The sequence below is a fragment of the Magnolia sinica genome, chromosome 7 (assembly GCF_029962835.1).
Source record: "Magnolia sinica isolate HGM2019 chromosome 7, MsV1, whole genome shotgun sequence".
NCBI classification, from domain to species: Eukaryota; Viridiplantae; Streptophyta; class Magnoliopsida; order Magnoliales; family Magnoliaceae; genus Magnolia; species Magnolia sinica.
This window is the reverse complement of record NC_080579.1, coordinates 4563295-4635034: the sequence shown is the minus strand read 5'-3', so window position 1 is coordinate 4635034 and position 71740 is coordinate 4563295. Positions and strand designations below refer to the sequence as shown.

Genomic DNA, 71740 nt, shown 5'->3' with positions numbered 1-71740 from the left:
GCTAATTTTTTAGTATCCCCCGCTGATATTCTAGTTTGCCCCGCTGATTTAGGTATAGGAACGTTGGGTTGGGTTAAGGTTAAGCACCAACCCGAACTAACCCACCCTACTTTCAACCCTAATTTCATGTTTACCCTGCTCAATTTCATGTTTGCCCCGTCGAATGTCTAGTTTGCCCCGCTCAATTTCATGTTTGCCTCGCTCAATTTCATGTTTGCCCCGCCAAATTTCCAGTTTAACCGCGAAGTGATTGAAATTAACCACAAACTGAATGAAATAGATTTTCGACCATCGACCCGATGGAATCTTGGAAAATAACTAGGTTGGTTGGCTAAATTAGCTACTCCTACCCCCAAAATCTTATGTTGTAAGTTAAGTAAATCATTCTAATTTAGGAGATATGCTTGTTAAATAAATAGACAAAGAAATGAATTAAAAGATAGAAAAATATTTTTATATACTTATATATACATATTTATATAATTATGTATTATAGAAAAATGTAAGGGGGAAAATGTTCTCCATGTAAAAAAGTAAAATAAAAAAAAATAAAAAAGTATATAGCACTACAGTTATGGCTACGGTTATAATCCGTAGCCATAGGCCAAGCTTTGACCTGGTTGACCGGGTCCCAACTCGCTAGTTTTATTTTTAAGTAAGGCAGCCTATAGCTACGAATTTAGCGGCCTCTATGGCTACGAATTATAACAGTAGCTATAGGTACCGCGAATCCGTAGTCATAGGTACCTTGGTTCAGGGACCTGATAAACTGGATCAGCTAGTTGGGGTCGACCGGGTCTGTTGTCTTGCCCACTTGTTTTTTTAGATTTGTCTAATTTTTTGTCTTATCTCATAATGAGAGTAGTTAATTCATTTTTTTAGATTTATCTCATTTTTTATCTTATATCATTTTTTATTTTTATTTTTTACATGGAGAACTTCTTCCCCCTTACATTTTTCTCTAATACATAATTATGTAAATATTATATACAAGTATATAAAAATATTTTTCTAACTTTTAATTCATTTCTTTGTCTATTTATTTAACAAGCATATCTCATAAATTAGAATGATTTACTTACCACATATGATTTTGGGGTAGGAGAAACTAATTTAGCTAACCAACCTAGTTATTTTCCAATATTCCATCGGATTGGAAAATCTCTTTTGACTTTTCTTTTCAACTATAAACGATGGAATTCTCTATTGCGATATATAAAAAACGATCACTTTGAGAAAACATTGAGTGGGACAAATTAGAAATTTGATCGAGGGAACCATGAAATTTAACAGGGGAAACATGAACACATACCCCCACACATTCACACTAGTGGAATTTCACCACCTACGGATACTCGAACGCTTGACCGGGTGTTGAAACTCCTAAGAGTCTACCACCCGAGCGGGGCAAACTGAAATATGAGCGGGGCAAACTAGAAAAACAGCGGGGCAAACTAGAAAAACAGCGGGGTAAACTGAAATATGAGCGAGGCAAAATTAAAAAACAGCAGAGCAAACTTAAATATGAGCGAGGCAAACTAGAAAAACAGCAGGGCAAACTAGAAAAATATCGGAGGAAACTGAATTATGAGTGGGGCAAATTAGAAAAATAGCGGGGAAAACTGAATTATGAGAGGGGCAAACTAAATTATGAGCGGGGCAAATTAGAAAAACAGCGGGGAAAACTTAAGTATGAGCGGGGAAAACTAGAAAAATAGCCGGACAAACTGAATTATGAGCGGGGCATACATGAAAAAGAGCGGGGAAAGCATGAAAAAGTACGGGGTAAACATGAAAAAGAGCGGGGCAAGCATGAAAAAGAGCAGGGCAAACATGAAAATGAGCGGGGCAAACATGAAAATGAGTGTGGTCCATTTGAACATTGGATACGTTTAGATTTATCGGCTCAAGCCATAAAATTATCTATTAAGTTTGCCCCGCTGATTGTCTAGTTTGCCCCGCTGAATTTCATGTTTGCCCCACCTTTTTCCTAGTTTGCCCAGCTGATTATCTAGTTTGCCTCGCTCATTTCTTAGTTTGCCCCGCTGATATTCTAGTTTGCCCCGCCGATTTTCTAGTTTGCCCCGCTCAAATTCATGTTTGTCCCGCTGATTTTCTAATTTCTCCCGCTGATTTCCTAGTTTGCCCCGCTGATTTTCTAGTTTTCCTCGCTGATTTCCTAGTTTGCCCTGGTGATTTTCTAGTTTGCCCCGCTGATTTTTTAGTTTGCCCCGCTGATTTCCTAATTTGCCCTGCTGATTTTCTAATTTCTTCCGCTCAAGTTCATGTACGGCTGAAAGTTGGGCGGGTTCAACCCGACCGACCCGTGACCGACCCGACATTGGGTTGGGCTCAGGCAGGATATATCGGGTCCAATCTCAAGCTTGGGCTATACAAACACCAACCCGATAAAACTTAGGCTGGGCTTAGGTTGAGGTCTCAGGTTGCCCGACCCAACTCGAACCCGATCAATATATTAGTTACTTATAAATTATAATTGAGTGTGGATTGTTTATGTAGAAGGTACACTAGTGATGTCGGGTTTCATTTGTCCACGTCATTTCCAAGGACTCATGCTAACAAGATATGCCGGATTTCTCTCTCCAAAATAGATTGCGTGCTATGCTACATGACTTTTTAAAGTAGTCCCATATTTTAGCTTGGTTTTTAAAAGAAAAAAATGAAGTTCTTTATGATGAATAATCACATATATAATTAATAAAAGCATAGATACAAAAAATAAGTCCTATATTGAAATATAATAAACTAATGTAATGACGAAAATATTAGCACGTATATACCCGACCAACCCAATCAACCCGTCGAGCCCTCTTGGGTTGGGCTTGGGTTGAGAATTCCCAACCCAAGATTGGGTTGGGTTGGGTCAAGGTTTAGGTATAGGAAACTTGGGTTGGGTTAGGGTTGAGCACCAACCTGAACTAACCCACCCGACTTTCAACCCGAACCAACCCGACCGCGAAGTGATTGAAATTGACCACGAACTGAATGAAATAAGATTTTTGACCATCGACCCGATGGAATCTTGGAAAATAACTAGGTTAGTTGGCTAAATTAGCATCTCCTACCCCAAAATCATATATGGTAACTTAAGTAAATCATTCTAGTTTAGGAGATATGCTTGTTAAATAAATAGACAAAGAAATGAATTAAAAGATAGAAAAATATTTTTATATACTTATATATACATATTTACAAAATTATGTATTATAGAAAAATGTAAGGGGGAAAATGTTCTCCATGTAAAAAATAAAAATAAAAAAGAGAAAAAAGTGCATAGCACTACAGTTATGGCTACGGTTATAATCCGTAGCGATAGGCCAAGCTTTGACCCGGTTGACCAGGTCCCAGCCCGGTCGACCCCAACTCGCTGGCTGCGTTTTTATTTTTTGTTGTTCTCTGACCCGGTCGACCAGGTCCTAACCCGGTCGACCCCAACTCACTAGCTTCGTTTTTGTTTTTTTTCTTTTCTTTTCTTTTTCTATGGTAATCCCCATCAATTTTTGTGGGTCCCATTATGAGGTATGTGTTATATCCAAATCATCCATCTAGTTGGCGAACTCGTATTAAGACTTGAGGTGAAAAATAAGACTGATCTAGCTATCAAGTGGACCACACTGTAAAAGGCAGTGGGGAATTGAACGTCTACCATTGAAACCCTTTTAGGGGTTACAAAAGTTTTGGATCATTATGAAATTTGTTTTTCCTCTTCATCCAGGTCTTTGTGACCCTATGAATGAACTTATACGGGGAGGATTTCTCACAAACATCACAGTGGGCCCCAACTTAGACGGGAGAGGATTTCTAATGGTTGATGCTCATTCAACACTGTTTCCTGCAATGTGGTACACTTAAGATTTGGATATACCTCATTTTTCGTCTCATACCATAAAATGATCCGGAAAAATATATGGACGGCATGGATGAAAAGCATACATCATGGTAGGGCCCACAGACCACCGACAATCCGCCATTGGCGGGTGGCAAGCGGAGTACCCAGTCCGTTTACGTGAAAAGGAGGGGTATTTTCGTCCTGGAATTTGTCGTCCGTACGACGAGGTCCAAGTGCGTATGTTAAGTTTGTATTGCTTCAAGAATATCCAATGGATAAAAGGTGGGATCGACAGTCGTAAATTTCCCCACTTAATTCGCTCCAGTAAAGTTTTGGTACGCAATCTGCTTTTCACGTGGATGATGTAGACGGATTGACTATTGAACCTGCCTGGCTAGTGGTAGGTGCTTTGTGGGCCCACTATGATGTATGTGTTTCATCCACGCCGTCCACCCATTCTTTTATATCATTTTATGGTATGAGCCCAAAAATGAGGTTGATCCAAATCTCAAGTGGACCGCAAAGTGTTGATTGAACGCTCACCATTAAAAGTTTCTTGGGGGAATAAAAGTTCTAGATCAAGCTGATATATTTTTTCCCTTCATCCAAGTATGTATGACATAATCAACAGGTTAGATGTTAAATAACCATTACAGTGGGCCCTATGAGATTTTTAATGATGGACATTCAATCACTACTGTTTTCCCATGGTGTGGTCCACCTGAGATTTATATATATTTCATTTTTGGGATCAAGACCTAGAATTATCTTTCAAAATGGATAAACGGCGTGGATAAAACATATACATCATGGTGGGGTCCGCATAGCACCGACTATTAGCCACATGGCTGATGGCAGCGTCACTAGCCAAACCGCAGCCGTGGATGAGGAGAAATTTCTAACTGTACGACCAGTATATGGCCCACAACTTTTTAAGCCCACTCGCTTTTTACCTTCCAAGAATACTCCCCAGCTGTACGGCCCCATTTCCCAGGTCGAAAATGCCCCTGCTCTCCTTCCTGACGTGGATCGCCTGGTGCTCGAAGACGAGCGCTTACGCTCCTCGAACTCCGAGTTGTACGAACGGTTCAAAAGATATCAACGTTGCATGGGCCCCACAGTTATGTATTTATTATATACACAACGTTCATCCATATTTCGAGATCATTTCGGAGCATTATCAAAAAAAAAAAAAAAAGATCATACCCAAAGATCAACTGGACCACACCACAACGAGCAGCGGGAAAATTTATTTTCACTGTTAAAAATTTTGTAGGGCCCACCATAACATATATTTTCCATCCAATCTATTCATAAGGTCACAAGGACATGAATGAAGAGGAAAAACAAATTTCATAATGATCCAAAACTTCTGACCCATGAAAGGATTTTAATGGTAGACGTTCAATCCTCCACTGCCTTTTACAGTGTGGTCCACTTGATAGCTAGATCTGACTATTTTTCATCTCAAGCCTTAATATGAGTTCGCTAAATAGATGGACGGTTTGGATATAATACATACATCATAATGGGACCTGTTTAACAGCGATATAGGATTACAACTGGGAAAAAAAAAAAAAAACCAGCCTTGATCCGGTCGACCGGGTCGTCGACCCCAACCCACTGTCCCACTGACCTGGTCGGCTAACCCCAACTCGCTGTTTCCCTGTGTAATTTTATTTTTATTTTTATTTTTTACTTACGTGGAAAACTTTTTCTCTCTTGCATTTTCTTCGAATACATAATTACATAAATATGTATATATAAGTATATAAAAATATTTTTCTATCTCTTAATTCATTTCTTTGCTTATTTATTTAACAAGCATATCTCCTAAATTAGAATGAGTTACTTAACGTACCATATATGATTTTGGGGTATGAGAAGCTAATTTAGCCAACCAACATAGTAATTTTTCAAGAATCCATCGGGTCGATGGTTAAAAATCCACTTCACGGTCAATTCACTTCACTTCACGGCCATTTCCACGCAATTCACCGTCATTTCCATGCATTTCACGGTCATTCCCGGTGATGCCGTGTTGATTCACGGTCAATTCGACGCACTTCACGGTCAATTCACTTCACTTCACAGCCATTTCCACGCACTTCGTGGTCAATTCACTTCACTTCACCGTCATTTCCATGCATTTCATGGTCATTCTCGCCGATTCCGTGTTGATTCACGGTCAATTCAACGCACTTCACGGTCAATTCACTTCACTTCACGGCCATTTCCACGCACTTCGCGGTCATTTCACTTCACTTCGCCGTCATTTCCATGCATTTCATGGTCATTCTTGGCAATTCCATGTTGATTCACGGTCAATTCCCTTCACTTCACGGTCATTTCCACGCACTTCACGGTCAATTCACTTCACTTCACGCCCATTTTCATGAATTTCATGGTCATTCCCAGCAATTCCGTGTTGATTCACGGTCAATTCGACGCAATTCACGGTCAATTCACTTCACTTCACGACCATTTCGACGCACTTCATGGTCAATTCACTTAACTTCACCGTCATTTCCATGCATTTCACGGTCATTCCCGGTGATTCCGTGTTAATTCATGGTCAATTCGATGCACTTCACGGTCAATTCACTTCACTTCACCGTCATTTCCATGCATTTCACGGTCATTCCCGGCGATTCAGTGTTCATTCACAGTCAATTCGACGCACTTCACGGTCAATTCACTTCACTTCACGGTCATTTCCACGCACTTCGCGGTCAATTCACTTCACTTCATGCCCATTTCTATGCATTTCACGATCATTCCCGGCAATTCCGTGTTAATTCACGGTCAATTCGACGCACTTCATGGTCAATTCACTTCACTTCACAGCCATTTCCACGCACTTCATTGTCAATTCACTTCACTTCACCGTCATTTCCATGCATTTCACGGTCATTCCCGGCGATTCCGTGTTGATTCACGGTCAATTCACTTCACTTCACGGTCATTTCCACGCACTTCGCGGTCAATTCACTTCACTTCACCATCATTTCCATGCATTTCACGGTTATTCCTGGTGATTCCCTGTTCATTCACGGTCAATTCGACGCACTTCACGGTCAATTCGCTTCACTTCACGGCCATTTCCATGCACTTCGCGGTCAATTCACTTCACTTCACACCCATTTCCATGCATTTCACGGTCATTCCCGGTAATTCGTGTTGATTCATGGTCAATTCGACGCACTTCACGGTCAATTCACTTCACTTCACGACCATTTCCACGCACTTCGCGGTCAATTCACTTCACTTCACCGTCATTTCCTTGCATTTCACAGTCATTCCTCGCGATTCCGTGTTGATTCATGGTCAATTTGACGCACTTCACGGTCAATTCACTTCGCTTCACGGCCATTTCCACGCACTTCGCGGTCATTTCACTTCACTTCACTGTCAATTCCATGCATTTCACGGTCAATTCGCTTCACTTCACGATCAATTCCATGCATTTCACAGTCAATTCCCTTCACTTCACGGTCAATTCGCTTCACTTCACGGTCCTTTCCATGCATTTCACGGTCAATTCCCTTCACTTCACGGTCATTTCCACGCATTACACGGTCAAATCGCTTCACTTCAAGGTCATTTCCATGGATTTCACGATCATTCCTGTCGATTTCGTGTTGATTCACAGTCATTTCCACGCATTTCATGGTCAATGCCCTTCACTTCACGGTCATTTCTACGCATTTCACGGTCAATTCGCTTCACTTCATGGTCATTTCCATGCATTTCATGATCATTCCCGACGATTCCGTGTTGATTCACGATCATTTCCATGCATTTCACAGTCAATTCCCTTCACTTTACGGTCAATTCCCTTCACTTCACGGTCATTTCCATGCATTTCACGGTCATTCTCGGCGATGCATGGAAATGGCCGTGAAGTGAAGTGAATTGACCGTGAAGTGCGTGAAAATGACCGTGAAGTGCGTGAAAATGACTGCGAATCAACACGTAGTCACCGGGAATGACTGTGAAATGCATGAAAATGACGGTGAAGTGAAGGGAATTGACCGTGAAATGGGTGGAAATGACCGTGAATCAACACGGAATCGATGGGAATGATCGTGAAATGCATGGAAATGACCGTGAAGTGAAGCGAATTAACCGTGAAATGCATGAAAATGACCGTGAAGTGAAGGGAATTGACCGTGAAATGCGTGGAAATGACCGTGAATCAACACGGAATCGACGGGAATGACCGTGAAATGCATGTAAATGACCGTGAAGTGAAGCGAATTGACCGTGAAATACGTGGAAATGATCGTGAAGTGAAGGGAATTGACCGTGAAATGCATGGAAATGACCGTGAATCAACACAAAATCGTCGAACATGACCGTGAAATGCATGGAAATGAATGTGAAGTGAAGCGAATTGACCATGAAATGCGTGGAAATGACCGTGAAGTGAAGGGAATTGATCGTGAAATGCATGGAAATGACCGTGAATCAACATGGAATCGCTGGGAATGATTGTGAAATGCGTGGAAATGACCGTGAAATCCATGCCTTTAAATATTTCTATGGACAAGACAGATGTTTATGTATCCTAAGGGTGTCATACATGCATCGATACCGATATTGTGAACACGTACTGTGAGAAATTCTACCAAGTTTATTAATGTCATGGTGACTCATCTGAATAAGAAAAACTAAGTTGCGTTATGTTTGTAACGAATAGCAGATTTTCCTATTGTACACTGAGTTTGTACATGTGCCGTCTATGGTTGGTTTATCCTCACCATTGATCTGATGATCGAGCCCACCTCCTCCACTTCGAATCCTTCATCAGAATATGATGGCAGCCTTTTATTTGTGAATCCATGTAGTAGCATACCCTCCAGTACATTACCATCTCCTTCTGCCCCTTCAAGCAAATCAAGTCTCTTGATTGGTGGATGGTGGCCCACATGCTCCACTTCAAATACTTTTCCAGATGATGATAGCGGTCTGTTCTCTATCGACACGATGGAATAACATACCCTCTAAATCACTATCGTCTCCTTCTCCCCTTTCATGCAAATAGAGATTCTCAATTAGAAGATGGTGGCCCACATCCTCCACTTCGAATCCTTCACCTGATGATGACAGAGGCCCTTTCTCTATTGACCGATACAATATAACATCCTCCGATCCATTATCATATCTATGTTCAGAAGCGTGGATAAGCTATTTTCAGAACTTATTGAATTGTCATCAATGGAAAAAAGTGGTCACATTGATTGGCTTGGGTTCTTTCCAGAAGCCTTGATATGTCCTACAACCAGTAAAAAATCAAGAGGGCCGAGCTGGTAACACCATCTCAAATACAAAACCACAAATGAATGAAAAATGATAGAGATAAGAAGCTCAAGTGAGCCACATGATAGAAAACAGTGCAGATTGAATGCCTGCCAGAGAAAACAGTAGGGGTCGATCGGGTCAAACCCGATCGACCTCAACTCCCTGTACAGTTACCCGGTCGACCCCACTTATGTGAATTGTAGGGAAATGGGACCCGGTCGACCGGGTATATGTACAGCGAGTTGGGGTCAATCGGGTATGGCCCAGTCGACTCCGACTATTTTATTTCCACTGTTTTTTATTACGTGGCCCACTTGAGCTTCGGATGTACTTAATTTTTTGGTCTATGATCGTAAATCATTTAAAGAAATGAATGAACAGCATGGAAATGAGCGTGAAGGTCACGGGAATTTTAGAGAGATTGATTTGGTTTGAGTGTGTTGTATTGGAGGGAATTGACCGTGAAGTGAATCGAACTGTCCATGAAGTGAAGCGAATTGACCGTGAAATGCATGGAAATGGCCGTGAAGTGAAGGGAATTGACCATGAAGTGCATCGAAATGAACGTGAATCTAAACGGAATCGCTGGAAATGACCGTGAAATGCATGGAAATGACGGTGAAGTGAAGTGAATTGACCGCGAAGTGCGTCGAAATGGCCGTGAAGTGAAGTGAATTGACCGTGAAGTGCATCGAATTGACCGTGAATGAACACGGAATCGCCAGGAATGACCGTGAAATGCATGGAAATGACGATGAAGTTAAGTGAATTGACCACGAAGTGTGTGGAAATGGCCATGAAGTGAAGTAAATTGACCGTGAAGTGCGTCGGATTGACCGTGAATGAACACGGAATCGTCGGGAATGACCATGAAATGCATGGAAATGACGGTGAAGTGAAGTGAATTGACCGCGAAGTGCGTTGAAATGGCCGTGTAGTGAAGTGAATTGACCGTGAAGTGCGTCGAATTGACCGTGAATGAACACAGAATCGCTGGGAATGACCGTGAAATGCATGGAAATGATGGTGAAGTGAAGTGAATTGACCGCGAAATGCATGGAAATGGCTATGAAGTGAAGTGAATTGACCGTGAAGTGCGTCGAATTGACCGTGAATGAACACGGAATTGCCGGGAATGACCGTGAAATGCATGGAAATGATGGTGAAGTTAAGTGAATTGACCGCGAAGTGCGTGGAAATGGCCGTGAAGTGAAGTGAATTGACCGTGAAGTGCATCGAATTGACCGTGAATGAACACGAAATCGCCGGGAATGACCGTGAAATGCATGGAAATGACGATGAAGTTAAGTGAATTGACCACGAAGTGCATGGAAATGGCCGTGAAGTGAAGTGAATTGACCATGAAGTGCGTCGAATTGACCGTGAATGAACATGGAATCGCCAGGAATGACCGTGAAATGCATGGAAATGATGGTGAAGTTAAGTGAATTGACCGCGAAGTGCGTGGAAATGGCTGTGAAGTGAAGTGAATTGACCGTGAAGTGCGTCAAATTGACCGTGAACGTAAACAGAATTTTCGGATATGACCATGAAATGCATGGAAATGGCCGTGATGTGAAGAGAATTGACCGTGAAGTCCTTGGAAATGGCTGTGAAGTGAAGTGAATTGACCGTGAAGTGCGTCGAAATGACCGTGAACGTAAACGGAATTGCCGGATATGACCATGAAATGCATGAAAATGGCCGTGAAGTGAAGAGAATTGCTCGTGAAATGCTTGGAAATGGCCATAAAGTGAAGTTAATTGACCGTGAAGTGCATCGAATTGACCGTGAATGAACATGGAATTGCCGGATATGACCGTGAAATGCATGGAAATGGCCGTGAAGTGAAGAGAATTGATCATGAAATGCTTGGAAATGGCCATGAAGTGAAGTGAATTGACCGTGAAGTGCGTCGAAATGACCGTGAATGTAAACGGAATTGCTGGATATGACCGTGAAATGCATGGAAATGGCCGTCAAGTGAAGAGAATTGATCGTGAAATGCTTGGAAATGGCCATTAAGTGAAGTGAATTGACCGTGAAGTGCGTCGAAATGACCGTGAATGTAAACAAAATTGCCGGATATGACCGTGAAATGCATGGAAATGGCCATGAAGTGAAGAGAATTGATCGTGAAATGCTTGGAAATGGCCGTGAAGTGAAGCGAATTGACTGTGAAATGTGTGGAAATGACCGTGAAGTGAAGGGAATTGAACGTGAAATGCGTGGAAATGACCGTGAATCAACACAGAATCACTAGGAATGACCATGAAATGCATAAAAATGATCGCGAAGTAAATGAAATGAACGAAATTCACCGCGACCGGATTGATATTGACCGCGAAGTGAATGAAATGGATTTTAGACCATCGACATGATGGAATCTTGAAAATTAACTAGGTTGGTTGGCTAAAGTAGCTTCTCCTACCCCAAAATCATATAGGGTACGTCAAGTAACTAATTTTAGTTTATAAGATATTCTTGTTAAATGAATACAGAAAGAAATGAAAAAAAGAGAGAAAAAAATTTATATGCTTATATATATTTATATAAATATGTATTAGAGAAAATTGTAGGTAGAATAAATTTCTCCATGTAAAAAAAATAAAAATGAAAAATAAAAAAAATCATTGACTGGGATATACTATAGCTATGGCTACGGTTATAATTCGTAGCTACAGAAAACCCTCACTACCACAAAAATGGGTAAAACCGGCACTTTGGGTGCACCATGCAGCGGCGCTATTTAAAAGTGGGCCACAAATGTTTCTATATAAAAATAAAAACAACAGGCGATTTCCATTTCGCTCCCGACTCTCTCTCTCTCTCTCTCTCTCTCTCTCTCTCTCTCTCTCTCCCTCTCCCTCTCCCGACTCTCTCTTTCTCTACCTCTCCCGACGACTCTCTCTCTCTCTCTCTCTCTCTCTCTCTCTCTCTCTCTCTCTCTCTCTCTCTCTCTCTCTCCCGACTCTCAGCTTCTTCCTACCCCCGACTCTCTCTCTCTCGCGCGCGACTCTCAGCTTCTGCCTACCCCCGACTCTCTCTCTCTCTCTCTCTCTCTCTCTCTCTCTCTCGCGCGCGCGAGCTGCCATTAATTTCAGGGCTTAGATGAAGATCTGAAACAGGTAAGAGTCTAGATTTCATCAATTTCAACCTTAGTGATTTTCTAATTAGGGATTTACAATGTTGAAACCCTAATTAGGGATTTACTATGTTGAAATCCTAATTAGGGATTTTCTATGTGGAAACCCTAATTCAATGTTGAAACCCTAATTAGGGATTTTTCTATGTTGTTTGATGCGAATACATAGAAACGATTTGTTGTGTGATACAGTTCTGATTTGTTCGATACTTCGATTTGCAGTTTTCGATCTGAATTCTGTTGGATTTTGTGACGGGTGGAGTGTTTTCTGCACTCGATTATGTAGTCGGAATTTTCAGGTGTTTATTTATTTATTTTATTTTTATAAATACTCGGTTTAGATTTCCGTTATTTCTGTTGTGTTTGATTCCGATCCGATTAGGTTCTTATCTGATGCTTCGAGGATTTCAGGGAAGAGTTATCAGTTTGAATTCTACTTGTTTTTTCATTTGGGACTTTATGCTTTGGATTTTGCCATGGAAGGTGGCAGTGATCCAGAAGGGAGTCAGTTTCTGAGGTTTCTCTTTTCTCCATTTTCATTTTTTTTTTTTTTTCATTTGAGAATGTTGAATTGTGTCAATCTTTATGGAAAGAACCGCAGTTTTAGATTTTGAAGTTGTCAGTTATTGGAAAGATCCTTAACCACTCAACAAGGCTATGTCTGTGAAGAATTATGTTTATATCGGTCTGGTGTTTCAGCTGAACATCTATTGTCCCATTGATGTGAGTGGCTCTAGTCTGTCATCTGTTTCTTGGGTCGATTGACATATTGGTTGAAAAGAGGTTCCTTTCATCTTCAGTGGTTAGAGCTGATTGGCTTGTGTTAAACAGGATACTCACTGTATTTTTGGATTCCTATTTTTTGTTTACTATTTTGAGTTTCTGTTATATTCTCTTAGCTTTCGAGCATAATATTCTCTTGTTCTGATTTCTTTCTCATGAAATCTAGGCGAATTCTTCCTTCAAATTATCTCTACAGATGACTTCTTGCTTCATTGCATCTCTGCATAAAATTCATTATATGTAAAAACAAAAAGTAAAGAAGAAGAAGAGATTTTGGTGTTCTGACATGTATTACATCCTGATTCATCCAGTTTGTATGTGGGACCCATGGTTCAGTGATCCAGACCGTTGATCTAATGTGCCCCACCCTTCAAGAGTATTCCTGATCGGGGTAAACCCCTACCCTTCAATCATTGGCCTTTTTTCTAGACTGTTGCTGCATTTTTTTCCTTAACCATCTATTTGTGGGCTGCTGATTGGAAGAGTATAGTCTTCCAGTTGGATACTTTTGGAGCATCCCCTTCATTGGTGGACCCATCAGATCAATGCTCCAAATCAGTGAAGCAGGGCCTGCTTGCATATATTGGGTTATATATTGCATAATAGGTGCCTTGGATTATATGAATTGTTCGCCTCATTTTATGCCCTTATGGTTAACATTCGTTATTATTAGTCGTAACAACTGTCTCTGCAGGCCCAAAAGATCCTATTAATTATGATTGCTAAATGAGCAACAATTGCTGTCTCTGCAAACCCAAAAGATCCTATTCTTTGTGTTTGATCTGATTAAAATATTCAACAGCTTTGAATTTGACTTTTACCAGTTTAAAATTTTAGGAATGGTTTAAACTGTTGAATATTTTAATCAGATTCTGTTAAATCTGCATCTACTTTTAGTTTTTATTTTTATTTTTTTGATATGCAGAATGGGCTTCTTGTTTTGGTTTTTCTCTTTTCTTATCAAAGGGAAGGTTTAGCTGTAGAAGAGGACAGTGGAAATTGCTGATTTTTTTAAAAAAATTTTAATTTTTTTTTTTTAAATCTGATTTTGTTATGCGTTAGGCTTGTGACTGTTCCTGAGAAATGGGGTCCTTTGTTTGTTTGGATCTTTGTTGTCGATTAGGTTTATGAGTACAGCGGAGTTTCTATATATATGAGTTCGAAAAGCCTCTAATCAGTTGAATTTCAGTGAGTTATTCCTAATGTAAGTGTGAAATTTGAATAATTTCCTTTAATTCATGAATCGGGATTGGATTAGAATTGTATGGCAGTGATGTATGTCTCTGGTTTCTTTTTATTTAAGTTTAGGTCGTGGTGATTGTTAATTTCCATTTTGGCATGAGAAGGGTGACTGAGCTAAATTTATACAAGTTTATGTGAGAGAACAGTGATATCAAAAGTTGAGTATTCTTATATGGATGTGATTTGCTAAAGACTATCTATCAACAAATAAATATCAATTTTCTGTATTATGAACGGTTGCGTACAAATAATGTTATGGTTTCAGTTCAATAGGCTTGCTATTGTTTTTACTGCAACTACATCATTTGGTTGGTAAAAAAATTATAATCCAGTAATTGTGATTAGTGCATCATAGAGGACTCAAATCTGCTTTTTTATTTTATTTTTCCTTAGGTGCTTGACAAACAGGATTGTGAAACTGTGCATATCCTAGCCAAGGGGCACAAGGCTTAGCAACTGCAACAGTTCTTGCCACTACAACAGTGAATGGATTGGCATTAATCATGTATTTTATTTTATGTGAGAGCAAAGATTTTCTTAGGTTCTTGCACCGGATAGGTGCAGCTGCAGGAAGGAGTTGGAATGTTATAACATAGCATTGGCCATTGTTTGTCTGGGTTGTGTGAAACTGAGATTGTGAATTAGTCAGCATGGCTCCTGGGACTGGGAGTAGCATTTGCAAGGAAGTCCTTGAATCTCAAGCTGCAGATCATGAGTTATCCATTGCAAGTGATGAATTGGAAAAATTCCAGCTAACTAAGCCTACTATTGTTCCTAGCATTAAAGGAGGTGTATCTTCCACTAATGGTGTGAATGAGCTTCTTAAGTGCTTCACTCGTATAATCGCCTTTTAGAACATTACTGTTAATACATTTGTGAGTATTTTCTCTACTAGCACAAATTCAGTTTAGTTATCATCTAGTGCATGCACAGATTTTTTTTTATAATCATTTTAGTGTATACAACCTGGCTTCTTGTATACAAAACAGATTTTTTTTTTTTTTTAATAATCAACAGTTTACTGCGCCAGTTGCATTGTTCAGTTTGATGATTCAGTTTTTAACAGTTTACTGCGCCATTTGCACATGAGCCATGTCCACTAGTGCAGGGTGACAGTTGCATTGCCTTAGCATGTAAGCATTGGCTTTCTTTTGTGCTGCTTATTGTTTTTGTAACTTAATATCCAATTGTAATTTTGGAATGATAACAATCTATAATTTGTAGCTGAATTGGGCTTTCTTTGGAATTCTGATTTCATTTGGAATTTTAATTTCATTGTTGTATTTTTCATTCAGATGAGTTTGTAGGTCCCATATGTAGAGTATTATACATATCCATGGATGTGCTATATTTTTCATTATTGAATAATTCAGATGGGGATCTGCCAAGCTTCAGCATGGATCTGCCATATATTTTTCAGTATAAATTTGTATAGCTTTTGTAAATGTTGTACTCTTGTCATTATTCAATAATTCAGATGGGGATCTCCCTTCCAGTACAACTTAAGCTGTTTTTCTCCCTTGCAGGTCTTTGCATCCGTTCAGGCAGAACAAACCAGTTAATCTCCTCATATTGCAGATTGCAGATGATGATCCATGGAAACAACAATAAGTCAGGCCTTCATGAACTGAATACTTATTCTCCCATTTTCCAAGTTACTTCAAATTAAAAGAAAGAAAGAAAAGAAGATGCTTTTCCATTGCATGAATGCTTAAATTATCATCCAATCACTGTCTTACTTGGCTTCCTCTTCAATGAAGGTTCTGACATGAGTCTTGGACTTCTATTTATCTGAATGCAGTAAACAGAAAATACTATTGCATCTGAATATATTATTCTTCAGTCGGATGTAATAGTAACTAAATCCAAAGCAAAAGCTAAAGCTGATGAAGAAGATGAAGATGATGAGGAAGAATCTGACAAGTCGAAGTCTGAAGTAAATGATGAAGATGATGAGGATCCAAAGGTGTAGTTTTCTGTTTTTGGCCCTATCTCTACAACATCTCTGCTATTGGTTCTCAAACATAATTAGTTTGGTTTGGTTTGCTATAATTGGCATTGTTTGGAATTCTGCGTTGTGGGGAGTTACCTCTTATGTCCCACCACTCGGTGACATGTTTGAGATCCATGCCATTCATGTACTTTGTACAGATGGAGTAGATCTCTAATTCTCCTTGGCAATACGCAAGTAACTAATTCCTCAACCATCTCATGGCCAACATAAATTTTAGTCAGCATAAACCTTTGGATCCTCTTTTTGAAAGGTATATTGGCTCTAATCCAACTCCCAAGCCCGCAAATAAATTCAGCCCACAAATGTATTTCTTGCAATATTTCAAAATGTGAATGATATTTGTCACATTGCTGACAGTAACAGAAAATTCAGAATGCATTCTAACACAATCTTATGTCACTTTTAGGTTCCTATCGGAGGATGCTATCAGCTTATCGATGTTCCTAGGAGCAATTGCATTAATAGTGGCATAAACAAGATATTCATCCTCACCCAGTTCAACTCTGCTTCGCTCAATCGCCACCTCACTCATACTTATAACTTTGGAAATGGTGTCAACTTTGGGGATGGATTTGTAGAGGTATGATCACAAGGGTTAAAACATTAAGATGGCTTCTCTGATAGCCTTAAGCTCACCTCAGAATAAATTTTCTGTTAGCACATCTAACTTTATTCCTTTTCATTCTGGTGGGTGAGTGGTTCTTATTTAAACATATACACATGCACATGTGCAAGCTAACTATCTTATCTTCACCTGCCCTATTGCTAGGTGTTCCCATCTTCACACACCCCTATGTCTGCCCATTCATAGTTTTAAAACTCGGTGACTCGACTGAAGACACGGCTGAGTCGACTCGGTGAAATTTCGAGCAAGGCTTGAGCGTCAAGGTGAGTTGTATCATTTTCTTCCATATTTCTTAATGCAGCAATACTATGTTGAATTTTCAGCATTTTTACAAGTTGAGAAGTGGGTTGATCCAAAATTCTGTTGACAGTGTAATCTCTAATTGCTTTATGTTGAAATTTTCAGCATTTTCATATGCATGTTACCCATGTTAAAATCTGAAACTTTCAGATCATATGACCGAATTGTTGAAATTTTATGTTTCAGGGACGATCCTTCACAGAATTTGATAAGATATGTAAGTGCAAGTTTTCCTTCTTGATCCATGTATATCATCACTAACATTGCATCCAGCTGAGCCATATTTTTTCTGTAATAACAGCCTGCCCTTTTTGTGAACAAAGAGAGATAATTCAGAATTAGCAGAGACAGATGGGCTGACAAGTTGTTCAATAGAAAATTTGAAAGGTTTGATATTCAAACAAGAAGTGTTGTAGTCCTGGCATATTGCTGTGTAGATTTTCTTTTGTACATTGTTCAAAAAACTTGTGGCCTGAGCTTGGCTGAGTTGACCTATTTAAAAAGCTGGCAAAACATTCCAAGTTGATGATTTACTTGGAGTATTAGTAGTTTCAACCCAATAAGTTTCTGGATTGTTGAAATTGAATTGAAACTTTAAGTTTCTTCTAAGAATTGTTGGCATTTTGTTTAGTATCATCTTTTTGTTGATTCGCTTAACTCCTGAAATCATGTGCTGCTCTCCATAAGTAACCAATTTGCCATGCTGGCAAATGTCTGGCATGTACATGAGCTGCCTTATACATGCATGTGTTGACAAAAACCAATAGTACCAAAAGGCAAGAAAGAAACAAGATAAAGATCTTTTGCTTTTTCTGCTTTTACCATTTTTCAAATTACTGGCATGCTAGGGCGTCTCAAATCCATACAAAGGCTTCTACAGGCGCTTGTGTAGAAATCTTACGGCGCTTTTACGTAAGAAAAAGTGTCCACAAAAACTTTTATCGGCGCTCCAAGTGATTTTTACCGGCGCTTTTTCGCGTCGGAAAAACATACACATATCGGCGCTCAGAAAGGCGCCGCTAGAGGTTACTAGCGCCGCCAATACTTTTAGCGACATACCCATTTATCGGCGCCAAAAATAGAATCACCGGCGCTATTGAATTTATAGCGGCGCTTTTGAGCGCCGCTAAAAGTCACATTTGTTGTACTACCTATAACTTCCTGGTTTTTTTTTGCTGTTGTAATCCCCACCGCTTTTTGTGGGTCCCATTATGATGTATGGGTTATATCCAAACCGTCCATCTATTTGGCAAACTCGTATTAAGGCTTGAGAAGAAAAATAAGACAGATCTACCTATCAAATGGACCACACCGTAAGAGGCAGTGGAGGATTGAATGTCTACCATTGAAATCTTTTCAGTGGTCACAGAAGTTTTAGATCAATATGATTTTTTTTTTTCCTCTTCATCCAGGTCTTTGTGACCTTATGAATAGATTGGATGGAAAATATATGTTAAGGTGGGCCCTATGAAATTTTTAACAGTGAAAATCAAGTTTCCCGCTGCTATTTGTGGTGTGGTCCAGTTGATCTTTGGATATGATTCTTTTTTCCGATAATGTTTTGAAATGATCTCGAAATATGGATGAACGGTGTGGATATAATAAATACATCATTGTGGGGCCCATGTCGACGAGCGTCAGCGCTCGTCTTTGCACCCCAGCCAATCGGCCTCCGGAAGGAATGAATGACGGGGGTATTTTGGTCCCTTGAAAAGTCGACCGTACACAGGGGAGTATTCTTGGAAGCTTAAAAAGAGGTGGGCTTCTGAGCTATAAATGGGTCGTACAGTAGGAAATTTCTGGTGGATGAGGGAGCGGATTTGGTGCGCCGGCCTCACCCAACACGGTGCAGATGTAGAGCCCATATATCAATTGATATATGTATTATAAATCCACACCGTCCATCTATTTTTTCAGATATTTATAGTGCATGAGCCCAAAAATGAGATAGTTTCAAATCTCAGATGTATCACACGGTAGGAAAAGGTGCTGATTGACCATTAAAAACTTTTTATCGGCCACAAGTTTTGGACCAAGCTGATATTTGTTTTTTTTGTCCTTCTTCGAGGTCTTTGTGACCAAATTCTGGATGAAAAATAATATTATGGTGGGCATTAAGGTGGGCCCTAGTAAGTTTCTAATGGTGATCGTTCAATCACCTGTTTCATATATGTGGTCCATCTGATATTCGTACCTGCTTCATTTTCTCGGAATCATGCCCCAAAACGAGCTTTAAAAAACGAATGGAAGGCACGGATATACAATACATACATCAAGATTTGCCCCACTGTTAGGGCCACACCTAATCAGCTCCCTGTTGATGAATACCACAGCATACCGAACAAGGAGAACGCTCAATGAACGTTCACAAACGTGAAATGCGTCGAGGGACTTTCCTGTGAAAGCCTTTCGCAGAAGTTCATGCGCAAGGATGTTATGTGGGGCCCACCGCCATGTTTGTGGTAAATCTAACCCGTTCATCCGTTTGGTGAGCTCATTATAGGAATTCCAATGAAAATGAGGCTGGTCCAAAACTCAAGTGGGCCACACAAGAAGGAAAATTGGGGAAATAAATACTTACAGTAGAAAGGTCTGAAATCCACTCTACATTATTTTCTCCAACCCGATTATGTGAATCGAAAAATGAGGCACATCAAAAAGCCAGGTAGACCACACAACAAAGAAACAGCAGGTATTAAATACTCCTAAGGTCCCGGGAATCTTAAATGAGGCTGATATGTGTCCCTTCATTCAGGTAGGGCCCAGGTGGGTCAATAGCTTAGCTTATCCCGTGCTCTCCTCAAGCTCCAGCTCGGCCTCAAGCTTCTCATTTGCTAAATCTTTCAAGTAGAGCTTACCTTGAGTTGAATCGAGTCTACTCCCAACTCGACTCAACTTGCACCTGACTCAACCCAGCAACCCGACTCAACTGTCCCAACCCCAAATCAAATATTCAATTAATAATGTGTGTATGTGTGTGTGTGTGAGCCATAGAGGGTACCTTGTTGTTTGTGCTGAGAGAGAGAGAGAGAGAGAGAGAGAGAGAGAGAGAGAGAGAGAGCAAGCCGTATGGCTGAGATAAGTCAGACAAAAGCTTAATCAAGCTCGAGCGAGTGGCTGAGAGAGAGGGAGAGATATGAGTTCAAGCGCGGCGAGTTAGGTAAGGAAGGAAAAGGGTAAGAAATAGACAGACGGATATGATATGGTTTAAGTTTTAATTTTTTTAATTTTTAAATATAATATATAATATATATAAAATATATTCGAGTCAAGCCGAGCCAAGTTCAAGTTGAGTCAAGCTCTACTATGTTCGAACTTGGCTTGTTTTCAAAACGAGTTGGGTCATATGAAGCTTAGCTCGCCTCAAGTTATTGTTTGAGTCAAGTCAAGTCGAGCTAGAGCGAGCCAAGCCGAGCAAGCTTTTCGAACTAGCTTAGCTTGTGTACAGCCCTATATTCAAGTGGAAATCAATTAATTAAATGGTATATAAACATCACATGCAAGAGCCCAAATAACAGTTTAATGATAGACGTCCAGCTTTTGAACATAAGCCTTAGGTCTACCTCATTTTTGTGATGACAATTTAAAATTGACAAAAGAAATAGATGTATAAAGTGAATGTCAAACCGACATTGTAGCTTACATTGTAACTAGATAGGCTCGTACACCGTTTAGCTGGAGGCTTGTTCGTGTTGCTCGAGGCTTCGTTCAGGTGGGCCTCATCGTCAACCAGAATTTAGAGTGGGATTTTGACTAGAATGACCTATTGGTATTTCCACATGCATTAAAAAGGCAAACTTTCCAAATAAATCCTTTCTTTGGCCCTCATGCCTTTTCAAATTTTAAAAGGAACGAAATTGCAGGGATGTGCAGGTGGATTATACATATTGGGTAAACTCCATGGGGTCCAATATGATGTTTGTGAGAAATCTATCCCATCCACATGTCTTGCCAAAATCATTTTATGACATGAGCCCAAAAACGATGGAGATCCAAACCTTAAGTGAGCCACACAACAAGAAATAATGGATATTGTACACCCACGGTTGAAACATTTGTGGGGTTGCAAAAGCTTTAGATAGTCTAATATTTTTGTTCTTTCAGTTTATCCCAGTGGTAATGATCTTACGAATATTTGAACCACTTTTATAAACAATTTGGATTGGATATAAACATCATGGTAGAACCCAGAAAGGTTTGAACGGTAGGCAATCCCTAATTAACTGTTTCCAGCCGTATGGCTCACTTGAGTTTCCGATCTACCAGAATTTTTTTGTCTCATGTCTTAACATGGTATGAAAATATGGATGGATGGAATGGATTTCTCACAAACATCACCACGTGTCTAACATAGCTTTCGATGGCAGGAACTTCCTATAAAAGGCTTGGAAATTTGCTCCTGTGGACCCACAATGTAATATGATCAATTTAGTCTGGATCTGTCAAACTTTAGCACGAAGGAGAATACCATCAATGTGGGATAGGACTAAGCAGTGAAAGTGCCATTATTCTGTGACCACCTCAAAAGTGCGTTTAGTGCACTGCCAGTTGATTCAGTTTCTGATAATGTTTTATGGTTCCTTTCAGCTTATCGTAGACTTGTAGGGTAAAATGGGTTGTAGTCGTCTTTGGGGGTTTCCCTTGTTGAAGGTGGGAGATGATGATGTAAAATGAACGATGGGATGAAATGAGTTGTTATTTCCATTTGTGCGGTGAATACGCTTTCAAAATGTTAGTCCCTTGATATACATTAACACACTGTCCTCTAATGGCTCGAGCTTTTAGAGAAATTAGTTGTTTGATATGGTATTAGAGCAAAGGTCTTGTGTTTGATCCCGCAAGTCCCGGAAATATTCTTCCACAGGCGCATTACAAATGAGTAAATAAGATCATGTGGAACAAATAAAAGGCAATCAATATTTAATACCCATCATGGATTGATTGACATGTATTGAAAGTAAATCTTTGAAATTTTTTTTTTTTTTTTTTTAAGAACAAAAGAAAATACTAAAGAAAGTACACCAATTAAACATATAGGCAATACAATTCCTCGAAACAAAAGCAAAATAAAAGTTGTCGCTGATTTCCTCTCCACTTGCTCTTATTGAGGCAGATCATTCAAGTAAAAATTTTGATACAAGGGATGTGGGCAATGTTATCCCAATCTTCTCCTCCGTCTCGGCAGCGATCTACTAACAGTGGACAGCATGTGATCTTCAATTCTCGAAGCATGGTGAGGTGTTGCAACTCCTCTGGGAGAGACCCCAACATTGGGCACCTATAGATTTCCAGAGTTTGGAGGGCTTTGAGTTGTCCCAACCAACCACAAGGGAATGATGTCAGCTCAGGACTGTACCATATCACCAAATGATTGAGGTTGGGGAGGACAGGTAAGGGCCCTTCCGATGACATCCCATCATTAGTTATGTTTAAAGCCAGCTTCCGAAGGAGCGGTGGAAGGTTGTAGGGCAACGCCTTTAGCTTTGGACAATCACGTATTTCTAATTGGAGGAGAGATGGCATAACCTCTCCATCTCCACCTCTCAATTCCCATTCCTCCCAATTTGGCATATGGAAGAAGATGAGGATCTCCAGCTTCGGGAATAAGACATCACCCCCACTAAACTCATCACCCATGTATCTCACCTCTTCCATTCCCTCAATTATAAGGTATTTAAGAGATGGCAGTTTCCCAAGACCAGGCAGTTTTTCACACTTCCAACAATTCATGAGCTTCGCCTTGACTAGATTAGAGAACACAGGATCCTCTATCCACCTGGGAAGCTTGGAACCTTCGTAATTCCATATTTCAAACTCTTTCAAGTTTGTGTTGGGCTGGAGGATTTCAAGCACATCCTCCATCCTCTTCACCTCTTCATCCAACAGTCCACATATCGAGTCGTAGTCCAAGATTAGAGCATGAAGGTGCTGCTTCTTATACAGTTCTGCCTCACGAGCTTCGTCTGTGCTCCTGACATTTTCCAAGCCAGTAATTCGAAGTCTTCCTTGAAGATGGTTGAGGTTTTTCAGTTCTCCGCATTTACATCCCTCATCGCCACCCCCCACAATGAAATCTGTTAACGTCCGAAGCTCAGCTAGTCTCCCTATACCCTGCTGTAAGAACTTCAGCATGTGGGTGTCTTCTAATTCTAGATGTCTCATGCAAATCATTTTCCCCATCCCTCTAGGCAGTTTACATAGCCTAGCACAGGCATTGAGTCTCAAGGTCTGTAAATTTCTGCAATTACTAACCCCCTCTGGCAACTCCTCTATGTGTGTGTAAGATAAATCCAGATATCTCAAGTGTTTCAACTGTTCTACTGATTGAGGCAATTTCTTAAGGCGAGTTCGACTCAAGTCCAATGCCCTAAGGCATCTCAAATGATGAAAGAAATTGTATGGAACCCTGGTGATGCTTGAGTGGAGTAGGAACGTCCGCAGCTTGTGGGCCTTATGTAAGATGGAAGCCACTTCATCAGCTTCATCATGAACTTCATCGCTGAGAATTAAAAAGGAATGGCGAACATTGTTTAGGTTCAACGAGGCTTGCTTTCTGATCTCCACCACTGAATAGTCACTTCCTGCAACAAATTGCGCAAGATCATGAACTAAATCATGCATCTTGCACCTGAATATGTTACCATCACTATCCATTTCTGCATCTTGGAGTAAGGAGCGCCTTAACAAATCATCAAAATACAGTTTGCTGATCTCCTCCATTTCTCCACTTATTTCGGAGCGAATGAAACCTTGGGCCACCCATAACTTGACTATCACATCCCTGTTGATCCACCAATCTTTTGGGAAAACAGAGCAAAAGGTGAAGCACTGCTTTAGAGTAGGAGGCAAATCATAGTAGCTTAGTAATAAAGCTGGTAAAATGCCTTCCAAGATATCAGCAGGGTTCCATATCTGGCTTCCCAAGACAAGTTCCCACTGGCTTCTTGTCCTTCTCGAGCGCATGGCACTCCCCATTGTCTTTGCTGCAAGAGGCAGCCCTCCACACTTCTTTACTATTTCCCTTCCAATATCTTCCAACTCCGAACACTCTTCTGCACTCCGATGCTTGAGCGCTCTACGGCTGAACAATAACCAGCAATCATCTTCAGATAAAACTGCTAGTTTGTACATGTGGGTGTTTCCCATCGCCAATGCAACCTTTTCACTGCGAGTGGTTATAATGATTCGACTCTGTAATGCACTGGCTTGGAAGGGAAGTCTCAGTTTGTCCCACTTCTCACTATCTTCACTCCAAATGTCGTCAAGCACTAGCAAGAACCGTTTTGCATGTAAGATTTCACGAAGGCGATGTTGCAAATGGTCCAGGTCTAGTGGGTCACAACTAGACCCAGTTGCAGATTCTATTATTGATTTCGTTATCTTTTTCACATCAAAATTTTCTGAAACACACACCCACATTCTCGTGTGGAAATGCCCCTTCACATCCTCATCGTTGTAGATGAGCTGAGAAAGGGTAGTTTTGCCCAAGCCCCCCATTCCAACAATAGAAATGACAACGGGCACCTCATTTACCTCTCCACTTCTCTCCCTCAGCAGCAAGTCTAGGACTTCATTTTTGTCATTTTCTCTGCCTACAATTGACGGTTGGTCGAGTAGGGAGCTTGTCTCTCGCTCTCTCCTCTCACCCCGTCTTACTTCACTGTCAAGTCTCTCCCTCTCTCCACTGTCTACTCTAAGACCCAATTGACTCTTCTCTTCAGCAATGAAAGCTAATCTTTTCCGTGCCTCCTTTATCCTACTCCCAATTTTTTGACGTAACACAACGTGCTTGAAGCAATTAGTAGGCGAGAGGAAGCTTCTTAGCACCTGTTTGGATACCACCAAATTAGTTACTTTTTTCACTTAATTTAGCTTGGTAAACAAGTTTGCAAAAGTAACTTAAGTTGTAACAACCTTAAATTTTGGTACATTATTAAAAAACTAAATTAAATATTTAAAGATTTTATTTTTAAATAAAAAATAAAAATAAGTCAATAGTTGAGTTGGTAGCGAAATTCTTAATTGAGAGAGAGGTTTAGGGATCGATTATTAAAGTGGTAATAATAAATTTTTTATTAAATATCATAAAAAAATTCTAATTCAGGATAAGGGAGAATGTGCTCATCCTATCTTAAAAAAGGAGATAGAAAGCCTAAAGTAAAAGGAAGAGAAAATTCTAAGAAGGCTCGATCAGGTAAGTTCTAATCGTTAGATCTTTTTAACTTTTTATTATATTGTTAATTTCTTCTTGATCTATACAATGGATGGCGTGGATCATTCACACCATCATTGTATAGGTGTGTAGAGTTAATTTTAATAAAGTGGTGATTTTATGATTTTGGTCTAATTAGTAATATTTTAGGAATAAATTAAATGGATGGAATCTGATTGTGCTAAGATAGATCTATACGGATCATATGATCCTTAAGGCCAAAATATATGAGGGCCATAATTTTTAGATCAATCTAACAATCAGATAGGCCACATTAGTCAGATCTAAAAGTATTTAATAAAGGAATCTTAGATTTTTGTGCAAATGTTGGTATCACTTGGTGTAGAAGGTCAAGATGGGCCATCGGTGTATGTGTGGTTAGATCCACACCATCCATCTAATGTATAGAGGCAAAACATGATAATACCTCAAGAATCTAAATGATCTGACCATCCGATGAACCATCCCGATCAAGTAATTATCATTCGATTTTATAATCTTAAAAAGGAGAAAAAAATATAATAGAAATTTTAGTTATTTGATTATTTTGAATCTGACTACCTAGGATGTTATTCAGAGGTGAGCCCCACCATGTAATAAAAACATATAAATAATAATGTTGTTGATATAACTGATAGGATTTCTGAATTCAAACCAACATAATTACCCTGTGGATTCTACACTACCAGACTCAGGTGAGTAACCCAACTTGTCTCATAATTCATTAAAATTAAAATAAATCATTGTGATTGTTTGATTGATTTACTGGTTTGAATATTTTGATATGATAATTGTACGATAAATTTTTATGTAAATATTTTAATCGAGACAACTATGCCAAATATGAAAAATATGCATTTACATATCATCCCTCATTCATTGCATTGCATAATGCATGGTCGATCCTAGGGGCCCTCCCTGGAAGAAATGTCGATCCTGGTAGAGCGTTACCAGATGCGGGATATGCCCAAGCCTACCCAACGGGTGGATGCGGGTTGACGACCTCCAACCTAAGCAGATGGACGATCACCCCATCTGATGCATTCATACCCCATTTTACATTCATATCTTTGTACATGTATTTTTGTATTATTTTAATTATTATGATTATGAACCATGCTGGGTTATATCACTAAGCCTGGCCAGCTTATATTTTTTTATTGATGGAAAAACCGTACTGATGTGAATGAGGGTGGGCCGGTGGCTCAAAAATAGGAATATGTGGTCAAGCCAAAAAGGACTTAAGGGACACGTGACTCTACTTGACAAAAGAAGAAGTTGCAGCCTTAAACTAGTCATGATATTTTTACTTTAATTATATTTAATTTTCTTAGATTGTAAATTAATTCTTTCAAGTTGTTGAACATGTTTATTTCATTTCATAAGATCCCAATTGAGAGGGTCCTTAGTTATGTTTATGATTAATTATTGGAATAAATGATCGTTTCTTATTTTTGAGATGTTGTTGAGTATGAATGGAATGTAAATCTACGGTAGAGCTAGTAAGTAAATGAATAATTGTATAATTGAATGAAATTAGTACACTCAGTGTACGTGTCATAGGCCGAAACTCGGGTCTGAGGGTGCACACTCTGTACTTGAATTTCGGGGCATGATAGAATAGTATCAGAGAGATGTTCGTTCTAAATTTAGTGTGACCTGGAAGTTATGATCCCACATACATACATAATTGGTAGATTCCCTTTAATTAGAAATTGTACACTTAGGATTCCCTATTTAACTATTGTGTATTAAGGAAAAAAAACGTAGAAAAAAATAATAATAAATAAATAAATGTTCCATATTCATTGATATATTATTTTTTTTTAAAAATGAATGTATAAAACAACGTTAGGATGTTTTCCTATATTGTAATTTAATATTATTTGAACCGTAAAATTTTATTAAAAACATTAAATTTTCCAAAATTCTGCTATACAGAAATGGACAACAGTTGTCACTCTGACTGTAAAAATCGTAACTATAAAAAAAAATATAATTGTAATGGTGGTGATTCAAAAAAAAAAAAAAAACTTAATTGTAGGTTGTAAAGTTTGGATTAAATTTTATTATAAAGAAAAAAAAAATCTAGGTTCCCTGCACTCAAATTGAATGTGTTTTACATTGAAATGAGTTATTCTGAATCAAATATAAATTTTAAAGATATTTAGTCGACAAGTTGCGTTGGACAGTATGAATCATCCACAACTTATAAAATTCATAACTATATAAAATTCATAACTATAAAAGTATAACTCCGTTCGATGCGATTCAAAATCCTGATCAATGGTAGACAAGTCTAAATTAAAATAAAAATAATTAGAAAATCGAAATCAGATGGTCATTATACTGATTTAGGGACTTAGTGTAGACTTGTCAAAAATTCGTCAAATTTTGGATAGGTCATACTGCGGGAATTTTAGAGATTCATGTGAATTGCTGACTAAGCTAAAATTTTATAAAAGGACTATACACTTGTCATGGAATCCCAAAATAAATAATTAATTAATTAATTAAAATAAAAATAAAATAAAATTTGAATATAATTTGATGTTCCTAAGTATTTAAATAGTGATTATGACTACATCCATTAAAAAGAAATTAAATCTGCCTAAAAAAAACTAAGTTCCTATTAATTTTTGCTGAACGTAGAAATAAGAATTTAGATTCTCTATACTTTTATTTGAATATAATTTAGATTAAGATGGATTAATATAATGAAAATGAATTTTAAAGATATTTTAATTCACAAAATTCTGCTGGACAGTAATGGGCAGCAAGAATTACCCAACTTATAAAATTCATAACTATAAAAGTACTATTCCGATTGAGGCAATTCAAAAGCCTAATCGAAGATAGACAAGTCTATATTAAGATAAAAATAATAATAAAATTTGAATCTTATAGTAAATATACTGATCCAGTGAATTAGTACGGGCTGGTCATAAATTATCAAATTCTGGACAGGACTGACTGCAGGAATTCTAAAAAAATTTACAGTTGGAATTTTTAGCTAAGATTTTACAGAGACAGTAAACTTATAATAAGATCTTCATATAAATTTTTAACCTAATCTGAAATTTTGTAGTATAATAAAATGTAATATAAACAACAGTCATCAAACCGAAAATCAATTTGTCCATACTGACTTTCTATAGATTTGAATTAATAGAATTTTTTATTTTGATAATTACCTTTGGTTAAATAAATATTTTTTATTTGAAGTACTTTATTTAAAGAAAAAAATATATATTAAGTATTAAAAAAAAAAACCATAATCTCTACTAAATTTTAAAAATTCCTTCTTATAGGATCATAAGTCCATATTTTGTGGAAAAAAAAAATATTTAAAAAATAATAATAATAATAAATAAATAAATAAATATCAAACTCACTAGAATTTTTTTCAAATATAGGACAATGTCTTCCCTAAATTTCAAGGTCTGGTTAAATTATTTCTAATTTTCTAATAAATTTCAACATTATAGAGTGAAAATCTAGACCAGTTTAGTATCCCTGATCAAACCAGATAAAATTATCGTTCAAAATAATTCCTGAATATTTATTTTTTTTAGTCATATAAATACCCTTAGACAACTCCATAAAATTTTATGATGATTCGAATTGTAAAGAAATTATAAACATTTAAGCACTAAGCTGTAAACAATAGAAATAATTGTTGGACAGCAGGATTTTTCACTTTTAGCAGCGATAAAAATCCTAGTAAAAGTAATAATTTTAATATGAATTTTTTTCTTTTTTTATCATATAGTTAATGACATTTTTTTCAAATTTCAAGTCATTTTAACTTTTGATTCGAATGTTAAAATTCTGTAAATAATATTGTGTCTGTGAGTCCAAATTTAAAATATTTCGTTGGTTATTTGAGTGATGCAATACATAAGATCATTGATTGTTATGGTATCTGAAACTTAGAAACTCAACCTAAAAGCCCATAATATTAAAAAGAAAAAAATTTGCTCCTTATATTTTATTAAATAATGAAAATCACCTGATTTGAGAAACTCATAACTAATTAAGTACGAGTCCAATTAAGGTGATTCAAAGGCTACATCGTAGATTAATAAATCAAGTTCAAAAGAAAATAATTAAGAAAATAAAATTTTAATTTTTTTTAAAAAACTAAATTTTATTTTTAACTGGAAAAAAAAAATGTTTATTTCTAGACAACCCTCACTGTCTGAATTTTTGAATCTTCTATAAACCATAGTTTTTGACAAAATTTTACACATTTATAAATTCACTATTACAAAAACTAAAAGACCAATCCGGTGCATAAAACCATCTATAATATAAGTGTGACCAATGCCACTAAAAACAAAAAGAATAAAAAAAAAATTTGAAATGTTAGTTTCTAAATCTCGAGGACGAGATTTTATTTTAAGAGGGGTAGAATGTAATAACCTTAAATTTTGGTACATTATTAAAAAACTAAATTAAATATTTAAAGATTTTATTTTTAAATAAAAAATAAAAATAAGTAAATAGTTAAGTTGATAGCGAAATTCTTAATTGAGAGAAAGGTTTAGGGATCGATTTTTAAAGTAGTAATAATAAATTTTTATTAAATATCATAAAAAAATTCAAATTCAGGATAAGGGAGGATGTAGTCATCCTATATTATGAGATTTTTTTTAAAAAAAGAATACGGAAGGTTTCTGCATTAAAAAAAAAAAGGAGATAGGAAGCCTAAAGTAAAAGGAAAAGAAAATTCTAAGAAGGCTCGATCAAGTAAGTTCTAATCGTTAGATCTTTTTAACTTTTTATTATATTGTTAATTTCTTCTTGATCTATACAATGGATGGCGTGGATCATTCACACCATCATTGTATAGGTATGTAGAGTTAATTTTAATAAAGTGATGATTTTATGATTTTGGTCTAATTAGTAATATTTTAGGAATAAATTAAATGGATGGAATCTGATTGTGCTAAGATAGATCTGTACGGATCATATGATCCTTAAGGCCAAAATATATAAGGGCCATAATTTTTAGATCAATCTAACAATCAGATAGGCCACATTAGTCAGATCTAAAAGTGTTTAATAAAGGAATCTTAGATTTTTGTGCAAGTGTTGGTATCCCTTAGCGTAGAAGGTCGAGATGGGCCATCGGTGTATGTGTGGTTAAATCCACACCATCCATCTAATGTATAGAGGCAAAACATGATAATACCTCAAGAATCTAAATGATTTGACCATCCGATGGACCATCCCGATCAAGTAATTATCATTCGATTTTATAATCTTAAAAAGGAGAAAAAAATAGAATAGAAATTTTAGTTATTTGATTATTTTGGATCTGACTACCTAGGATGTTATTCAGAGGTGGGCCCCACCATGTAATAAAAACATATAAATAATAATGTTGTTGATATAACTGATAGAATTTCTGAATTCAAACCAACATAATTACCCTGTGGATTCTACACTACCAGACTCAGGTGAGTAACCCAACTTGTCTCATAATTCATTAAAATTAAAATAGATCATTGTGATTGTTTGATTGATTTACTGGTTTGAATATTTTGATATGATAATTGTACGATAAATTTTTATGTGAATATTTTAATCAAGACAACTATGCCAAATATGAAAAATATGCATATACATATCATCCCTCATTCATTGCATTGCATAATGCATGGTCGATCCTAGGGGCCCTCCCTGGAAGAAATGTCGATCCTGGTAGAGCGTTACCAGATGCGGGCTATGCCCAAGCCTACCGAAAGGTAGAAGCCTACCCAACGGGTGGATGCGGGTTGACGACCTCCAACCCAAGCAGATGGACGATCACCCCATCTGATTCATTCATACCCCATTTTACATTCATATCTTTGTACATGTATTTTTGCTTTATTTTAATTATTATAATTATGAACCATGCTGGGTTATATCACTAAGCCTGGCCAGCTTATATTTTTTTATTGATGAAAAAACTGTACAGATGTGAATGAGGGTGGGCCGGTGGCTCAAAAATAGGAATATGTGGTCAAGCCAAAAAGGACTTAAGGGACACGTGACTCTACTTGACAAAAGAAGAAGTTGCAGCCTTAGACTAGTCATGATATTTTTACTTTAATTATATTTAATTTTCTTAGATTGTAAATTAATTCTTTCAAGTTGTTGGACATGTTTATTTCATTTCATGAGATCCCAATTGAGAGGGTCCTTAGTTATGTTTATGATTAATTATTGGAATAAATGATCGTTTCTTATTTTTGAGATGTTGTTGAGTATGAATGGAATGTAAATCTACGGTAGAGCTAGTAGGTAAATGAATAATTGTATAATTGAATGAAATTAGTACACTCAGTGTACGTGTCATGGGCCGAAACTCGGGTCTGAGGGTGCACACTCTGCACTTGAATTTCGGGGCGTGACAGAAGTGCTTAAAGATACTAGTGTATCAAATAGCATGGTAGTATAGCATGTAGCATACAATACGTAGCGTAGCATACAAAAAATGCTACAGTGTATAAAATAGCGTATGCTACACATACGTAGCATGTAGCGTATATTGCGTACACCTCGGGATTACCGTAAGAATTTTAAAATAAAAGTCCTTTTAGTTAAAAACTTGTTTTTAAATGGTGGTGATTGGGCATTTTTCCTTTTGAGTAGGTGGTGAGATACTCATATTATAGGTCTTTTGTTTTTTAACTTAAAACAATCGCAATAGGGCTTTCGAACAACCCTATTGCAGTCCCGCAACAACCATAGGTTCCTCATTTTTGAAGCTTTGATTCCAAGATTTCAAAGAGCCCTTTCTCAGATCCGATTTTTGGAATTCAATCGGAATTATAAGAGCATCATCTTGCTGAAATTTCAGGAGCATTGAAGCCCAAACAAGGGAGAAATCATGTATCCCTCTTTTCGCAGCCGCGCGGACACGTAGCTCCCAAAAATCAATCTTTAGTTGATTAAATCTCTATTGAAAGTATATTTTGGCCCTTTAATCATTGCTAATGAGTTTTCTTTTTATTTATGTTGAAATGTTATGGTTATTTTTTTATTTTTTTTTATTTTTTTCTTTTTATGGGGGATGTGGTGTGTATGGCATGGATTTGACCCATCCAACCATCACGTGGGACACATGCGTGGGGTCCACTGTGGTGTTCTATGCCACGGCTCACATGTGTGGGGGTCCTCTATAGTGTTGTATGCCATGGCCCACATACGTGTAGTCCACTATTGTGTGTGTATGGCAAGACCCACATGCATGGGGTCCATTATTGTGTGTGTATGGCATGGCCCACATGTGTGGGGTCCATTGTTGTATGTGTATGGCATGGCCCACATGTGTGTGGTCCACTGTGGTGTGTGTATGGCATGGCTCACATGTGTGGGGTCCACTGTGGTGTGTATGGCATGGCCCACATGTGTGGGGTCCACTGTGATGTATGTTTTTTTTTAAAGAATGTGACATTTATATATTTTATTTTTTTCTTACTATTTAATATTTATCATTTTTTTCTTTTTTAATTAAAAAATAGAAGTATTGTGTAGCTTACGCTACACATTGCGCTATTTCGCTACACGCTACGGAAGGTTGAACGCTACACAACACGCTACCGCTATTTAAAACACAAAAAGATACTTATCCCTTTAAGTTTTTTAAAGCTTTTTAACCATATCAAAGGGCCCCACATGATGGGCAACCCACATTGAAGGTGGGGAGCAAATGATGGACAGTCCACATCAAAGGTGGGCCCCACATAATGGTTGATCCACATCAAGGTGCGTCCCACATGATGGATGGTCCACATCAAAGGTCGGCCCTACTGATGAGTGGCCCATATCCAAGCAGTCCCCACATGAAGGACGACCCACATCAAAGGTGGGGCCCACATGATTGATGGTCCGCTTCAAAGGTAGGCTCCACATGATGGGCAGTGGACATTGAAGTTGGGGCCCACATGATGGACAATAACATTGATGGTGGGCCCCATGTGATGGATGACCAAAATCAAAGGTGGACCTTACATAATAGATGGTGCACATTAAAGGTTGACCCCTAATGATGAATAGCCCACATCCTAGGTGGGCCCTGCATGATGGATGGCTCACATCAAAGGCGGGGCCCACACAATGAGCAATCCACATCAAAGGTTGGCCCCATGTGATGGACGGTGGATGTGAGGGGGACCAAACAAACTTGAGGGATAAATACTTAATGATGTTGGAAACCAAACATGTTTTTTTACTATTTGGCTAATAAGTATGTTGTTTACAAAATATACTTATTTGTTGAATAAGTAAAAACCAAGATAAGCTAATTGTGGCATAAGTAGCTTATCTAAAGTAACTTATGATCGAAACGCCCCCTTACCTTCTTCTTGTTGAAACAGGACCCATCACCTTCATCAGGTTCTTGTGATCTGAGAGCTTCCGTTGTCCACTCATCTAGTATGTCGTCCACATCGTAGGCCACATCTTTGACCTTCTCCAACCAGATCTTCACAGCTCTGTGCATCACACACTGAGACTCGGCATCTTCAAGCACAGCTTGAATCAAGGTGAATGTACTGGAAAGCTTTTCGATCTCATTTGTGACACCCACCAACAAAGCCACCTCATCTTGGAGGATGGTGTTCAACTTCTCCACTGCCATTGAGACTAGTGAATCAACCATGTTTTCTGCTTTTGGTAAGATGGGACAAAAAAAAAAGGAATTTGAGTTCAAAGAGGTGTAGAACTAGGACATGGGAAGGACTATGAAGATATGGAGTAGAGAGAGAGAGAGAGAGAGAGAGAGAGAGAGAGAGAGAGAGAGATGCAAATGTTGTTTTGTAGTTGTTGGTACAACTGAATGCACAATTTATAGGAAGTATTTGATCAAATGCGTGTTGTTTCGTCTACTCTTTATTCGAAGTGGTTTAGAAATAGGTAAAGGGAATGACTTTGAACAGAGAGAGAGAGAGAGAGAGAGCAATATGGGCCTAGAAAGAGCATGCTGACATGTACATGAGCTACGGTTGGGAGCCATTTGAGATTGGAAGTTGCATAGTGGGTGAACAGTGAAGAAGTTAGTTGTTTGATAGACCCACTTACTGACCTATCAAATGAACAGCTCTGATCTTGCCTACATGTGCAGCAATGACATGGAGACACCATACTTGATTAGAGCCCATGAGAACTACAGTCATGTCTCATGGCCCCCTATTTGCTGCTGGAAAGTGGAGCAAACAAAAAACTAGGTGGATTCTTTTTAGGTGGGTCCCATGTTTTTTTCCCAATATGGCAAAGGAGAGTGACATAGTTCTCGTGGGCAAACGATCTTCATCCATGTAAACAATGGACCATCTGATCATTTGAACAGGCATATTATTGGATTGGGTCATGTAAACTGATGGACAGTCTAGATGTGGATCAGTCCTCAAAACAAAAGCACAAGAAAAGCTGCTATCGATTTCCTCAGCTCCTCCTGTTCATCAGGCTAACAAGATTTGAGTGTTTCTGTTCTGCTCTGATGCCGTGTTTACTGGTGATCCAAGGATTTCTTGTTGTCAGATGAGGTCGCCTGGATTGAGGCGGAGGTTTGGATGACTTGTTATGAGTTTCAATGTGTTGTTGGTTTCTCATCTGCCTGATGTGTTTCACAATGGATGAACCATGGCCTCCCAAAAAAATACCATGATCAATTATTACCAACCCCTGATCAAAACCAACGAGTAGACAGGGAAAGAACTATGAAATGGTCCCCATCCAACTCAAGTATGACTAAAGATTGGACGACTAGGATCACCTAAATCCGAGAGACTTGTTCAAATCTAAAATAAGACCCTTTTGATCAATGGCTGGAGTAATTGACTCATGGGCCCCCCTTGAACAGAGGGCCACAGGATGCTTTGCTATGAGGTTAACGGTATCCAATATCAGAAAAATAAGATGCCCTCTAAAGTAAAGTAAAAAAAAATGCCTTAAGCAAGGAATTCCTTTAATAAAAGAAGATTGAGGCATTGGCGAATCAGATCTGATGCCTCTTCGCGTGCAACAGGTAAAATAATCAAGTTCTATGTGGCCCACCAGTTGTAAATGTAAAATCGACTCCATCCATCAGGTTATATCCTTGATTCTATGCCCAAAATATCATACAGATCCATAAGTGGGCCACACCACAGGGAACAAGTGGGATGGGATGCTAACTATCGGTTTGTCTGTGGAGCCCACATGTTTGTTTTTTTAATCAAACCAGGTCATCAGGTGTAAATCACCAGGATGAAGTGATGAGACAAGATCAGCCGGACCCGAAACTCAGCCAGGCCATAATGCATATCTATGTGGTCTTGGGTACAATTTTACAAGTTTCCAATCCCATACGAATTATTTTATCGGGCTGATCTCTTTATGTCAAGGTGACATTAGGTTACCGATTGTCTTTCCAGTGTCTCGAGGCTGGGATGCACGTACCTAGGTATCAAATGGAGTTGGATTTAGGCTTTGGTTGTCTCTGTATGGTAGTTCGGCCTGGTTTTTTGTGGAGCCCACCCGAATGGATGTACATGTTTTTTCTGTTATCAACAAAGGTACAGGTGATATGCTCCCACCTTTCTCATGAACATCATGGTGGACCCCACCTACTATCCCCTACCATCTATTCCCTCAAAAGGATTTCGTACAAGTAAACTCTTTGGGCCCACTGATGTTTGTGTCTTATCCAATCCATCCGTTCCACGAGCACATTTTAAAATAATAACAAGGTGATCTATGAAATTGAACCATATCCAAAGCTCGAGTGGACCATCTTAAAGTTTGAAAATTACTTCTGGGACAGCAACAGTTACACCTTTAATTAATCGAGAAACAAAGTTATCTTCACTCAGTCTACCACTTGAGCTAAGAATCGCTTTGTAGGTTTCACCACGGAACAATTTACGGTCCCTAATGTGGGGCCTACCTTGATGTATGTATTATGTATTCACGTAGTCCATTCACTTTTCCAGATCATTTTAGGGCATTATTCCAAAAAATGAAGCCGATCCAATTATCATGTATACCATACTACAGGAAACAATGGTAATTGCTATTAATGGCTACAAAAGTTTTGGATGCAGCTAGTTTTTGTTTTTTCCCTTCATCCCGTCTTATTTAATCTTATCAATAGATTGGATGGCAGATAAATAATATGGAAATATTAAGGTGTGCCCTAGGAAGTTTTTAATGGTAGGGCATTCAATCACCAGTCACCACTATTTCCTATGGTATGGTTCACTTGGTAATTGGATTTGCTTCATTTTTGAAAAAATAACTTAAAATAATCTTAGAAAATGGATGGACGGTGTAGATACAGATACATAAATCAGGTTGGGCCCACGACGGTCTCACCTAATTCGCTCCAGTCAAGTTTCGTCTCACATAACTTACTAAGTACGCAATCTGCTTTTCACGTGGATGTCTGGATGATGTAAACGGATTGGCTATTGTACCTGCCTGGCTAGTGGTAGGTGCTTTGTGGGCCCACTATGATGTATGTGTTTCATCCATGCCGTCCACCCATTCTTTCATATCATTTTATGGTGTGTGACCAAAAATGAGGTTGATCCAAATCTCAAGTGGACCGCGCAAAGTGTTGATTGAACGGTCACCATTAAAAGTTTCTTGGGGGGCATAAAAGTTCTAGATCAAGCTGATATATTTTTTCCCTTCATCCAAGTATTCATGACATAATCAACAGGTTAGATGTCAAATATCCATTACAGTGGGCCCTAGGAGATTTTTAATGGTGGACATTCAATCACTACTGTTTCCCATGGTGTGGTCCAACTGAGATTTATATATAGCTCATTTTTGGGCTCAGGGTCTAAAATTATCTTTCAAAATGGATGGACGGCGTGGATAAAACATATACATCTTGGTGGGGTCCGCATAGCACCGACTATTAGCCACATGACTGGTGGCAGCGTCACTAGCCAAACCGCATCCGTGGATGAGGGAGCGGATTTGGTGCGCCGGCCTCACCCAACACGGTGCAGATGTAGAGACCATATATCAATTGATATATGTATTGTAAATCCACACCGTCCATGTATTTTTTCAGATATTTATAGTTCATGAGCCCAAAAATGAAATAGTTTCAAATCTCAGATGTATCACACGGTAGGAAAAAGTGCTGATTGACCATTAAAAACTTTTTATGGGCCACAAGTTTTGAACCAAGCTGATATTTGTTTTTTTGTACTTCTTCGAGGTCTTTGTGACCAAAATCTGGATGAAAAATAATATTAAGGTGGGCCTTAGTTAGTTTCTAATGGTGATCGTTCAATCACCAGTTTCATATATGTGGTCCATATATTCGTACCTGCTTCATTTTTTTGGAATCATTCCCCAAAACGAGCTAAAAAAACGAATGGAAGGCACGGATATACAATACATACATCAAGGTTAGCCCCACTGTTAGGGCCACACCTAATCAGCTCCCTGTTGATGAATACCACAGCATACCGAACAAGGAGAACGCCCAATGAACGTTCACAAACGTGAAATGCGTCCGAGGGACGCGGATTTCCTGTGAAAGCCTTCAGCAGGAAGTTCATGAGCAAGGATGTTATGTGGGGCCCACCGCCATGTTTGTAGTAAATCTAACCTATTCATCCGTTTGGTGAGCTCATTTTAGGAATTCGAGAGAAAATGAGGTTGGTCCAAAACTCAAGTGGGCCAGGGCCACACAAGAAAGAAAATTGGGGAAATAAATACTTACAGTTGAAAGGTCTGAAATCCACTCTACATTATTTTCTCCAACCCGATTATGTGAATCGAAAAATGAGGCACATCAAAAAGCCAGGTAGACCACACAACAAAGAAACAGCAGGTATTAAATACTCCTAAGGTCCCGGGAATCTTAAATGAGGCTGATATGTGTCCCTTCATTCAGGTAGGGCTGTACAACGAGCCGAGTCAAGTCGAGATGGGTCAAGCTTAGCTTGGCTTGTCCCGTGCTCTCCTCAAGTTCGAGCTCAAGCTCATCCTCAAGCTTCTTGTTTGCTAAATTTTTCAAGTCAAGCTTACCTTGAGTTGAGTCGAGTCTGCTCCCAACCCGACCCAACCCACCCCTAACTCAACCCAGCAACCCGACTCAACTAACCCAACCCCAAATCAAATATTCAATTAATAATGTGTGTATGTGTGTAAGTGAGCCATAGAGGGTACCTTGTTGTTTGTGCCATGAGAGAGAGAGAGAGAGAGAGAGAGAGAGGGTGAGTGCAAGCCGTATGGCTGTGATAAGTCAGGCAAAAGCTTACTCAAGCTCGGGCGAGTGGCCGAGAGAGAGGATGAGAGATGAGTTCAAGCACGGCGAGTTAGGTAAGGAAAAGGATAAGAAATAGACAGACAAATATGATGTGGTTTAAGTTTTAATTTTTTAAATTTTTAAATATAATAATATAATATAAAATATATTCGAGTCAAGCCAAGCCAGGTTCGAGTCGAGTCAAGCTCTACTATGTTCGAACTTGATTTGTTTTCAAAACGAGTTAGGTCATATGAAGCTTAACTCGCCTCGAGTTATCGTTTAAGTCAAGTCAAGCTAGCTTAGCTCGTGTACAGCCCTACATTCAGGTGGAAATCAGTTAAATGGTATATAAACATCACATGCAAGAGCCCAAATAACAGTTTAATGATAGACGTCCGGCTTTCAAACCCGAGCCTTAGGTCTGCCTCATTTTTGTGACAACAATTTAACATTGACAAAAGAAATAGCCGTATAGAGTGAATGTCAAACTGACATTGTAGCTTACATTGTAACTAGATAGGCTCTGTACAGCGTTTAGCTGGAGGCTTCGTTCGTGTAGCTCGAGGCTTGGTTCAGGTGGGCCTCATCGTCAACCAGAATTTAGAGTGGGATTTTGACTAGAATGACCTTGTGGTATTTCCACACGCATTAAAAAAAGCAATCTTTCCAAATATATCCTATCTTTGGCCCTCCTCATGCTTTTTCAAATTTTAAAAGGAACGAAATTGCAGGGCTGTGCAAGTGGATTATACATAGTGGGTAAACTCCGTGGGGCCCAATATGATGTTTGTGAGAAATCTATCCCATCCACATGTCTTGCCAAAATCATTTTATGAAATGAGCCCAAAAACGATGGAGATCCAAACCTTAAGTGAGCTACACAACAGGAAATAATGGATATTGTACACCCACGGTTGAAACATTTGTGGGGTTGCAGAAGCTTTGGATAATCTAATATTTTTGTTCTTTCAGTTCATCCCAGTGGTAATGATCTTATGAATATTTGAATCACTTTTATAAACAATTTGGATTGGATATAAACATCATGGTAGAACCCAGAAAGGTTTGAACGGTAGGCAATCCCTTATTCACTGTTTCCAGTTGTATGGCTCACTTGAGTTTCGGATCTACCAGATTTTTTTGTCTCATGTCTTAACATGGTATGAAAAAATGGATGGGCGGAATAGATTTCTCACAAACATCACCATGTGTCTAACATAGCTTTCGATGGCAGGAACTTCGTATGAAAGGCATTCATTGGAAATTTGCTCCTGTGGACCCCACAATGTAAAATGATCAATTTAGTCTAGATCTGTCAAACTTTAGCACTAAGGAGAATACCATCAATGTGGAATAGAAGGACTAAGCAGTGAAAGTGCCATTATTCTGTGACCACCTCAAAAGTGCCTTTAGTGCACTGCTAGTTGATTCAGTTTCTGGTAATGTTTTATGGTTCCTTTCAGCTTGTTATAGACTTGTAGGGTAAAATGGGTTGTAGTCGTTTTGGGATTTTTTTATTTTTTTTTTTCCCTAAAATGGAAGATGGGAGATGATGATGTAAAATGAAAGATGGGATGAAATGAGTTGTAGTTATTTCTATTTGTGCGGTGAATGCACTTTCAAAATGTTAAAAGTCCCTTGATATACATTGACACACCGTCCTCTAATGGCTCGAGCTTTTAGAGAAATTGGCCGTTTGACATGGTATTAGAGCAAAGGTCTTGTGTTCGAATCCTGTAAGTCCCTAAAATATTCTTCCGCGGGGGGGATTACAAATGGGTGAATAAGATCATGTGGAACAAATAAAAGGCAATCAATATTTAATTCCCATCATGGATTGATTGACATGTATTGAAAGTAAATCTTTGAAAAAAAAAAAAACTTAAAAAGAACAAAAGAAAATACTAAAAAAAGTACACCAATTAAACATATAAGCAATACAATTCCTCGAAACAAAAGCAAAATCAAAGTTGTCGCTGATTTCCTCTCCACTTGCACTTATTGAGGCGGATCATTCAAGTAAAAATTTTGATACAAGGGATGTGGGCAATGTTATCCCAATCTTCTCCTCCATCTCGGCAGCGATCTACTAACAGTGGACAGCATGTGATCTTCAATTCTCGAAGCATGGTGAGGTGTGGCAACTCCTCTGGGAGAGACCCCAACATTGGACACCTATAGATTTCACGAGTTTGGAGGGCTTTGAGTTGTCCCAACCAACCGCAAGGGAACGATGTCAGCTCAGGACTGTACCATATCACCAAATGATTGAGGTTGGGGAGGACAGGTAAGGGCCCTTCCAACGACATCCCATCATTAGTTATGTTTAAAGCCAGCTTCCGAAGGAGCGGTGGAAGGTTGTAGGGCAATGCCTTTAGCTTTGGGCAATCACGTATTTCTAATTGGAGGAGAGATGGCATAACCTCTCCATCTCCACCTCTCAGTTCCCACTCCTCCTAGTTTGGCATATGGAAGATGATGAGGATCTCCAGCTTTGGGAATGAGACATCAAGTCCACTCCCATTACAGTTATCAACCCCACTAAACTCATCACCCATGTATCTCACCTCTTCCATTCCCTCAATTATAAGGCATTTAAGGGATGGCAGTTTCCCAAGACCTGGCAGTTTTTTACACTTCGAACAATTCATGAGATTCACCTTGACTAGATTAGAGAACACGGGATCCTCTATCCAACTGGGAAGCTTGGAACCTTCATAATTCCATATTTCAAACTCTTTCAAGTTTGTGTTGGGCTGGAGGATTTCGAGCACATTCTCCCTCCTCTTCACCTCTTCATCCAACAGTCCACCACCTATCGAGTCGTAGTCCAAGATTAAAGCATGAACGTGCTGCTTCTTATACAGTTCTGCCTCCCGAGCTTCATCTGTACTCCTGACATTTTCCAAGCCGATAATTCGAAGTCTTCCTTGAAGATGATTGAGGTTTTTCAGTTCTCCGCATTTACATCCCTCATCGCCACCCCCCACAATGAAATCTGTTAACGTCCGAAGCTCAGTTAGTCTCCCTACACCCTGCCGTAAGAACTTCAACATGTGGGTGTCTTCTAATTCTAGATGTCTCATGAAAATCATTTTCCTCATCCCTCTAGGCAGTTTATATAGCCTAGCACAGGCATTGAGTCTCAGGGTCTGTAAATTTCTGCAATTACTAACCAACTCTGGCAACTCCTCTATGTGTGTGTAAGATAAATCAAGATATCTCAAGTGTTTCAACTGTTCTACTGATTGAGGCAATTTATTAAGGCGAGTTTGACTCAAGTCCAATGCCCTAAGGCATCTCAAATGATGAAAGAAATTGTATGGAACCCTGGTGATGCTTGAGTGGAGTAGGAACGTCCGCAGCTTGTGGGCCTTATGTAAGATGGAAGCCACTTCATCAGCTTCATCATGAACTTCATCGCTGAGAATTAAAAAGGAATGGCGAACATTGCTTAGGTTCAACGAGGCTTGCTTTCTGATCTCCACCATTGAACAGTCACTTCATGCAACAGATTGCGCAAGATCATGAACTAAATCATGCATCTTGCACCTGAATATGTTACCATCACTATCCATTTCTGCATCTTGGAGTAAGGAGAGCCTTAACAAATCATCAAAATACAGTTTGCTGATTTCCTCCATTTCTCCACTTCTCTCGGAGCGAATGAAACCTTGGGCCACCCATAACTTGACTGTCACATCCTTGTTGATCGACCAATCTTTTGGGAAAACAGAGCAATAGGTGAAGCACTGCTTTAGAGTAGGAGGCAAATCATGGTAGCTTAGTAATAAAGCTGGTAAAATGCCTCCCAAGACATTAGCTGAGTTCCATATCTGGCTACCCAAGACAAGTTCCCACTGGCCTCTTGTCCTTCTCAAGCACATGGCACTCCCCATTGTCTTTGCTGCGAGAGGCAGCCCTCCACACTTCTTTATGATATCCCTTCCAACCTCTTCCAACTCTGAACGCTCTTCTGCATGCCGATGCTAGAGCGCTCTACGGCTGAACAATAACCAGCAATCATCTTCAGATAAAACTGCTAGTTTGTACATGTGGGTGTTTCCCATCGCCAATGTAACCTTTTCACTGCGAGTGGTTATAATGATTCGACTCTGTAATGCACTGGCTTGGAAGGGAAGTCTCAGTTTGTCCCACTTCTCACTATCTTCACTCCAAATGTCGTCAAGCACTAGCAAGAACCGCTTTGCATGTACGATTTCACGAAGGTGATGTTGCAACTGGTCCAGGTCTAGTGGCAACTAGACCCAGTTGCAGATTCTATTATTGATTACGTAATCTTTTTCACATTAAAATCTTCCGAAACACACACCCACATTCTCATGTGGAAATGCCCCTTCACATCCTTATCATTGTAGATGAGCTGAGCAAGGGTGGTATTGCCCAAGCCCCCCATTCCAACAATAGAAATGACAACGGGCACCTCATTTACCTCTCCACTAGTCTCCCTCAGCAGCAAGTCTAGGACTTCATTTTTGTCATTTTCCCTACCTACAATTGACGGTTGGTCGAGTATGGAGCTTGTCTCTCGCTCTCTAATCTCACCCCATCTTACTTTACTATCTAGTCTCTCCCTCTCTCCACTCTCTACTCTAAGACCCAATTGACTCATCTCTTCAGCAATAGAAGATAATCCTTTCTGTGCCTCCTTTATCCTACTCCCAATTTTTTGACGTAACGCAATGTGATTGAAGCAAGTAATAGGCGAGAGGAAGCTTCTTAGGGCCTGTTTGGACACCACCAAATTAGTTACTTTTTTAGTTATGTTAAGTCATTAAGTTACTTTTTTCACTTAATTTAGTTTGGTAAACATGTTTGCAAAAGTAACTTAGTGATTAAAGCTACTTATCCCCAAAAGTTCTTTTAAGCCTTTTTAACCATATCAAAGGGCCCCACATGATGGGCAACCCACATTGAAGGTAGGGCGCAAATGATGGACAGTCCACATCAAAGGTGGGCCCCACATAATGGATGATCCACATCAAGGTGGGTCCCACATGATGGATGGTCCACATCAACAGTCGGCCCTACTGATGAGTGGCCCATATCCAAGCAGTCCCCACATGAAGGACGACCCACATCAGAGGTGGGGACCACATGATGATGGTCCACTTCAAAGGTGGGTCCACATGATGGGCAGTGGATATTGAAGTTGGGCCCCACATGATGGACAATAACATTGATGGTGGGCTCCATATGATGGATGACCAACATCACAGGTGGGCCTTACATAATGGATGGTGCACATTAAAGATTGGCCCCTAATGATGAATGGCCCACATCCTAGGTGGGACCCGCATGATGAATGGATCAAAGGTGGGGCCCACACAATGAACGATCCACATCAAAGGTTGGCCCACAGTGGATGTGAGGGAGACAAAACAAACTTGAAGGATAAATACTTAATGATGTTGGAAACCAAATATGTTTTTCTACTATTTGGCTGATAAGTTTGTTGTTTACCAAACATACTTATCTGCTAAATAAGTAGAAACCAAGATAAGCTACTTGTGGCATAAGTAGCTTATCTAAAGTAACTTGCGATCCAAACACCCCCTTTCCTTCTTCTTGTTGAAACAGGACCCATCACCTTCATCAGGTTCTTGTGATCTTAGAGCTTCCGTTGTCCACTCATCCAGTATGTCATCCACATCGTAGGCCACATCTTTGACCTTCTCCAACCAGATCTTCACAGCTCTCTGCATCACACGCTGAGACTCGGCATCTTCAAGCTCAGCTTGAATCAAGGTGAATGTACTAGAAAGCCTTTCGATCTCATTTGTGACACCCACTAACAAAGCAACCTCATCTTGGAGGATGGTGTTCAACTTCTCCACTGCCATCGAGACAAGTGAATCAACCATGTTTTCTGCTTATGGTAAGATGGGACAAAAAGAAGGAATTTGAGTTCAAAGAGGTGTAGAACTAGGAAATGGGAAGGGCTATGAAGATATGGAGTACAGAGAGAGAGAGAGAGAGAGAGAGAGAGATGCAAATGTTGTTTTGTAGTTGTTGGTACAACTGAATGCACAATTTATAGGAAGTATTTGATCAAATGTGTGTTGTTTCGTCTACTCTTTATTCAAAGTGGTTTAGAAATAGGAAATGAGAATGACTTTGAACAAAGAGAGGGAGAGAGAGAGAGAGAGAGAGAGAGAGAGAGAGAGAGATGCAAATGTTGTTTTGCAGTAGTTGGTACAACTCAATCCACATTTTATAGGAAGAGTGTGATCAACAGCTTGTTGTTTCCTCTACTCTTTATTCAAAGATTGATGCAAAACAAAACCTTCCCTCCAAATAAAGGAATCGAATGCCATGATATCGACTGAAGGATTGCATGTCCTTAGCTTTCACACGTGTGGCCAAATAAGGAATCAAATAATAAGAGAAGATGCCGCAAGTAATTCCTTTCAACCAGACAGCGAAAGATCCTTTTCCCCCAACAACAAGAAAATGTTTATATTGGATGGGAATCCCAACACGTATTTCAAATTTGATATTTGAAATTTTAGATCTTAAAATGCTAATGGACTCCCACCAACCATCCGTTAATCAATATGGGCCTAGAAAGAGCATGCTGACATGTGCATGAGCTACGTTTGGGAGCTATTTGAGATTGGAACTTGCATAGTGGGTGAACAGTAAAGAAGTTAGTTGTCTGATTGACCCATTTACTGACCTATCAAATGAACAGCTCTGATCTTGCCCACATGTGCAGCAATGACATGGAGACACCATGCTTGATTAGAGCCCATGAGAACTACAGTCATGTCTCATGGCCCCCTATTTGCTACTGAAAAGTGGGGCAAACAAAAAACTAGGTGGATCCTTTTTAGGTGGGTCCCATGTTTTTTTCCCAATATGGCAAAGGAGAGTAACATAGTTCTCGTGGGCAAACAATCTTCATCCATATAAAAAATGGACCATCTGATCATTTGAACAGGCATATTATTGGATTGGGTCACGTAAACTGATGGACAGTCTAGATGTCGATCAGTCCCCAAAACAAAAGCACAAGAAAAGCTGCTATCGATTTCCTCAGCTCCTCCTGTTCATCAGGCTCTGTTCCTAAACCAAGATTTGGGTGCTTCTGTTCTGCTCTGATGCCATGTTTTGTTCTTACTAGTTTCTTGTTGTCAGATGAGGTTGCCTGGATTGAGGTGGAGGTTTGGATGACTTGTTATGAGTTTCAATGTCTTGTTGGTTTCTCATCTGCCTGATGTGTTTGACAATGGATGAGCCATGGCCTCCCAAAAAAACACCATGATCAATTATTACCAACCCCTGATCGAAACCAACGGGTAGACAGGGAAAGAACTATGAAATGGTCCCCATCCAACTCAAGTATGACTAAAGATTGGACGACTAGCATCACCTAAATCTGAGAGACTTGTTCAAATCTAAAATAAGACCCTTTTGATCAATGGCTGGAGTAATTGACTCATGGGCCCCCCTTGAACAGAGGGCCACAGGATGCTTTGCTATGAGGTTAATGGTATCCAATATCCTTAAATGATATCAGAGAAATAAGATGCCCTCCAAAGTAAAGTAAAAAAAGATGCCTCAAGCAAGGAATTCCTTTAATAAAAGAAGACTGAGACATTGGAGAATCAGATCTGATGCCTCCTCGCGTGCAACGGGTAAAATACCACCAGTTGTATATGTAAAACCGAATCCATCCATCAGGTTATATCCTTGATTCTATGCCCAAAATATCATACAGATCCATAAGTGGGCCACACCACAGGGAACAATTGGGATGGGACGCAAACTATAGGTTTGTGTGTGGAGCCCACATGTTTGTATTTTTAATCAAACCAGGTCATGAGGTGTAAATCACTAGGATGAAGTGATGAGACAAGATCAGCCGGACCCGTAACTCAGCCAGGCCATAATGCATATCTATGTGGTCTTAGGTACAATTTTACAAGTTGCCAATTGATGTGGCCCATAGGAATTATTTTATCGGGCTGATCTCTTTATGTCAAAGTGACATTAGGTTACCGATTGTCTTTCCAGCATCTCGAGGCTAGGATGCACGTACCTGGGTATCAAATGGAGTTGGATTTGGGCTTTGGTTGTCTCTATACGATAGGTTCGGCCTGGTTTTTTGTGGAGCCCACCCGAATGGATGTACATGTTTTTCCTGTTATCAACAAAGTTACAAGTGATATGCTCCTACCTTTCTACAAAAAAAAGAAAGGACCACCATGAATACTGAATAGGCTTGTGTAAAGGATCAGTTTTATGCACTAGTACTTGATTCAGCTTCTCATGTCTTATGATTCCTTTCGGCTTCTTGTAGGATAAAATGGGTTGTAGTCATTTTGGGATTTTGTTTTGCCAGTGTAGAATGGAAGAAAATGGAAGATGCTGATGTAAAACGAAAGATGGGATGAAATGAGCCTAGTTTTTTTTCCATCTTTGAGGTGAATGCATTTTCAAAGTACACTCAAAGGATTTCATGTAGTTTTTCCTCATATTGGAAATTACATGAGTCTTCTTTTCTTTTTCTTTTTTTTTCTTTTTTCTTTTTTCTTTTTTTCCTTTTTTTTTTTTTTTTTTTTTTTTTTTTGAGGTGGACGGTACCACCATGAGCTTTATTACTGAAACGAAAAATTACATAAGATGGAAAGAATCTGACCTCCATTGTCTGACCTCCAAAACAATGAATAAGATCACGTGGAACAAATACAACGCATTCAGAAAAAAATCATCCTGCGAGAAGGGAGCAAGGGTTTCGGAAAAAAAATCGTCCGAATTCTCCCTCATTTTCTTCTTTCCTTGCAAATCTCCGCCATGAATCCGGAATAAAAATGAGGACGACAGGCGATGCAAACGGGGAGAAACATAAGAGCAATAAAGGGAAAGAACCAGTAATAGCGGACGTCTCTACGAGAGAGGTCGACCTTGCAGCGGAGGCAAATCCTAAGCAGAAGGAAGAATGGGCGCAGGTCTCGCGCAAAACTGGCAAAGGCAGCTCTTCAAGAGCTAGAGGGACAACCAATCAGGCCTATCCGACGCTCTTCGTGAGAGGATACCCCGAAGGATGGCTTCCAATCAACATTTCCAGAATCTTCGGACAAGCTAGCGCAGTAATGGATGTCATAATGCCGAGAGACAGACACTCAGGGACGTACAGGGGCTTCGCATTAGTGAAGATGAGCTCAGAAGAGGAACTGGCCAGAGCGATGGAGATGCTCCACGGAGAGAAATTCGCAGGGGTTCCTCCGTTAGTACAGAGAGTGAGGTTTGGGCTGGAGAGGACCCAACCCAGGAGAAATACATATATCCCCAGCCAATTAGCCCAAACTAATCATCTGGCCAAACCCCAATCAAAGCCCCAGCAGAAGCAAGGAGGTGCCTCTTTCAAGAACGCCCTCCTCAACTCCCATCCCTCAAGCCATCCACAGTCGATCGGAGAGGACCCCAGCCCTCCATTTCAGGCCCCATCCAGGTCAATAGCCTCGACGGGCGTCGATTCTGCAGGCCTCTAACCAATAATCTCATCATTATTGATGCAGAGAGGATAAACAGCCAAAGGCATGAGTTACGAGACACAGTGGTGTTGTATGTTAAGGAAGGGGCTTCCATTGCAAACGTCCGGGACTGGATCGACTAGTGTTGTGGGATCAGTCCTGTGAAATACCGCATCAAACCGATCGGCTTCCACAAACTATGGGTCAAGGTAGCGCCTGGTGTGAACCATGAACTTCTGATAATGGCGGGCTCCCTCCACACCGACGGCCCTGTTTCAAAGGTCATATCCTGGGATGAGCTCTCTTTGTTCGGAAAGGAGGATGTATGGATCCTGGTATGGGGAGTCCCTCTGGAGCTCTAGTACGACGAACATCGCCATCGCCAAGCTTCTAGGGTCCCTCATCAAGCTTGATCTAAAGACAAAAATAGGGGAGGAGATGGCGGTCATTAGGCTATGTGTTAGAAGGAAGAAAGGAGATCCGCTCCCACCCCATATCCAAATCCAAGCCGACAATAGAACCATCTTCCTCCCTCTACAGAGAGAGAAGAAAGGAGAATGCACGCCCAAGTGGGGCAACAGCTGGAGATCGCAAGTTCCTCCTCTGCCGGACGAGCTCAGCGAGCATGACGGACCACACATTCGATGCTCCAGTGACCGTCCCTTCGTAACCAGGTTGCAGTTGGCTCCTCTCGGGAACTGGTGCCTTCCCGTCCACGCGTCGGTGGTACCGCCTCTCAGCTGAGAGACCTCGACATTTGTGCTTCTCGAGACGTGCACCTCGAACTGAGAGGGAACTCTATCGTGACATGTGTCCTAGCAGAAGCTACTAAACAACCGAGTGGTCTAACCAAGGTCGCAGGGACCCTTGCAAGAAGGCACGTGGCCTCTTCTGCTTCGGAAATCCAACCTCTCGGGTCCCAAGTTTTTGACTCAGACCCGAACCCAGACCCGACGACCCATCCCGACCAAAACATACCCGAACCTCACGTCCTTACATTGCTACCCCCTCCTAACATCTACTCCCCGATACCTAAAAAAATCCCCAAATCCTCCTCCACCCATCGTAAACCTCCTCGAGAGTTTCTCCCCTTCTATCATGGTGAGCAGAAACATCCTTGATCTCTACCTCACAGAAAGGGTATCATAAGATGAAAATGCGGAGGACAGTTCCTCTTCAACGAAGCAGTATTCGCTCCAGGACTCCCCGACGTCTTCCCGGGTCACTTCTCCCCAGGACTGGACGCAACTGGGCCCCATTACCCTGTTCGAGGAAGGTACTGATGAAGAGATAATAGAGGCAGAACCGCTACAGATGCACCAGCTGGAAGGCCCGGGGACTCACGGTGCTGAGAAAGCCTCCAAATCCAACCTCATCCAAACCATCCATAGGAAAAAATGGATTAGGGATGTCATCGGACATGTCCGAAGATCGTTAGGGCTGTCCTTCGGGGATTGTGTGGAAGACTACATCGCCCTTTTCCAATGTATCGAGAACAGAGGCAGACCCCTTACCCTGCACAGATCCCCGTCCAAGCGTTTCTCTAGAGCCTTCAGTAGTAGGGAGCTCTCTCGGCTAGCGTCCCCTTCAATGGATGTCAGTCATGCCATATCAGGCAAGCAGGCTAATCGGGGAAGCTTGGTTCCCCAATGAAGCTCATTTCGTGGAACATAAGAGGGGCGGGGTCCAAGCAGAAAAGAAGGTTAATCATGGACTCTGTCAGTAGACAGAACCCAAATATTGTATGCTTTCAGGAAATGAAGGTCCCCATCTCCTCTGACAACCTGCTGTCTTCTTTATGGAAAGCCTCAGATGCCAAATGGATCGCCCTCGACGCGCAGGGGAGTGCGGGAGGCGTCCGAGTGGCTTGGAAATCCTCCCGATGGGCCCTGATCAACTCTTGGGTCGGGCTATATTCAGTTTCGGCTATCCTTCAGGAAGTTACGACTGATCGTCCCTTCCTTTTCATTACGGTTTATGGCACTAACCTGGAAGCAGAACGAGGCCTCTTTTGGGAAGAATTTTCCACTTCTAGGTGCTCTTTTTCTGGTCCGTGCTGCATAGCAGGTGACTTTAACACTTGCCACACAGCTAAGGAGCACTCCAGCCCTAGAAAGGCTCCCCCAGCAATGCAAGCCTTTTCAGATTGGATTGAAGATGAAGAGCTTGTGGATCTGCCTATCTCAGGGGCCAATTTTACGTGGACCAACAGAAGAGCTTCTCCTATTATGTCAAGGCTGGATAGATTGTTAATCTCTCCGGATTGGCTGGAAGCCTTCCCAAAGATCTATCAAGTGGCGCTCCCGCGAACAACCTGAGATCACTGTCCGATCCTCCTGTCCTCAAAGGAGGACAACTGGGGCCCAAAACCCTTTCGTTTCAATTCCTCTTGGTGCAATATAGACGGCTTTTCGCATTTGATTTCTATTTGGTGGACTGAAATGCAGGTCACAGGGAATGCGGCATTCAAACTGCTCTCCAAACTCAGGCTCCTCAAAGGGAAGCTGAAGCAGTGGAAGAAGTCCGTGCTCAGTATCAAAGAAGCTGAACTGGATGGCATGCTCTCAGACCTCCAACTCATTAATTCCTCTGCAGAGGCAACTCCAATGTCCTATGCCGATCAATGCAGAAGAATCGATCTCATCCAATCCATCTCAGCCGGAGTCCTTGAGAAAGAAATCTCCTAGAAGCAAAAGTCCAGAGAAAAATGGATTAGGAAGGGGGATAAAAACACGTACTTCCACAACATTGCAAGCATGCGGACCAGAATTAACAAAATTTACAGCTTATCCATAGATTGAGAGCAGGTAGAAGATAAAGAGATCATTGTGGAAAAGGCCGTTCAATTCTACTAAACCCTCCTCTCAGCAGATAATTGGAAGAAACCGCAGCTTGACCACCTGCACTCCAACAGCATCTCAGAGGTTGATGCTGCCTTTCTCAAATCTCCATTCCAAGTGGAAGAAGTGAGAAAAGCTGTGGAGGAATTGGGTGGCGATAACGCTCCAGGCCAAGATGGCTTCCCCCCATCGTTCTTCCTCAGGTACTAGGAGCTCATCCAGCCGGATATGATGGCTTTCTTCTCCTAATTCTTCAAAAGAGGAACCCTGTCCGCGGGAGTAGGAGCTTCCATCATTGCTCTTATCCTGAAAATGGGGGGCGCAGTTTCATTTAAAGACTTTAGGCCCATCAGCCTGATCGGCACCCCATACAAAATCCTCGCCAAAGTCTTAGCTTCTCGTCTAAAGTCAGTCATCGGGAAGATAATTTCAGCCAACCAAAACGCATTCATTCCGGGGAGGCAAATCATCGATGGGGCGCTTATAGTTAACGAGTGTCTTGATTCCTGTCACAGATCAGGCTCGAAGAGTATCCTCTGCAAATTAGATATTGAGAAAGCGTATGACCACGTCGACTGGGACTTCCTCCAGTATATGTTGTCTAGGATGGGGTTCCGCTCTATGTGGAAAGGGTGGATTCAGGCCTGTCTAGGATCAGCTCACTTCTCAGTCCTGCTCAACGGGGCCCCGAAAGGTTTTTTCAAGAGTTCTAGGGGACTGAGACAAGGGGATCCCCTTTCCCCCTTTCTCTTCCTCTTGGTGGGCGAGGCCCTTTCAAGCATGCTTCACAAAGGCTAGGCCGAAGGGATCATCTCGGGTATATCCATCCGCGGCTTCCCCGACCCGATATCCCACATTCAGTTCGCCGATGATACCCTCATCTTCTCAAAGGCCTCCCAAGTTAAGATCGATAATCTCCGTACCACGGTTAGATGCTTTGAAGCAGTGTCGGGCCTCAGGGTGAACCTTCATAAATCCAAGATCTCTGAGCTGAATTTGGAAGAGGGGGAGATTGAATCCTTCGCAAGTACTATGCATTGCGCCTCCGCCTCGCTCCCGACCACATTCGTGGGCCTCCCCCTATGTGTAGGCAAACCCCCCACTTCATTTTAGGACAAGATCATCGTCAGATTCGAGTCCTATGTCAGCAGATGGAAATGTCGCTTCCTCTCTTTGGCAGGCAGACTGACGCTCATTAAAGCAGCCCTCTCTAATCTTCCCCTCTACTACATGTCTCTTTTTACATGCCCAGCTTCAATCCGTCAGTCGATAGATAAAATAAGGCGCAACTTCCTTTGGGGCTGTAAGGAAGGGGCGAATAAATTCCATTTATTGGAATGGAAGGAAGTCTGCAGACCCCTAAGGGAGGGCGGAGCAGGGGTCAAAAATCTCGAGCTTATGAATCAAGCTCTTCTAGGGAAATCGATTTTGATGGGGACATCACGCACACGCACGCCGCCCCATATGCACGTACGTACGAAGGAGGGCCCCACCGTCGACCTGGCTCAATGACGACGTCCAGGGAGGGCCTCCTAGTAGGAAGACGGAGTTTTAATTCAAAGAATTGGCCCGATAGTCAAGAAAAGTCCATCATAGGATCTCATGATCGTAGCCCACTAGTTAGATTAATTTCATATTTTAGGTTTTGCTTATTAATATTATTTAGAACATCAGGGATGCTTTAGATTTTTTTGATTAGTTTTTAATTTGGTTTACTTCATTGCCAAGTAATAGGTTGCGCACATGGCGCGAGTTTTGGGGTATGGGTTTTTTTATAAATAGGCACCCCTTGTAGCTTTTTTCATTGATTGAAGATTAATAAAAATTCTGTGTTTTCCTACTCTCTGAGTTGTGAAGCCTAATTGGGTGCGAAGCCCTCCCTTCATCGAAGGGTTAACTACCGTGGTGCGAAGCCACATCTATCCCGATTCGCCCCCATCCATCGTCATCTCTACTACCTATCTTCTATCATCCCTTCTTCTCATCTCACCCCATCATCTACACTTTGAATCAATCATCTATTGCAGCAATTCTCCTCCCCACAACAGAATTTCAAAATCTGGCCCTACAGGAGGGCTGAAACTTCGGCGAAGCACCACACACAAACCGTACATTGAATCGAGCTGAGATTTGAGGATTTTGGAGTCCATCCTTGGCCGACTAGGGCCAAGGTGGCCTTTTTCTGAATAGTGGGCCCCACACACGTGCGGCCGATATTACACGCATGTGCGTCTGGGTCGTTATTGTCCACGCGTGCGGTACTTCTCTGGTTCGTCTCTTTCCTCTCTTTCACTCCGCTTTCACCCAAAATCCATAAACGTAACCCTAAATTACTCAATCTTCAATTTTATGTCCCTTTTCTTGCCCTAGGGTTCCTCGAATTGGAATTTCTGAATCCCTTGGATTAGGGACTAATTACTATGCATGTGTGGATGATTATTTCTTATCTTTGAGTATCGTTTGGTTCATAATTTTTATTGATCCAGCCCTATCATGTGTGGGCTTGGACCCACATAGATTCCCCTTAATTGAATGTTTGGACTTTCATGTGGGATATGGAATTTGTGTAATTGTTTCTGAACTAACGTGATCTTAAGCCTGAAATCTCGCATATCATGTTTAATTTTCATGTCCTACATCAAATTTGGTATCAAAGCCTAACGTTCTTGTAGGGGAATTCACCACATATTTAGGGTTTAGTTTGTTTGAGTCCTTGCATTCGGTCCATCATATATAGCTGAATTTTAGTAACGGTGTGTAGTCTCCTTCATATAGAGTCTCGTAGGGTCATTTAGTTTTTAGACGCATATAGTTGTCGTAGCAGGTCCTTAGGTTGAGCAAGTCAGTGTATGCCCACACGTACGGGTCATGGTTTTGACTTGCACCCTACACTAAACATGGAGCAACTGCTAGAGTCATTGAACAAGTTGTCCCAGCAGATCGAGTATTTGGGTAAGCGCTATGAACAATATATAGACCAACGCTTTAATCAATTTGATGTGCGCATTACCCAACTAAAGGCCTCCTCCGGGACAAATCCCAGCATTAGGGTAGATGTCCAATCTCAGGCAGGTGGCCAGGAGGATAGACCAATGAATGGAAGTGGCCAAGGAATTAGTCATGGACATGAACCCATGCACCCACCCCAAGAGGGGCATCAAGACCACTATTTTGAGTGGCACAACACGTACGACCTTATGGCTAGAGAGAGTGCCCCAAAGGCTAGTATAAAGTTACCCACTGAGGCCATTCTGGTAGTAGATGAATTTCATGATGTCTTTCCTGATGATCTACAGAATGAGTCTCCCCCTAAGAGGGATATAGAGCACACCAGAATATGGGATACCGTAATACCTACAGCCGAGTTTGCATTTAATAGTTCTGTCGATAAGTCCACGGGTCTCAGTCCTTATGAAGTCGTTGCTAGTTATAAACCTGAGAAACCTATTGATCTTGTCCCTATGCACTATCTCATATGCCGTTAGAGCCTGTAGAGTCTTTTGTGCATCACATTCATTCATGGCATCAAGAAATCAGGTAGAAGATCACTACTAGTAATAAGCATTACAAATTTTCTACAGACCAGCATAAATGTTTCAAAGAATTCAATATAAGGGATTCTATGATGGTCCGCATCAGGCCCGAGCGGTATCCACCGAGGGCCATTCGTAAGTTACACGCGCGTAGTGCTGGACCCGTCAAAATTATAAAACGAAACGGTCTCAATGCGTACGTGGCAAATATTTCACCCTGCATGGGAATTAGTTCCGCATTCAATGTAGAGGATCTAGTTGCATCTCAAGGGGTCATTGATGCATTGTCCAGCCTTTCACCTAACCATCCTGATTCATCAGACCTTTCCATTGATCCATGGCCCCCTTACGACCCATTTTCCCAGCCTCTACCTCCCATATTTATCCGTCCCGACCCATCTTCCCAGCTACTACGTCCCCATACCTACCCTTCCCGACCCATTTTTCCAGCCTCTACGTCCCATTCCTATCCATCCCGACCCATTTTTCCAGCCTCTACCTCCCATACCTACCCGTCCAGATCCATTTTCCCAACCTCGACCTCCCATACCTACACTTTCCGACCTTTCTTCCCAGTCTCTACCTACCATACCTAACCTTCACACACCCAGAGAAGAAGTAGAGGATATCCTGGACCATCAGATAGTTTCAACGTCAGACGACGGGTTTCAGAAGTACCGGTTTAAATGGAAGTCACGCCCAGCTTCAGACAGCATGTGGCTCACCGAGGAGGAGCTTCAGAGACTTAATCCTGACATCCTGGAGTGGTTAAGGAATTTTATTTCGCCAGTGGCAAAATCTTCGCAGTCGGAGAGAATTGATAGGGACATCACGCGCACGCACGCTGCCCCCTACACACATACGTACGAAGGAGGGCCCCACCGTCGATCTGTCTCGATGACGACGTCCAGGGAGGGTCTCCTAGTTAGAAGACGGAGTTTTAATTCAAAGAGTGGGCCCGATAGTCAAGAAAAGCCCATCATGGGATCTCATGATCGTGGCCCACTAGTCAGATTGATTTCATATTTTAGGTTTTGCTTATTAATATTATTTAGAACATCATGGACGCTTTAGATTTCTTTAATTTTTATTTTGGTTTACTTCATTGCCAAGTAATAGGTTGCGCACATGGCGCGAGTTTTGGGGTATAGGGTTTTTTTTATAAATAGGCACCCCTTATAGCTTTTTTCATTAATTGAAGATTAATAAAAATTCTGTTTTTTCCTACTCTCTGAGTTGTGAAGCCTAATTGGGTGCGAAGCCTTCCCTTCATCGAAGGGTTAACTACCACGGTACGAAGCCACATCTATCCCGATTCGCCCCCATCCATCGCCATCTCTACTACCTATCTTCTACCATCCCTTCTTCTCATCTCACCCCATCATCTACACTTTGAATCAATCATCTATTGCAGCAATTCTCCTCCCCACAGCAGAATTTCAAAATCTGGCCCTACAGGAGGGCTGAAACTTCGGCGGAGCACCACGCACAAACCGTACATCGAATCAAGCTGAGATTTGAGGGTTTTGGAGTCCATCCTTGGCCGACCAGGGCCAAGGTGGCCTTTTTCTGAATAGTGGGCCCCACACACGTACGGCCGATATCACACGCATGTGCGTTTGGGCCATTGTTGTTGTCCACGCGTGCGGTACTTCTCTGGTTCGTCTCTTTACTCTCTTTCACTCCGCTTTCACCCAAAATCCCTAAACCTAACCCTAAATTACTCAAATATTCAATTTTATGCCCCTTTTCTTACCCTAGGGTTCCTCAAATTGGAATTTTTGAATCCCTTGGATTAGGAACTGATTACTATGCATGTGTGGATGATTATTTCTTATCTTTGAGTATCGTTTGGTTCATAATTTTTATTGATCCAGCCTTATCATGTATAGGCTTGGACCCGCATAGATTCCCCTTAATTGAATGTTTGGACTTTCATGTGGGATATGGAATTTGTGTAATTGTTTCTGAACTAACGTGATCTTAAGCCTGAAATCTCGCATATCATGTTTAATTTTCATGTCCTGCATCAAATTATTAATGCAGGGGCATTTTCACACCGGGCTCGAGTGGGGTCGCTTGTTGGATGTAGGGGCACACTCAGGGTCGGTGCGACCCACAGAGGAGGTCTTGTGTTCGAGACTCCTCACCAGGGGTGATTAATGTGCATTTCACACCAGGCTCAAGTGGGGTAGCCCGTGGGATGTGGGGACACACTCGGGGTGGGCGGCCCATGTGATTTGGGGCCCACGAAGGGGGTTCGGCCGAGGTCCTAACCCATGCGATGTGGAGCCTGGGCTATGAGATAAAGGAATTAATTCACCATACTCTAACAGTTCGAGCTTTTAGAGCAAGTGGTTAATTGTCCTGCATCAAATTGGTATCAAAGTAAGAGGTCTCGTGTTCGAGACTCCTCACTGGGGGTGATTAATGCAGGGGCATTTTCACACCGGGCTCGAGTGGGGTCGCTTGTTGGATGCAGGGGCACACTCGAGGTGGGTGCGGCCCACGGAGGTCTCGTGTTCGAGACTCCTCACCGGGGGTGATTAATGAGCATTTCACACCAGGTTCAAGTGGGGTAACCCGTGGGATGCGGGGACACACTCAGGGTGGGCGGCCCATGTGATTTGGGGCCCACGAAGGGGGTTCGGCCGAGGTCCTAACCCATGCGATTTGGGGCCTGGGCTATGAGATAAGGGGATTAATTCACCATACTCTAACAGTTCGAACTTTAGAGCGAGTGGTTAATTGTCCTGCATCAGATTTGGAGGCTGGGGATAGAGGAAGAGAAGCTTTGGAACAGAATCATCAAAAGTAAATACAGGGCTGCCGACGGGGGCTGGTGGACTAAAGATTCGTCGCAGTACAGGGCATCACATATCTGGAGGGGCATCCTTACAACGAAGAAAGCGGTTCTCAAAGGGATCAGGCTAGAAATTGGTAATGGCGCTAAAATAAAATTCTGGGAGGACCTATGGGAGGGGGAGGCCCCTCTAAAAGAGCGTTTCCCATCCATCTTCAGCCTGGTGCACAACAAATCGGCGTCAGTAGCTGAATGTTATTCCTGCGTCTCCAGAAACTGTCTGGAACGTGGTCTGCAGAAGGCTTCTTCAAGACTGGGAGGTGTCAGATTTCATTGATCTATTAGCTGCGGTAAGTCAGATTTCATCCGACCCAGACGCCGAAGACACGCTGGTTTGGAAATGGGAGAAATCAAGAAGGTTTTCTGTTAAATCCCTCCACCGTCACTCTCTTGCGCCTCCTCTCCCAATGCTTCCTCAGTCATCCAATCTCATCTGGAAATTCCTCGCACCCCCCAAAGTTATCTGCTTCACCTGGTTGGCAATTAGAAACAGAATCCTTACAGTCGACAATTTGAAAAAACGGGGAATGCAGCTAGTCAACGTCTGTCTGTGCTGCATGAAGGAGGAGGAAACGACCGATCATCTCCTAATTCATTGCCAGTTCATAGCGCAAATTTGGGCTGATTTCTCTCTGCGGTTCGGAATCTCCTGGTGTATGCTGGCATCGGCTGGAGGTCTCCTCACAGCTTGGCACAGGGTCAAACTGGAAAAAAATATGAAGCGCGTTTGGAGGTTATCCGTTCTCGCTATCTGGTGGGCAGTATGGAAGGAAAGAAATGCTAGGTGTTTTGAAAGCTGCTCCAGATCGGCGGAAGTAATCTCAGCTAAGGCTAAAGATTATGTATTAGAATGGGCGATTAGCATCCCCTCTCTTCAGAGGTTTGATTTTTCTTTTTTGGGTGCCTAGAGCACTCTGCCTCCTCAACAGAAGCTCGTTGCTCCCTCTGTTTTTGTTTGTTTGTTCTCCTTTTTATTAATATACTTATCTTTAAAATTTTAAAAATAAAAATAAAAATAAAAAATACAAGGCATTCAACATTTATAAACAGAAACGAAAAAATTACATAAGATGGAAAGAATCTGAACTCTGAAACAATGAACAAGATCACGTGGAACAAATACAAGGCATTCAACATTTATAAACAGAAACGAAAAAATTACTTAAGATGGAAAGAATCTGACCTCCGAAACAATGAACAAGATCACGTGGAACAAATACCAAGGCATTCAACATTTACAAACAGAATGCGTCGGAAAATAGCTTTGGTGCAGTGGAACAGGACAGCAACCGAGCAAACTAGCCTTCATGGATTGAAGGGCATATATTGAAAGTAAATCCATGAGAGAGAGAGAGAGACTAAAAAAGTACGGTTTTTAAACCAGAGAGAGATACACTTACTAAAAGATTACAGCTGTTAAATGAGAGGGAGCCGATTAGGTGTGGCCCCGGCCTCACCCAAGACCGTGCGGCCCTTACCGTGGGTCCTACCTTGCTGTACATATTCTACATCCATGCCGCCCATCAGTTTTTTTCCAAATCATTGTAGGGCATGAACCCAAAAATAAAGCAGATCCAAATCTGAGATGGACCATACTATAGGAAACAATGGTGATTGACCATTAAAAACTTCTTGTGGGCCACAAGAGTTTTGGATCAAGCTTCCCTTCATCCAGGTTCGTGAGACCTTACCGGAAACATTACTATGGACCATGTGAAGTTTATAATAGTGGGGCATTGAATCACCCCTGTTTCTATAGTATGGTCCACTTGAAATTTAGATTTGTTTCATTTTTGGGTTCATGCCATATCCGTGTGGATGTAGAAGACATACATCAAGGTGGGCCACACGGTAAGTGTCATCTTGGGTGAGGATCGGGCACACCTAATCCACACCCAAACTGAGAAGCAATACAATTCCTTAAAACAAAAGCAAAAGAAAAGTTGTCATTGATTTCCTCTCCACCTCCTCTTATTGAGGCAGATCATTCAAGTAAAAATTTCAATACAAGGGATGTGAGCAATCTTATGCCAATCTTCTCCTCCGTCTCGGCAGCGGTCTACTAACAGTGGACAGCATGTGATCTTCAATTCTCGAAGCATTGTAAGATGTTGCAAGTCCTCTGGTAGAGACCCCAACCTTGGGCACTTGTAGATTTGAAAAGTTTGGAGAGCTTTGAGTTTTCCCAACCAACCACAAGGGAATGATGTCAGCTCAGGACTATACCATATCACCAAATGGTTAAGGTTGGGGAAGACGGGTAAGGACCCTTCGGACGACATCCCATCATTAGTTATGTTTAAAGCCAGCTTCCGGAGGAGCAGTGGAAGGTTGCGGGGCAATGTGTTTAGCCTTGGGCAATTACGTATTTCTAATCGGAGGAGAGATGGCAAAACCTCTCCATCTCCACCTCTCAATTCCCACTCCTTCCAATTTGGCATGTCCGAGAAGATGAGGGTCTCCAGTTTTGGGAACGAGAGACCACCACCACTTCTGTCATTGGTATCATCCCCGCTAAACTCACCACCCACATATGCCACCTCTTCCATTCCCATAATATCAAGGTATTTAAGGGAGGTTAGTTTCCCAAGACCAGGAAGTTGTTTACAATTCCAACAATTCATGAGATTCACCTTCACTAGATTGGAGAACAATGGACTCGCTATCCACTTGGGAAGCTTGGAACCTTCGTAATTCCATATTTCAAACTCTTTCAAGTTTCTGTGGGGCTGGAGAATTTCAAGCACGTCGTCCATCATCTTCATGTCATCATCCAACAGTTCACCACCTATGGAGTTGTAGTCCAATATTAGAGCATGAAGATTGCACTTCTTATACAGTTTTGCCTCCCTAGCTGTTGAAGTAAAGTTTTTAAAATTAGTGTTTTCTAATTCTAATTCAAAAAACAAATTACTAGTTAATACACAATCTTTTTTTTTATCGTTTCTCCTTTGTTTTGATGAGGCCCAATGATGGATGGATCGTTTCCATTGTGAGCAATGTGTCACATGATGGCTGGCCTATCAATTGCAATTAGAAACGGTCCATCCTTGAATGAATCTCCTGTAACAATCCATCCCTTGAGTGGTTTATATAAAGACATGGGCAGAGTATTTTTATGGATACCCAAAAAAAAAAAAAACATAGTAAGAAGAAAACAACTGTTTTCTCTTCTCTTCTATCCTGGGCATACAAAGATACTCCAAAGTGGTGTTGGTTAATGGGTTTATTCATGGTCTCTGCAAATTGGATAAAACCACACTGGGCATTGTATCCTGGAGGTAGCATGTCGGGAACCTGTTATATTGGCCGAATCAACCGAGGGGCGTGAACTATCTCAAATAGAGTAACATAGTCCACGCCTTGTCCCAACATTAATCTATATTCAGCGATTCTGATTCTTCCAAACAGGTTTGGGGTTCGAATTATTATTGATTAATTTTATCATCTGCTTACCTGCAACAACAGTAGCTTCATCCTTGCTCCTGACATTTTCCAAGCCAGTAATTTGAAGTCTTCCTTGAAGATGATTGAGGTGTTTCAGTTCTCCGCATTTACATCCTTCATCGCCACCCCCCACAATGAAATTTGTTAACGTCCGAAGCTCAGTTAGTCTTCCTATACCCAGGGGTAAGAACTTCAGCATGTGAGTGTCATCTAATTCTAGATGTCTCATGCTAATCATTTTCCTCATCTCTATAGGCAGTTTACATAGCCTAGCACAGCCATTGAGTCGCAAGGTCTGTAAATTTCTGCAGTTACTCACCTCCTCTGGCAACTCCTTCATGCATGTGTAAGATAAATCAAGATATCTCAAGTGTTTCAACTGTCCTACTGTTGGAGGCAATTCCTCAATGCTAGTTCGACTCAAATCCAATGCCCTAAGGCATCTCAAACGAAATAAATTGTGTGGCACTCTGGAGATCGTTGAGTGGAGTACCAACGTCCGCAACTTATCGGCCTTATACAAGATGGAAGCCACTGCATCAGGTTCATCATTAACTTCATCACTGCCAATTAAAAAAGAATGGCGGACATTGTTTAGGTTAAATAAGGTTTGCTTTCTGATCTCCACAACTGAACAGTCACTTCTTGCAACAGATTGCGCAAGATCATGAACTAAATCATGCATCTTGCACCTGAATATGCTGCCATCACTATCAATTTCCGCATCTTGGAGTAAGGAGCGCCTTAACAAATCATCAAAATACAGTTTGCTGATTTCCTCCATTTCTCCACTTCTCTCGGAGCAAATGAAACCTTGGGCCACCCATAGCTTGATTATAACATCCTTGTTGATCCACCAATCTTTTGGGAAAACAGAGCAATATGTGAAGCACTGCTTCAGAGTAGGAGGCAAATCATAGTAGCTTAGTAATAAAGATGGTAAAATGCCTCCCAAGACATCACCTGAGTTCCATATCTCACTTCCCAAGACAAGATCCCACTGGCTTCTCGTCCTTCTCGAGCACATGGCACTCCCTATTGTCTTTGCTGCGAGAGGCACCCCTCCACACTTCTTTACAATTTCCCTTCCAATCTCTTCCAACTCCGAAGACTCTTCTGCATTCCGACGCTTGAGTGCTCCACGGCTAAACAATAACCAGCAGTTATCTTCGGATAAAACTGCCAGTTTGTACATGCAGTTAGTTCCCATCGCCAACGCAACCTTCTCACTGCGGGTGGTTACGACGATTCGACTCCCAAATGCACCAGTTTGGAAGGGAAGTCTCAGTTTATCCCACTTCTCACTATCTTCACTCCAAATGTCATCAAGCACAAGCAAGAATCGCTTTGTACACAACATTTTGCAGAGGCGACTTTGCAACATGTCCAGGTCTAGATGCTGACAACTAGCCCCAGAATCACAAGATTCTATGATTGATTTTGTAATCCGTTTCACATCAAAATCTTCTGAAACACACACCCACATTCTCATGTTGAAATGTCCCTTCACATCATCATCATTGTACAAGAGCTGAGCAAGGGTAGTTTTCCCCAAGCCCCCCATTCCAACAATAGAAATGACAACAGGCACCTCATTCACCTCTCCACTACTCTCCCTCAGCAGCAAGTCTAGGACGTCTTTTTTTTCACGTTCTCTACCGACAACTAACGATTGGTCGAGTAAGGAGCTTGTCTCTCTCTCACCCCGCCTCACTTCACTATCCAATCTCTCACTCTCTCCACAATCTACTCTAAGACCCAATTGGCTCTTCTCTTTGGCGATTTCATCTAATCTACCCCTCACCTCCTTTATTCTAATCCTAATTTTGTGGCGCAACATGACATGATTGAAGGAAGTAACAGGTGAGAGGAAGCCCCTTACCATCTTCTTACCGAAAGAGGATCCACAATCTTCATCTGGTGCTTGCAATCTGAGAGCTTCTGTCGTCCATTCATCTAGTAAGTCATCCAGATCGTACGACACATCTTTGAGCCTTTCCAACCAGATCTTCACAGCTTTGTCCTTAACTTGCCGAGTTTCAGCATCTGTAAGCACAGCCTGGATCAAGGTCAACGTACTGGAAAGCCTTTCGATCTCATCGGTGACACCCACCAACAAAGCTACCTCATCTAGGAGGATGTTATTCAACTTATCCACTGTAGTCGAGACCAGTGAATATGCCATTTTCTTTCTTTCTTTCTCCTTTTGGTATGTCTAGATGGGAAGAAGGGATGAATTTGAGTTCAAATAGGTTTGGAAATAAGAAATTGGATTGCGTACCGAGTTACTCAGTACGCTTTTATCGTATTGGGTAAACTTAGTTGGGACTACTGTTAATGTATGTGATTTATTCACACCGTCCATCCATTTTTACTGATAATTTTAGGGGTTGATACCAAAATTGAAGTGAATCCAAAGCTCAAGTGGACCATTACACAGGAAACAGTGTGGAATAATGATTTCCACCGTTGAAACCTTCCTAGGGTCCAAATTAATTTTTATTTGTCATCCAACCTGTTCATAAGATCACAAAGACATGGATGAAGAGAAATCACAAACATCAGCTTGATCCAAAACTTCTTTGGCCTCCAAAAATTTTCAATGGTAGAGGTTCAATCAAACTTTTTCCTATGGTGTGGTCCACTTGAGATTTTAATTTGCTTTGTTTTTACATTCACGCCCTAAAATTATTTGTTAACATGGATTAACGGAGTGGATAAAATAAATAAATGAATTTGAGTTCAAATAGGTTTGGAAATAAGAAATGGGAAGGTCTTTGAAGATATGTGAGAGAGAGAGAGAGAGAGAGAGGCAGAAGTGAGGCGGATTAGGTGAGACCCCGGATCTACCGAGGTGGGTAGGACCCTGACTGTGGGGCCCACTGTGTTGTATGTGACTACATCCACACCGTCCATCCGTATTAAAATCTCTTTTTAGGGTATTACACAAAAAAGGAATCAGTTCCAAATCCCAGATGTACCATAGTACAGGAAACAGTGATGAATGACTATTAACAACTTCTTGTGGGCCACAAAAGCTTTGGATCAAGATGATATTTATGTGGTCTTTTCATCTACATGTTTGTGATCTTATCAACAGATTGGATGGAAAATAAACATTCAGATGAAATCATGAAGTTTTTAATGGTGGGGATTTGAGTCAGCTTCATTTATGAGATCTACCCTAAAATGAATTTTCGAAATGGTTGGACGGTGTAGATTTAAGGCACATGTATCACTGTAAGGTGGATCCAGGGTCTCACCTAATCCATGTTGCACCCACAGCATTACTCAACAGATAAATGGCCCGGACTACCAAGCCATGGGCCCCACATTTTAGAACCAACGGGCAGCCGGAGGGACAGTTCGATCGCGTGGTGTGCCACACACCATGGACCTTGGTGGTGTGTTGGAGTCACAAAGTTCAATGGGGCCCACCATAATATATGTATTACATCTACATCATCCATTTTTCAGGATCATTTTAAGGGCCCGTTTGACAGCGTGGATTTGAAATCCACTTGTTGTGTTTGGCACTGAGATCACCTTTAATTCAAAAGTTGCTACTAAGGGCATATTTGAATTTAATTATTAAATCAACTTTAATATCTCTAATTATTGAACTTATGTAATCTGTAACATGATGGTTGCAACAAGCCCGTTGAACTATATACTATCCCAAAAAAATGATGAAATTCTAAGTTTCGAAAGGGCCACAAGCACAAGATCACATCCGAGTGACTAAACAATGATTGTTAACCATCTATTTACATGGATAATGTTTGGACGATGTTGATCATCCTATTAAAGTATTTATAGTGATACAATTGATAATCTAATTATTTTATGATATCATTAATGGATCATGTGTCCAATAGATTAATAGTCTAGTGATACACATATAACTATGGGATTGATTTTAGATGTAATCCAAGGTTTCACCTTAGTTTTAAAATCCCCTTAAATCCCCTCAAATCTCCTTGGTTACTCTATGGTGCCAAACAATCTAGGGTATTTAAAATCCCCTCAAATCCAAAACCATGGTGCCAAACGCCCCTAAGACATGGGCCCAAAAATAAGCCGATCCAAAGCTCAAGTGGACCACACCACATAAAGTGTCAGGGACAATAATGCCAACTATTAAAAACTTAAAAAGCCCACTATCATGTTTATTTGTCATCTAACTATTTTATAAGATAAGACGGACCTCAATTCAGCAAAATACAAATATTAGCTTGATCAAAGACTTACGTGGTGCCTATAATTTTTCAACCGTAAACATTCAATCCTCACTTCTCTATATGGTGTGGACTACTTAGGTTTCCACATGTCTTATTTTTTAGTTCATGCTCTAATATAACCTGGCAAAGTTGATGGATGGTCCAGACATAACACATGCATCATGATAAGGCCCACACAAATAAGTAACCTCAAAGCAACGTCAGTGTGCTGCACCACCTAATTCAAGGTAAAAAAAAGGGAGGGGATTTGGTGAGACTACTTTAATAATTATTATTATTTATTTTTATTTTTTATATATTAATGTTGTCCATCCTTTTCTCCATTCCATTATAAGATGTGGTTTTAAATAAAAATTTCAGGTGGACCACATTGAAATCTTGTACCTCATCATTAAAATTCCAAAGGACCATCGTAAAGATTTTTTAATGTTTGTTTCCTATCCAACATGTTGATAATGCCAAGAAAACCAAGATGAAGGGAAAAGATAGAGATCAGCTTAATCCAAAGCTTCTATGACTCACGTAAAATTTTTAATAGTCATTCATCACTATTTTAGTGGCATGGTCCACTCAAGATTTGAATTTTCTTAAAGTTTTTCATATCATTCTAAAATTAAAGCGAAAAATAGATAGATAGCGTACATATACAAAAATAAATAAATAAATAAATATATTATTTTTAAAAAAAATCAAGATGGGCCCAATCAACTGGGGTAACTAGGGGTGTAATCGAACTGAGTTAGCTCGGTTAGCTTGCTTGACTCAACTCGAAAAAGATTGATTCGACTCAGTTCGAAGCTAAGTTTGGGCCGAGCCGAGTTGATTTTTTTAGCTCAAAAAAATTTCAAACCAAGTTTGAGTTTGCCTAAGCTCAACTCGACTCGGATCAAACCCCAACTCGAATCAAACTCGGATCGAACTAGTTCGGTAACCCCGTTACTCTAATATTGATGCTGCTCACCAAGTGTTTGATGAAATGATTCAACAAAGTGTTAGCTAGTGGCAAGGAAGGTATATATATGAAACAAATATCGTTTTTTCTTGATTTTGATGTGGCCTATAAAGTGTTTGATGAAATACTTGTAAACAGCTACTGATGTTTTACATTAAGTGAGAAATTGAAAGTGTACTGCATGTGTTTGTCAAAATGCCACGGAGGTTCGATTTTGACTCAAACTTGATTTGAGTTGGTCTGAGCTACTAGCTGAACCGAGCTGATTTTAACTTAAACTTGGTTTGAACTGGTCTGAGACCAAGCCGAGTTGGCCAGTCAAGCTCGAATACTGAGCCAAGCCGATTTTAAGCTGGGTCAGCTAGTAGCGGAGACAAGTCAAGCTGAGGCCACAAGTCAAGCTGAGGCCAGCCCGACTCGTGCACACCCCTTGGTAACGCACAGTAGAGCATTAATGGTCACGGGTAATCTACTAAAAAAACCAAAATGCCTAAAATGATGTGACAAGAGAATTACCCCGGCCTGTGGATGCAGTTACTTTTTTCTCGAGACGCCCGACACATGAAAAGCAGATTAGATGTCACTCGAGTAGTACTTTAATGGACGTCACCTTTACCATGTGGGGCTCAACATGGTTGTTGTTACATCCATGTCTGAGTCTTAAGGTGTATTACATAATTGAAAAATAGTAACGAATGATAATTAAAAGTTTTTCGTAGGACACGAAAGTTTTGAATCAAGAAGATATTTATATTATCTCTTTATTTAGTTCTTTTTAACATTACTACAGGTCCTGGGAAGTTTTTAAGGGCCTGTTTGGCCGGGCAGATCCCATGGTATTAGGAGGGATGGGATCAATTTTAAGGTGGTGATGGTGGTGTCAGTAGATTGTCTTAAGATCCATGGGATTGCTTATATCCCGGGACAAGTTCCCTGGGTCTGTTTGGCACGCCGTGCATATCCTGGGATTTTACCTTCCAATCCATCCAACCAAGGGATAGGATCAATTTTAAGGTAATGATGGTGATGTCAGTGAATTGTCTTAAGATCCATGGGATTGCTCATATCCCGGGACAAGTTCACCGGACCTGTTTGGCTTGTCATGCCCATCCTAGGATATTGCTGATCCCATCCCTCCTAATACCGTGGGATCTGCCTGGCCAAACAGCCCCAAGGGTAGAAGTTCAATCATCACTGTTTCCTTAACATGGTCCCCGTATGTGCAGCCTAGATATACAACACATCATTAAGGTAGCCCCCACGGTGAGGGTAACACCCACCAATATGTTACCCGGATAATACCTAATCGACTCCCGACACACATGGAATTTCATGCCTTATGCATCACACAAAAATCATTGGATACATTTAGATGGGTGGGCTAGATGAATGTATGTATGAATGTATGCAGAAAAACAAGAACACCAGTGAATTAAGTGCGACGGAAGTGGATTAGGTGCCCGTGCATACCTTAATGCATTTAGAGCACACAGATTTAATAAGATAAAAAATGTTTGCAAAATACTGCCTGGTTAACAAAGAATGTTACGTTGCAATTAGAGATGGGCATCAAGCCGAGTCTGACCAAATTAGGGATGCCGACTCGATCCAGTTTTGAAACAGACTTGACCTGAACTCGACCCAACTCGGTACCAAGTCTAGCATGCTTGACCTGATCTGAGTTCGGGTCTGGCCTGGACTAATCTAGACCGAGTCTGACCCGGTCACAAGTATCAAGTGGGGTCGAGTAGACACCGAGTCAGATCGAGCTGACATGAGTCAGGTCGGGTGTAGCGGGTATCCACGAGCTGAAATCACAAATCAAAACCTAGGCGCACTTCCTAGAATGGAGCCTCTCCATCAGCTAACGGCATCTCAGATTTGAAACGTCAGATCTGAGCTTATATATAAAAGTCGAGTTACGGATAGAGTCAAGTCATTACCAAGTTGGATTTTGGGTCAAGCCAAGTTAAGTTACTAGGTGATCCGAATTCGACTCGGCTTGAGTTCAGATTGGACGAAGTCTATGCAGTTCAGATCGACTCACCTATTTAGTTTGGACCGAGTCAGGTTTGAACGAGTCGGACAAGTCGAGTGTGCTGAGCCGACCAACTCTAGTTCTAGTACCTTAATAAATGACAAATATGAGCTGCGACTTGCTGTCTAGTGATGTTGGTGGGACCCTTATCGTGGGCCCACCTCAATGAATGCATTACATATCTAACCATCCATCAGTCCTTTCAGATTTTCTTTTACACATTATCTCAAAAATAAAGCAATACAAATGTGAGGTGGGCCACATTACAGAAAAAGTGGTCATTGAACAGACGGCCACCATTGAAAACTTCCTAGTGTCCACTTTAATATTTACTTGCCATCCAACCTATTGTTGATGGATGAAATGAAAACATAAATATCAGCTTAATTCAAAACTTTTGTAGCCTACGAAAAGTTTTAATGATCAATGACCACTTATCCTTGTTGTGTGGTCAACTCTAATTTTGGGCTTGCTTCAATTTTTAGCTAGCCAAAAAAAAAAAAAAACCAAGCCGGTCAACCTTAAATTTGGATATGTTTTATTTTTTAGCTTCCTTAAAATATAGGCAAAACAAATGGATGATGTAGATATACAATACAGTAATTTTTTAGCTCCCTAAAATAAGTACTCAAAATAGATAAATGATGTAGATATATAATATATACGTTAAGGTGGGCCCCACAGTTAATTCTTACCCACATCACGCAATCAAGGGTTGCAACAAAGTTCGTTCCTTTATGAAGTCCCAAATTGCCAAACGCAGTACGCAACACCATGTTAGCCTGCTACTAAAAAATCTCTATGAGCTCTATCATGATAGATGAGTTCAATCTATATTTATCTATTTTGCCGGCTCATGTTAAGATACAAGCTGAAAAATAAAATTGATTAAAATCACAGGTAGACCACGCCACAAAAACATTAGTGATTGAATGCGAGTGGTTGATTAGCGATCAATCTCCTCAAATTCAATTATATACTACCAAGTTCGATGTATCTGCTAATTATTTTGCCACTTAGGGTCAAAGTTGATCCATTTGTGCCCGGGGGGGGGGGGGGGGGGCAGGAAACTACCAGGAGCTTTAGAAGTTTTGCATTGATTTGATATCTGTGTTTTCCCTTCATCCTTCCAGGTCTACCTGACCTTATGAACAGGTTGGATGGCACTTAACCATTATGATGGGCCTTATGTAGGTTTCAACAAAAGGTGTCGATATCAGTGCTACTTCCGATGGTGTGGTTCACATGAGCCTTGTATCTGCCTCAGTTTTGAGTTCATATACTGAAACGATATTGCAGAGTCAATGGACGGTGTAAATAAAATCCATATATCACATGTAAGAACCTTCATTTTAACTTATAGTTAAGAATATCGGCCATCTATAAAGCTGTGATGTGCCACATCAAGATGGACAATGTAAAATTTCTCCTAAAACCTACAAGCTCGCATGTTGTATTAGGCCAATTTGTGCATCTTTATTTCGACCGGGTGAGTTACATCTAATTAACGGCCTTGATGAAAGATAAACATCATGGTGGCCCATGCATAAACTAATGGTTGGCATACCATCCCCATTGTCCCCAGTGTTGTAGCCTACTCTAGTCATGGATCTGATTGAATGATTTTATATTAATGGCCTAGAATCGGATATAGAACCTAATAGAGGAGCAGATGTTGCATATATATATATATATATATATACACACACACACACACACACACACTGTTATGGGAAGATCCGAGCCCCTTACAATCCCGAAGACCGACATCTTTGTAATCTGGTCGGACATACAAGAGTATCCGAAATAATGAACGCTACTAAGGAGAAGGAAGATTCATAGTGGCGCTCCCACTCCGAAACTAGTGATCGGCTTAGATTGATCTGAGACTAGAATAAATAGTGTAGCGCTCGGACCGAATACTCCAGGCCAATCCTCTGCTCGCATCAGTTGCGGGAAAACTCACCTCGATAGGACGGGTCCGCCGCTCGATTCAAAGCGTGGAAGGGAGACCTCCAGTATGCTCAACAGATAAATGAAGCTAAGTCACACTCCGTCCAGACCGAAGCTCGGCTCGGACTCATGACACAATACGCGTCTAACAAATCAACGGTAAGGCCTCAGAAAAAGAACATCATGTCAGGCGCAAATGGATTTCTAGACGACAACCCTAGGCCGGGCAGGGTGAGCTTCCACCGATGAAGCAGCCTGGCCGAGGCCTCGTCCTTGTCCTCATCTTCGTCCAAAGAAAGATGTCTCGAGCCAAGGCCGGGGCAGAATGTGAACATCTCAAACGCTGAACTAAGAAACTGCCTTAAGCAGACGTGACCGATAACCTCGCCCACAAATACGCTACACGATCCCTAGATTGCGTGCAATATCTCCATGATCTGAATATCCCATTGAATGGGCAAATCATGCCAAGATTAACGGACCCAGACCATCCGATGGTCAGGTATAAATACAGTAAGACTTCATTGCTACAGGGACGCAACATCTCACACTCCCCCTCTAGTCTTCAACTTAGACCCAGATTCCCTTGACTTGAGTTAGGCATCGGAGGGTCCCCCGGCTTAGCCAGGGTATCCTTTGCTAACCCTTTGTGTAGGACCAAGGTTCCTTGGAGTTATGCCGCATGGAGTGGAGGGTGGTCCAGATTTTGTCATCAACATTTTTGGCGCCGTCTGTGGGAACTTGATATGAAAAGTCAGGTTCTTATCCTTAAGCATAATGGCCTGAGGAAAGAAGAAAGTAGTAGCTGCGGAACCGGAGCAAAATGAGTAGACTCGCTCCTCTTAACTACTTCACGCTGAGTTAGCATCAGGGCCGTCCCAGCGTTCTCGCAATCGGGCGAATAAGTATCGAGCCATGCAAAATGAGATACAGGCCCTACGGGACGAGGTTAACCAGATGAAGCAACGACAGGAGCCACAACCACACCCTGCTTAGGAAAATCCTGCTCCTAAGCCGATTGGTCTGGTCGTGGAAACTAACTCCGCGCCGAGGTGTATAAGGCCCGAGGGACCTCAACGCCCCTGGGCGCCAACTTCGGTTCAGAATCCTCTCCCGACCCCAATCCGAGTCTCGGCTCGAAACACCGCTACTCGAGCTCCGACAAATGCCTCGGTCACCTCGGCCTTGGCACCTATGGATCTTCGCCACGAGCTGGATCGGAGGAGAGGAAGAAGAACTCTCGAGATAGAAAACACCCAGGAGATAGTCGTTGAGAACAAAGATCCTTGGGAAACACGGTTCGCGAAGCTCAACGACAAGATTCTGATGTTGGAAAAGAAGCAGCAGCCGTCATTCAGGCAATGATGGAAGAGACCGAGCCTCCTTTCACCTCGATAATCATGAACGAGGTGATGCCACAGAGGTTTCGGATACCTCCTGTCATCCAATACTCCGGGTCTGGTGACCCATCCGAGCACATGAAAGCTTATCATTCGTGGATGCAGATCCAGACGGCGACGGACGCGATGATGTGAAGGAGGTTCTCGATTACACTCATAAGATCTGTTCGGAGTTGGTACCATCAACTCAAGCTTAATTCCATCGGTTCCTTCGCAGAGCTTAGTCGATTATTCCTTACCCAGTTC

The 71740-nt window shown here is 40.9% G+C and overlaps 6 protein-coding genes and 1 long non-coding RNA gene across 8 annotated transcripts; 2 read left to right on the top strand and 5 right to left on the bottom strand.

The window, feature by feature from the left end:
• Positions 1-12043: 12043 nt before the first annotated feature.
• On the top strand, positions 12044-12951 carry LOC131251913 (uncharacterized). The gene is made up of 3 exons (XR_009174048.1): positions 12044-12282; positions 12522-12598; positions 12711-12951. It is a non-coding gene; the product is annotated as an uncharacterized LOC131251913 (long non-coding RNA).
• Positions 12952-22260: 9309 nt separating this feature from the next.
• Positions 22261-35370, bottom strand: LOC131250900 (putative disease resistance protein RGA3). Its single transcript, XM_058251294.1, has 2 exons — positions 33829-35370; positions 22261-25090 (listed from the first exon to the last, which is right to left on the bottom strand). The coding sequence occupies exons 1-2, from the start codon at positions 34129-34131 to the stop codon at positions 22382-22384; spliced, it is 3012 nt and encodes a 1003-aa protein (XP_058107277.1). The 5' UTR covers positions 34132-35370; the 3' UTR covers positions 22261-22381.
• A 5372-nt stretch (positions 35371-40742) lies between these two features.
• Positions 40743-42218, bottom strand: LOC131251906 (disease resistance protein RGA2-like). Its single transcript, XM_058252902.1, has 2 exons — positions 41295-42218; positions 40743-41183 (listed from the first exon to the last, which is right to left on the bottom strand). Exons 1-2 carry the CDS (start codon positions 42216-42218, stop codon positions 40743-40745), a joined length of 1365 nt encoding a protein of 454 aa, XP_058108885.1.
• A 12-nt stretch (positions 42219-42230) lies between these two features.
• Positions 42231-44612, bottom strand: LOC131251905 (putative disease resistance protein RGA3). Its single transcript, XM_058252901.1, has 3 exons — positions 44287-44612; positions 43061-43403; positions 42231-42716 (listed from the first exon to the last, which is right to left on the bottom strand). The coding sequence occupies exons 1-3, from the start codon at positions 44610-44612 to the stop codon at positions 42231-42233; spliced, it is 1155 nt and encodes a 384-aa protein (XP_058108884.1).
• Positions 44613-47564: 2952 nt separating this feature from the next.
• On the top strand, positions 47565-48245 carry LOC131251904 (serine/arginine-rich SC35-like splicing factor SCL30). The gene has a single exon (XM_058252900.1). It carries the CDS (start codon positions 47565-47567, stop codon positions 48243-48245), a length of 681 nt encoding a protein of 226 aa, XP_058108883.1.
• A 10572-nt stretch (positions 48246-58817) lies between these two features.
• LOC131250899 (disease resistance protein RGA2-like) lies at positions 58818-62932 on the bottom strand. 2 transcript variants are annotated; one of them, XM_058251292.1, is made up of 2 exons: positions 62793-62932; positions 58818-60317 (listed from the first exon to the last, which is right to left on the bottom strand). In XM_058251292.1, the coding sequence occupies exon 2, from the start codon at positions 60226-60228 to the stop codon at positions 59452-59454; it is 777 nt and encodes a 258-aa protein (XP_058107275.1). In that variant the 5' UTR covers positions 60229-60317; positions 62793-62932; the 3' UTR covers positions 58818-59451. The 2 variants fall into 2 exon arrangements, with proteins under 2 accessions (XP_058107275.1, XP_058107276.1); XM_058251293.1 differs by having other exon boundaries at positions 58818-60251; positions 62793-62909.
• On the bottom strand, positions 60793-63169 carry LOC131250898 (putative disease resistance protein RGA3). Its single transcript, XM_058251291.1, has one exon. The coding sequence runs from the start codon at positions 63093-63095 to the stop codon at positions 60849-60851; it is 2247 nt and encodes a 748-aa protein (XP_058107274.1). The 5' UTR covers positions 63096-63169; the 3' UTR covers positions 60793-60848.
• Between the last annotated feature and the right edge of the window lie 8571 nt (positions 63170-71740).

Excerpts from the sequence above, each read along its gene's own strand:
- LOC131251904 (XM_058252900.1), top strand. The coding sequence starts at position 47,565 with ATGAGGACGACAGGCGATGCAAACGGGGAGAAACATAAGAGCAATAAA.
- LOC131250898 (XM_058251291.1), bottom strand. The coding sequence starts at position 63,095 with ATGGCATATTCACTGGTCTCGACTACAGTGGATAAGTTGAATAACATC.
- LOC131251906 (XM_058252902.1), bottom strand. The coding sequence starts at position 42,218 with ATGGTGGAGATCAGAAAGCAAGCCTCGTTGAACCTAAGCAATGTTCGC. Across the intron at positions 41,184-41,294 it reads TAATTGAGGGAATGGAAGAG|GAGGAGTGGGAACTGAGAGG; the intron begins GTGAGATACATG and ends ATGCCAAACTAG.
- LOC131250899 (XM_058251292.1), bottom strand. The coding sequence starts at position 60,228 with ATGAAGATGATGGACGACGTGCTTGAAATTCTCCAGCCCCACAGAAAC.
- LOC131251905 (XM_058252901.1), bottom strand. The coding sequence starts at position 44,612 with ATGGTTGATTCACTTGTCTCGATGGCAGTGGAGAAGTTGAACACCATC. Across the intron at positions 43,404-44,286 it reads AGGGGGTGTTTGGATCGCAA|GATAAAGGAGGCACAGAAAG; the intron begins GTTACTTTAGAT and ends AATTGGGAGTAG. Across the intron at positions 42,717-43,060 it reads ATTTCCACATGAGAATGTGG|CATCGGCATGCAGAAGAGCG; the intron begins GTGTGTGTTTCG and ends AGAGCGCTCTAG.
- LOC131250900 (XM_058251294.1), bottom strand. The coding sequence starts at position 34,131 with ATGGTTGATTCACTAGTCTCAATGGCAGTGGAGAAGTTGAACACCATC. Across the intron at positions 25,091-33,828 it reads CCTGTTTCAACAAGAAGAAG|GTGCTAAGAAGCTTCCTCTC; the intron begins GTAAGGGGGCGT and ends GTATCCAAACAG.